At 41.4% G+C, this 72089-nt stretch overlaps 1 protein-coding gene across 1 annotated transcript; it reads left to right on the plus strand.

Annotated features, from left to right (window-relative positions):
• RAD23B (RAD23 homolog B, nucleotide excision repair protein) lies at positions 15924-59322 on the plus strand. The gene is made up of 10 exons (XM_018052557.1): positions 15924-16404; positions 33876-33957; positions 37021-37100; positions 39878-40146; positions 43421-43476; positions 47514-47641; positions 50497-50629; positions 52161-52288; positions 52977-53147; positions 57501-59322. The coding sequence occupies exons 1-10, from the start codon at positions 16339-16341 to the stop codon at positions 57612-57614; spliced, it is 1227 nt and encodes a 408-aa protein (XP_017908046.1). The 5' UTR covers positions 15924-16338; the 3' UTR covers positions 57615-59322.

Genomic DNA, 72089 nt, shown 5'->3' on the forward strand with positions numbered 1-72089 from the left:
GCAAGGATGTGGAGAAGTTGGAACCCTAGTGTACTGCTGATAAAAATGTAAAATGGTGCATCCACTGAAAAACAGTATGTAGTTCTGAAAAAAAAAACAAACAAACAAACATATAACTACCATTTGATCCAGTGATTCCACTTTTGGTTTATCCCCTAAAGGACTCAAAACAGAGATTTGAACTGATATTTGCACACCTATGTTCACTGCATTATTCACAACAGACAAACCCAGAAACAACCCAAATATCCCTTGGCAGATGAATGGATAAACAAAATGTGGTATATACAAATAATGGAATATTGTTGTTATTCAGTCGCTCAGTCACGTCTGACTATTTTTGACCCCATGGACTGCAGCACACCAGGCTTCCCTGTCCTTCACCATCTCCTGGAGCTTGCTCAAACTCATGTCCGTTGAATCAGTGATGCCATCCAACCGTCTCATCCTCTGTAGTCCCCTTCTCCTCCTGCCTTCAATCTTTTCCAGCATCAGGGTCTTTTCCAATGAAATATTACTCAAACTTAAAAGGGAGGAAATTCTGATACATACTGCAACATGGATGAACGTTGAAGAAATTATCCTAAGTGAAATAATGCAGACACAGAAGGACAAATATTGTATGGTTCATTTAAATGAGGTACCTAGAGTAGTCAACTAAAAAGCTGCTTGATGAAAGTGAAAGAGGAGAGTGAAAAAGTTGGCTTAGAGCTCAACATTCAGAAAACTAAGATTATGGCATCTGGTCCCATCACTTCATGGGAAATAGATGGGGAAACAGTGGAAACAGTGGCTGACTTTATTTTTTGGGGCTCCAAAATCACTGCAGATGGTGACTGCAGCCATGAAATTAAAAGATGCTTACTTCTTGGAAGGAAAGTTATGACCAATCTAGATAGTGTATTAAAAAGCAGAGACATTACTTTGCCAACAAAGGTCCATCTAGTCAAGGCTATGGTTTTTCCTGTGGTCATGTATGGATGTGACAGTTGGACTGTGAAGAAGGCTGAGTGCTGAAGAATTGATGCTTTTGAACTGTGGTGTTGGAGAAGACTCTTGAGAGTCCCTTGGACTGCAAGGAGATCCAACCAGTCCATCCTAAAGGAGATCAGTCCTGGGTGTTCATTGGAAGGACTGATGCTGAAGCTGAAACTCCAATACTTTGGCCACCTCATGCGAAGAGCTGACTCATTGGAAAAGACCCTGATGCTGGGAGGGATTGGGAGCAGGAGGAGAAGGGGACAACAGAGGATGAGATGGCTGGATGGCATCACCGACTCAATGGACATGAGTCTGGGTGGACTCCGGGAGTTGGTGATGGACAGGGAGGCCTGGTGTGCTGCGATTCATGGGGTTGCAAAGAGTCGAACACAACTGAGCGACTAAACTGAACTGAACTGAGAGTAGTCAAATTCAGAGACAGAAAGGTGGGAGGGGGAGCAGAATGGAGAGTTATAGTTTAAGGGGATACAGAGTTTCAGTTTGGGATGATGAAAAAGTTCTGGAGGTGAATAGCGGTGATGGCTGCACGACTATGTGAATATATGTATACTTACTGTCATTGAACTATATATTTAAAAATGATTAAAATGATAAATTGTATGTTACATATTTTACCATAATAAAATTAATAAATATAGACTAGAGAGCGGTAAATGCTGTGAGAAAGGCACAAGCAACCTTTTGCTAGGATTTCCTCAGTCATTGTACCTAAAATTTCAATTCTATTTCGATCCTGATACTTTCTTAATCCCCACATCAGCTTTGTTTGCTCTTAGCTATTTAAGATTCTATAAATTTAAATTTATTTTTATTGTCTGCCTTCCTCCTTAGAATGTAAGCTCCATAAAGGTAGAAATTTTTGCCTGATTTATCTGTTGCTTTATCTGCTCTGACTAGAACATATAATAAATGCTTCACAAATATTTGTTGAATGCATAGATAAAATGATGAGGGAATTGAAAGGAAGGAAAAATGTTTTACTGGGCAGTTGACAGGACTCTTCAAAGAAAACGTGGATATTAAATCTGGCTTTCAGGATGAAAAGGATTTGAATTCTTGAGAGGCAAAGTGATATGCTGATCAAATTGACAAAAAGAAAAGTACAGAACTTATTTAGTGTTGGCTGGGGGGCAGGGGAAACTGGTACTCTCAAACTGTGTTGATAGGAAGTTGATAAGAATATATGTGGCAATTTGGATAGAATTTTGGTAGGATTTGTTATATTGAAAATCCACATTCTCTTTTGACCCAGCAGTCTCACTTTGTAGCTTTCGCGGAATAATTCTCAGACATGTTCACGGAAGAGGGAAACTGAGGCACAGAAAGGTTAAATAACTTGACCAGAGTCATTTCATAATGGATATAAAGATTAAAAGTTAATATATCAGGCATTTAGGAAAGGACTTAAACACATAATAAGCACTCTTCAAATGATGACCCACATTATTATTTATTGGCTAAATGTAATTTTCCTGTGAATTTTCTGTGTAAACCTAATTGGATTGTAAGGCTTTCCTTTTCAATTTGTATGACTAATTTACATAGTAAGGACATTCAATTTGTCACATGTTGGGAACATTTTTCAGTTTGCTGCATGCTTTTTATTCTGTTTACACTGTTACTATAATGAGACAATGAAATTTTTATGTAGTCAATTCCATTATGGGTATTTTTTTAAACTCAAATATTTGCTGCCAATTGGAAATTTGACAAACACTTGCTTCTTATTTATTCCATTTCTGTAGTCTGATTTTTTATATTTACTAATCAATTCAACCAGTTGTGGTGCTGGAGAAGACTCTTGAGAGTCCCTTGGACTGCAAGAAGATCAAACCAGTTAAGACTAAAGGAAATGAACTCACACTCATGTCCACTGAGTTGGTGATGCCATCCAACAATCTCATCCTCTGTCTCCCTCTTCTCCTCCCGCCTTCGATCTTTCCCAGCATCAAGGTCTTTTCCAATGAGTCGGTTCTTTGCATTAGGTGGCCATATTGGAGCTTCAGCTTCAGCATCAGTCCTTCCAATGAATATTCAGAACTGATTTCCTTTAGGATGGACTGATCAGACCCAGTGCAGCCAAAATATAAAATAGTTAAATAAAAATTACACATATATATACATTAAAAATATATATGTATGTATAGTGTAACAGCTGTGCAAAACACATATATTTCATGTATTGCAAAAGCACAAATAATAAACATGGGTCTGGGAAAAGGAACAGATACTTTCCATTTAAAGTAGAAAAAGACTTTTTAAATGCTCTAAAGTTTCTTTGGACTTCCCTGGTGGCTCAGACAGTTAAGCGTCTGTCTACAGTGTGGGAGACCCGGGTTCGATCCCTGGCTTGGGAAGATCCCCTGGAGAAGGAAATGGCAATCCACTCCAGTACTATTGCCTGGAAAATCCCATGGACAGAGGAGCCTGGTAGGCTACAGTCCATGGGGTTGCAATATATATATATATGTATGTATAGTGTAACAGATCTGCAAAACGCACGTATTGCATGTATTACAAATGCACAAATAATAAACATGGGTCTGGGAAAAGGAACAGATACTTTCCATTTAAAGAAGAAAAAACTTTTTAAATGCTCTAAAGTTTCTTTAGAGAAGCCCATAAGATTACATTAATTTATTCAGTTCCATTTATGACAAGATACTATTAGAACTCTAATATAATTTTCAGAACATGTGACCAATAAAGAGATTAGATGGCCAGCTGTGAAAGGGAGATAGAGAACTGAAAAGATGTTGGATGCCTGTGTCCATCTCCTACCTCATTAAAAGCCAATCAGGCTTTTTCGCCTTCCTGGAATCAGCCTCAGTCCCAGCACATGGCAGAGATCTTTGACTTGTTTATTTCTCTTAGTAACTTCCTGAGGGCAGAGACTTAGAGAGCCATCAGACATAGGTAGGGCCTGGCATGTAACTGCTTCCCAATAAATACAGGAGAATAAATGACAATAAAGTAATTAACACATAAACATGATTTCAACAAAAAGCCAGCTATGCTTTTTAGCTCAAAAGACAAGTCAGGTATACTTGCAATATATCATGTATTAAAATCAGCTTTAGCTGGTAATGAAAAAACCTGCTAAATGAGAAAAGGAATGTTGAATTGGGGAAAAAACAAAAGAACCAAAACTATTTAAACATATTAAACTTTAGGAAAAGGTCTATTTCACAACTTGTTGCTAACAATTTTTCTACTCTCTTGCAAAATTAATGAGAAAATCAGTTGAAATGAAAAAAAAAAAAGAGAATGGTTACATAAACGATACTGTTTAAACATAAAACATGTGAACCTTGAGCCCTTGACCCAGTGGCCAGCTGACTGCACCACTGCATCAGCCTTTCTAATCACAGTTAGATAGCTAAGCGAGAAAAGTAGTTTCAGAGGTATTCATGTAATGTGTATGAGTTAATGGGCTTCCTAGGTGACTCAGTGGTAAGGAATCCACCTGCCAATGAAGGAGACATAGGTTCAGTTCGAGGGTCAAGAAAGAAATGGCAACCCAGTATTCTCCCATGGGAAATCCCATGAGCAGAGGAGACTGGCGGGCTACAGTCCATGGGGTCACAGAGTCGTACACGACTGAGCGACTTCACTTTCACTTTCATAAGGCTAAATGGCTTTCCAAAAGAATGTAACAAACTGTAAAGTCACCAGAAAACTATGAAAACATTTTTATCATAGTTTTATTATTTATAATTTTATAATATATAATATTATAATAATTTATAATATTATTGGAGGTGAGTCTTAATTGTTAATTTTAACACATAATGATATCACCTTGTTTTAATGTTCCTTTTTTTTTTTTAATGGGTGGCTGAATTTTCCTTTCACTGTTGAGTTCTTTCTCTGTTCCGGCGCTCCTCCTGGTGCTTACAGAATCTGAACAAGTAAAACAAACAAAGATCCCTGTCTTCTAGCATGGGAGATAGACACTAAAGAAACACAATAAATAAATAAACAATATAGTGTGTTAAAAGAGGAGGAGAGCAGGGTAAGTAGTATACGGAGTGTTGACTGGGAAATGGACATTGTCATAGCAAATAGGGAAGTCAAGGGGTCAGAGCAGGGTTCATTGAGAAGCTGAAAATTTGAGCAATGATTGGAGGATGTGAGGGAGTGAGCCAGTACAAGACTGTCTTGGGAAGAGATCAAAAGACCAGGTTATAGTGGACCTGGTGAACTCAAGGGACAGCGAGGCTGCAGCGGATTGCACCTGGGGAAATATATAGCTGATGACATCAGAAAAGTAACAAAGAAGATGGAGGGAGGGGAGCAATGTAAAGATTTGAGAGTCTACTGATTGAAATGGGAAGCTAGTACAGGGTTTTGAGCAGTAATGAACTGATCTATATTTTTAAAAGAATATGGCTATTAGATCTAGAATAGACTATAAGGAAGCAAGAGTAGAAACAGGATAGGCACTCAAGTGGAGCGACTGTGGTGGCAGAGGTGGAGACAACGCTTGGCCTCTCGGGATGACCTCTCAGTAACGGTGGTCTAGCCATGATCATCGCTGAATGTCCAACCTGCCAGAAAGAGAGACCAGAGATGAATTCCCAGTCTGGTACTATTCTCTGAGAGACCTACTGGTCACATGGTAACAAGTAGACTTCACAGGGTCCTTTGTATCCTGGAGGGCCAAGCAATTTGTTCCTGCAAGAACAGATAATTATCCTGAGTACAGGTTTGTATTACAAAGTACAAGAGCTTCAGCCTCTACCATTCTGCAGTTCACAGAGTGCCTGACACGTAGACCAGAACCCTACCCATAACAGCATCCGAGGTTTGAGAGTGATCCCATGATCACGGGACCTACTGGTCTTACCACACTCCACCTTCCCCCAGAAGCGCCAACCTGACAGTGATGGAACAAGCTGCTGGTGGGGCAGATGAAGTACCATCTCAGGGGCAATCCTTGGTGGCTCAGCTGGTAAAGAATCCGCCTGCAATGCGGGAGACCTTGGTTCGATCCCTGGGTTGGGAAGATCCCCTGGAGAAGGGAAAGGCTACCCACTCCAGCATTCTGTCCTGGAGACTTCCATGGACTGTACAGTCCTTAGGGTCTCAAAGAGTAGACACGACTGAGCGACTTTCATTTTCACTATCGAGGCAATACTGTGCAAGAACAGGGTCTCATTCTCCAGGGTAGAACCTACAGACTGAATAAAAGTGTCCTACAGGGTACTGTGTCCCCAGCAGGAAGACCAGATGGTCCAGAAATCAAGGCAGGAAAGCAGGAATGGGCCCATTTACCACTCCCAGTGACCCGCTGAGGACCTTTCTGGTCCCGTATCTCTGAAACCTGTGCAGTTAGAAGTCTTGGTCTTCAAAGGGGGAGCACTCTGTGAGGGGACACAGCAATGGTCCCAATGAACTACAAGCTGCAGCTGCTACATGCACGCCTGCATGCTCAGTTGCTCAGTCATGTCTGACTCTTTGTGACCCTACGGACTATAGTCCTCCCAGCTCCTCTGTCCATGGGATTTCCCAGGTAAGAATCCTGGAGTGAATTGCCATTCCCTTCTTCCGGGGATCTTCCCAACCCAGGGATCGACCCAGGTCTCCCGCATTACAGGCAGATTCTTTACCATCTGAGCAACCAGGGAAGGCATGTGGGATCAGATGCTAACTCTAGGTAGTGCCAGGACTGAATCACACTGTAGGATACACAGCTGGTGTCTGCAGAGAACTGGAGAATTACTTGGTGTGGAGAAAAAAAACCCACCTATTTGGTAATCACCTCATATATGCAGATGACACCACCTTTTTGGCAGAAAGTGAAGAGGAACTAAAGAGCCTCTTGATGAAAGTGAAAGAGTAGAGTGAAAAGTTTGGCTTAAAGCTCAACATTCAGAAAACTAAGATCATGGCATCCGGTCTCATCATTTCATGGCAAATAGATGGGGAAACAGTGGAAACAGTGGCTAACTTTATTTTTAGGGGCTCCAAAATCACTGGAGATGGTGATTGCAGCCATGAAATTAAAAGATGCTTATTCCTTGGAAGGAAAGTTATGACCAACCTAGACAGCATATTAAAAAGCAGAGACATTACTTTGTCAACAAAGGTCCATCTGGTCAAGGCTATGGTTTTTCCAGCAGTCATGTATGGATGTGAGAGTTGGACAGTGAAGAAGGTTGAGGGCCAAAGAACTGATGCTTTTGAAATGTGGTGTTGGAGAAGACCCTTGACAGTCCCTTGGACTGCAAGGAGATCCAACCAGTCCATCCTAAAGGAGATCAGTCCTGGGTCTTCATTGGATGGACTGATGTTGAAGCTGAAACTCCAATACTTTGGCCACCTGGTACAAAGAGCTGACTCATTTGAAAAGACCCTGATGCTGGGAAAGATTGAGGGCAGGAGGAGAAGGGGATGGCAGAGGATGAGATGATTGGATGGCATCACTGACTCAATGGACATGGGTTTGGATGGACTCCGGCAGCTGGTGATGGACAGGAAGGCCTGGCGTGCTGTGGTTCATGGGGTCGCAAAGAGTCGGACACGACTGAGACTGAACTAACTAATAATAATTTGGTGATCAGAAGTAAATATTAAAAGTAGTAAGAGAGCAGTGAGTAGAGGAGATACAATAAGAGTTTTTCCTATTCTGTTCCTGTCCTTATAAGAAGAGACAGAGGGACAGACATACAAGAGGAGAACAACAGATGATGATGGAGGCAGAGATCAAGGTGGTGCAGGAAGCCACAGAATGCCAATGATTGCCAGCAAGCCACCAGAAGCTAGGAAGAGGCAACGAAGATTCCGTGTGTCAGGTATCAGAGAGAGCATTGCCTTACCAACATCTTAATTTTGGACTTCTAGCCCCCAAAACTGTGAGACAATAACTTTTTGTTGTTTTAAGCCACTCAGTTCATGGTACTTTGTTTTAGCAGTCCTATGAAACTAACAAGGTGTAATCCAGGGAGATTCAATAAAGGGACTCTTCACAATGCTGTAGAGAAGTGTACAGGCACACTACAAGGACAGGCCAGCACCCTGCAGTGAGAAATACGGCCCTCTAGGGAGCATTTACCAGAACCTGGAAGGACAGAGTCACATGGAAGGCCATACAGAAGCAATTATCCTGTATCAAGAGCACTGCCAACTACACACCTAATTTCACTCTCCTCCCTCACTCCTCTCCTGCTAGGACTCCCTGAGAAGCCAACTGTGGAAGTCCATACAGGGTAGTCCTCTTGGGACCAATTGCTGGGTGAAGAAGGGGTAAGAAAGAAGATGGGGGAGGGGGACTTCCCTGGTAGTCCAGTGGTTAAGAATCTGCCTTGCAATGCAGGAGGGCTTCCCAAGTGGTTCAGATAGCAAAGAATCTGCCTGCAATGTGGGAGACCTGGGTTAAATCCCTGGGTCAGGAAGATCTCCTGGATAAGGGAATGGCATCCCATTCCAGTATTCTTACCTGGAGAATTCCATGGATAGAAGAGCCTGCTGCTGCTGCTGCTAAGTTGCTTCAGTCCTGTCCGACTCTGTGTGACCCCATAGACGGCAGCCCACTAGGCTCCCCCGTCCCTGGGATTCTCCAGGCAATAACACTGGAGTGGGTGGCCATTTCCTTCTCCAATGCATGAAAGTGAAAAGTGAAAGTGAAGTCACTCTGTTGTGTCCAACTCTTTGCAACCCCATGGACTGAAGCCTACCAGGCTCCTCTGCCCATGGGATTTGCCCGGCGAGTACTGGAGTGGGGTGCCATTGCCTTCTCCGATAGAAGAGCCTAGGGGACTATATAGCCCACGGGTCCCAAGGAGTCAGCCACGACTGAACAACTAACACTGACACTGACTGACGTGCAATGCAGGGGCCGTGGGTCTGATCCCTGGTTGGGGAACTAAGATCCCACATGCCACAACGAAGCCCGCGGGCTGCAACTACTGAACCCACGAGCTACAACTAGAGGGTCCCTGTGTCACAGTGAAACATCCTGCATGATGAAATGACGATCCTGCGTGCTGCAGTTGAGACCTGATGCAGCCGAAAACGTATTTTTTAAAAAGAAGGTGAGGGAGGGGAATGAAAAACAGCTGGCACATTCTCTGTAGCAAGTATATCTTTTTTCAGCACTATTGACCTTCTTCATGTTCTTTAAAAAAAAATAGTACTTATCAGTACCCCCATCTGTTATAATATTGATTTTTAGTTTATTATCTATTATTCCACTAGAATACAAACTCCATGAGGGCAGGGACTTTGCTCCCTATTGTATCCTCAGCACCTAGAACAGTTTCTGGCATGGAGAAAGTCTCAAGAATTACTTGATGAGTGGATGAATGGCTTGGACTCTGGCATTTTCTACCCCAGTATTTTCTGTTAGTAGCTGTTGCATCTCTGCTTGCTCATCTTCTTCCCTGAAATCATTTGACCAACTTCCAAAACTGCAAGTAAAATTCCCTGGCTTGTTATTAAGTATTTGGAAGTAATGACACCCTTCCATCTTTATATTTTGGCTCAATAGCTCCTGAAGAAGCTCAAGGCCTATCCTACGAGGCTTTGCTCATAAGCACCCTCACCTTGGTGGCCTTTGCACTGGTGAGTTGGACGGGGTCCCATCATCTGTTATGTGAACTGTGGGACTCTAGGCACACACACCTATATCAGACATGGAGGCATACAGCCTGCCTAACTTGTACTATTTAGCCAAGATAATAAAAAATAATAGTAATTTCAGGTAGAGCCATGACAAAATTTAAACAAGGGTCCTATTGTAGATGGAATTTGACTGTGTGGATCACAACAAACTGGAAAATTCTTCAAGAGTTAGGAATACCAGACCATCTCACCTGCCTCCTGAGAAATCTGTATGCAGGTCAAGAAGCAACAGTTAGAACCAGACATGGAAAAATGGAGTGGTTCCAAATTGGGAAACGAGTATGTCAAGGCTGTATATTGTCACCCTGCTTATTTAACTGATATGCAGAGTACATTGTCCAAAATGTCGGGCTGGATGAAGCTCAAGCTGGAATCAAGATTGCTGGGAGAAATATCAGTAACCTCAGATAGGCAGATGACATCAGCCTTATGGCAGAAAGCAAAGAAGAACTAAAGAGACACTTGATGAAAGTGAAAGAAGAGAATGAAAAAGCTGGCTTAAAAGTTAACATTCAGAAAACTAAGATCAGGGCATCTGGTCCCATCACTTTGGAAATAGATGGGGAAACAATGGAAACAGTGACTTTATTTTCTTGGGCTCCAAAATCACTGCAGATGGTGACTGCGGCCATGAAATTAAAAGATACTTGCTCCTTGGAAGAAAAGCTACAACAAACCTGGACGGCATATTAAAAAGCAGAGACATCACTTTGCCAACAAAGCTCCATCTAGTCAAACCTATGGTTTTTCTAGTACTTGTGTATGGATGTGAGAGTTGGACCATAAAGAAAGCTGAGCTCCAAAGAACTAATGCTTTTGAACTGTGGTGTTGAAGAAGACTCTTGAGAGTCCCTTGGACTGCAAGGAGATCAAACCAGTCAATCCTAAAGGAAATCCATCCTGAATAGTCATTAGAGGGACTGATGCTGAAGCTGAAGCTCCAAGGTCACCTGATACAAAGCACTGACTCACTGGAAAAGACTGATGCTGGGAAATACTGAAGATGGGAGGAGAAGGGGATGACAGAGGATGAGATGGTTGGATGGCATCACTCATGGACATGAGTTTGAGCAAGTTCCAGGAGTTGGTGATGGACAAGGAAGCCTGGTGTGCTGCAGTCCCTGGGGTTGCCAAGAGTCGGACAGGACTGAGTGATTGAACTGAACTGAATTGTAGATGGGCTTCCCAGGTGCCCTAGTGATAAAGAAACCACCTGCCAACACAGAATACATAAGAGACACAGGGTTGATCTCTGGGTTGGGAAGATCCCCTGTATGATGGCATAGCAACGCATTCCAGCATTCTTGCCTGGAGAGTCCCATGGACAGAGAAGCCTGGCAGGCTATAGTCCATAGTGTAGCACAGAGTCAGACATGCCTGAAGTGACTTTGCATGTACGCACTCCTGCTGCAGGTATCACATAGTTGGGTGGGGCTCAGATATGAGGTTCTATGGCAAGTGTCTCGAATGGTGCCTTGCCTAAAGGGTTAATGTATGTTTATTATATATTATTAAAGTTGCTGGAGAAATCTGAGAAAGTAAATTATGACTTGGGCCCTGAATGATGAAAAGTTAGTCATTCAAAGATCTGGGAAGAGAATTTCAAGCTGAAATAAACTCAAATGCAAAGGCCAAGAGATTAGTACCAGCCTGCCCTGTTCGGGGTATGAAAGAAAGGTGGTGCAGAGGGATGATGATGAATGAGAGGGAGAAGGGAAGAGATAAGGCCAGAGAGTTTGGCAGATCATGTGAGCTCCCCAAGGTCAGGTCAGTTCAGTTCAGTCGCTCAGTCCTGTCCGACTCTTTGCGACCCCAGGGACTGCAGCACACCACGCTTCCTTGTCCATTACCAACTTCCAGAGCTTGCTCAAACTCATGTCCATTGAGTCAGTGATGCCATCCAACCATCTCATCCTGTCATCCCCTTCTTCTCCTGCCTTCAATCTTCCCCAGCATCAGGGTCTTTTCTAATGAGTCAGTTCTTTGTATCAGGTGACCAAAGTATTGGAGCTTCAAATGCAGCATCAGTGCTTCCAATGAATATTCAGGATTAATTTCCTTTAGGATTGACTGGTTTGATCTCCTTGCAGTTCAAGGGACTCTCAAGAGTCTTCTCCAACACCACAGTTCAAAAGCATCAATTCTTTGGCACTCAGCTTTCTTTATAGTCCAACTCTCACATCCATACATGACTACTGGAAAAACCATAGCCTTGACTAGACAGAACTTTGTTGGCAAAGTAACGTCTCTGCTTTTTAATATGCTGTCTAGGTTGGTCATAACTTTTATCCCAGGGAGTAAGTGTCTTTTAATTTCGTGGTTGTGGTCACCATCTGCAGTGATTTTGGAGCCCCCCAAAATACAGTCTGTCACTGTTTCTACTGTTTCTCCATCTATTTGCCACGAACTGATAGGACTGGATGCCATGAACTTCGTTTTCTGAATGTTAGTTTTAAGCCAACTTTTTCATTCTCCTCTTTCACTTTCATCAAGAGGCTTTTTAGTTCTTCTTCACTTTCTGCCATAAGGGTGGTGTCATCTGCATATCTGAGGTTATTGATATTTCTCCCAGCAATCTTGATTCCAGCTTATGCTTCATCCAGCCCAGCATTTCTCATGATGTAGTTTGCATACAAGTTAAACAAGCAGGGTGAATATACAGCCTTGACATACTCCTTTTCTTATTTGGAACCAGTCTGGTGTTCCATGTCCAGTTCTAACTGTTGCTTCCTGACTTGCATACAGATTTCTCAAGAGGTAGGTCAGGTCGTCTGGTATTCCCATCTCTCTCAGAATTTTCCACAGTTTATTGTGATCCACAGAGTCAAAGGCTTTGGCATAGTCAATAAAGCAGAAGTAGATGTTTTTCTGGAACTCTCTTGCTTTTTTGATGATCCAGCGGATATTGGCAATTTGATCTCTGGTCCTCTGCCTTTTCTAAATCCAGCTTGAACATCTGGAATTTCACGGTTCACGTATTGCTGAAGCCTGGCTTGGAGAATTTTGAGCATTACTTTACTAGCGTGTGAGATGATACAATTGTGCGGTAGTTTGAGCATTCTTTGGCATTGCCTTTCTTTGGGATTGGAATGAAAACTGACTTTTTCCAATCCTGTGGCCACTGCTGAGTTTTCCAAATTTGCTGGCATAGAGTGCAGCACTTTCACAGCATCATCTTTTAGGATTTGAAAGAGCTCAACCGGAATTCCATCACCTCCACTAGCTTTGTTCGTAGTGATGCCTCCTAAGGCCCACTTGACTTCACATTCCAGGATGTTTGGCTCTAGGTGAGTGATCACACCATCACGATTATTCGGATCATGAAGATCTTTTTTGTACAGTTCTTTTGTGTATTCTTGCCACCTCTTCTTAATATTTTCTGCTTCTGTTAGGTCCATAGCATTTCTGTCCTTTCTTGAGCCCATTTTTGCATGAAATGTTCAAGGTCAGGTAAATTTGCAAGGTCAGGTAACGAGTCTGAATTTTATTCTCAAGTATAATTAGGTATTAAGAATAGACGTGACAGGATTTGTATCTGAAAAAGACCACTCTGATTGCTGAGGAGGTTGAAAAAGAGTAGAAGTCGAGAGACCACTTTGGAGGCAGCTGAAAGATGTTGAAAAGACCCTGATGCTGGGAAAGGTTGAGAGCAGGAGGAGAAGAGGACAGCAGAGGATGAGACGGTTGGATGGCATGAGTTAGAGCAAGCTCCAGAGGTGAGGACAAAGGCTCACGCTGCAGCCATCACAAAGAGGTCACTTTTGAAAGAAATGGATAGAGATAGAAAAATGGGAGGGCTGACTTGGGGATATAACTTGGAGAAAAAAGTTGATAGGACGTGATCATGGATTAGATGTGGTGACTGGTGCGGGGAAGAAGATAGGGAAGAGACTTATCAGGCACAATGACTAGTCTTTTGGTTTAAGCATGTGGGTAGATGGCGGTGCCATGAACTATGATCGGGGGAAACTGGGAGAACAGGATTCAGGGGGAAGAGAGGCCCAGAAGGGGTCAATGGTTCTGTTTGGCCATGTTAAGTCTCAGAGGCTAATTATATTTCAAGTCAAGATATTGTGTTGGGACTTCCCTGGTGGTCCAGTGGTTAAGAAACTGCCTTGCAAATGAGGGGGCAAGTTCCATCTCTGATCTGGGAAACTTATATCCCACATGCTACACGGCAACTAAGCCCGTGCACTGCAACCAAAGATCCCATGTGCCGCAGCTAAGAACCAGCACAGCTAAATACACAAATTTTTTTAAAAAGACACTGTGCAGGCAATCAGCTAACGATAGCAAAGGGGCAAAGTCCAGGAGAGAGGTATTTCAAAACAAGAGATAAGATGAGATCACCCTCTGACTAACAATAGATATAGGGAAAGACAGAGGGTGGAGGGTTAGATGCTGAATTACAATACAGGGAGATGTGTGGTCTGAACAGGACAACAGGTTAGTGGAGAGGGAGGTTGGTTACGCAAAGTTCCATGGAAGAATTAGACCTGAGCTCCTAGAATCCACAGAAAACCAAGCAGTGACATTTTATCAGTGAGGATGCTGGTACAGTGGGGGTAATTTGCAATTAGTCATACAGCTAGTGACCTAACTGTAACTTTGCATTTGAATTACTTTTAAGTTAAATGTGCAGCCGAACCCAAGGCTCCTGCATTGTCGGCGGATTCTTTACCAGCTGAGCCAGAAGGGAAGCCCAAGAATAATGGAGTGGGTAGCCTATCCCTTCTCCAGGGGATCTTCCCGACCCAGGAATCGAACCTTGGTCTCCTGCACTGCAGGCTGATTCTTTACCCCCTGAGCTATCAGGGAAGCCCCTAAATGTGCAGCAAGGTACCTAATTAAGAGATGAATGCCACGCACCTAGGAGCATGGACTTTGGAGTCATTCTGCTTGGATTCAGATTCTGGACCTGCAGGAGGGTGACTCCAGGTACCTTACTCATCATCTCTTTACTTCAGTTTTCTTATCTGAAATGGGCATACTACAAATAGCTATCTACTTATGGGCTGCTAACTCTGTGCGTTCCTGGTACAAAGATTTTACATACATTATTCAACACTCCCCTCCAATAATCAATGAAGTTGAGTGCTATTATTATTCCCATTTTACTGATGAGAAACCGAGCGCACATTCATGGATTCCAAAAATATTTACTGTGCCTGCATTACACGCCAGGCATGTTTCTTCGTGCTAGGGGTGCATCACCCAACACAAAATCTTCGTCTCTGTGCAGCTTGCCTGTGATTTACTGAAGAGAGAAAGATGATAAACCCAATAAATATGTATTAATGGGACGACAGAGGATGAGATGGTTGGATCGCATCACCGACCCGATAGACTTGAGTTTGAGTAGGCTCCGGGAGTTGGTGACGGACAGGGAAGCCTGGCGTGCTGCAGTCCATGGGGTCGCAGAGAGTCGGACACGACTGAGCGACTGAACTGAAGTGCTATAGAAAACACAGCAGGGTAACGGAACTAGGGAAGTTGCTGTTTTAAGTCGGGTATCCAGAGTCGATCTCCCTGAGAAGGCGACTCCGAGCAAAGATTGGAAGGAATTGAGAAGTCGAGCCACCCAGGTATAGAGGAAAAGTGGACTCGAAGCGGAAACAGCAAGGGTGAAGGTAGACTCTCAGGTTGAGAGCATTTGCTGAACATCCACCACCAACGTCTAGTGCAAGCCGAGAGAATAAGATGTAAGAGGTAGGGGCTGTGTACCCAGCTCTAGGAACTTTGACTTTTACTCATGAGATGAGGTGCCATTGGACAGATCTGCCTGGGGAAGTGATATAATTTGATCTCATATTTAGGCGCAAGGTCCACTAACGTGGTCTAGCGCTGAAGTCAGTGTTCTCAGGGTAAATGAATCCCAGCACAAGGATTCAGCCACACAGCAAGCGCCCTGCAAGCGCTGGCCCACTACGCTGGTTGCCCGCAACCCTTTCACTTAAACCTCGCCCCGACCTACCGCCCTCTAGCTCCCCAGTTCCAAGGCTCGCCAGCCACTCTGTCCTGTCTCCACGTAGCGCTTCCCCGGGTACGGATTGCGCAACTCAGGCAACCGGGCGGAGTCTGCACGTAGGCGGAGCGACAGCGGGCGGGAGAAGGCCCCAGAAACAGACGCGACGAGGAAGCCCGGAGCGCCCCCACGAGACACCCACTGACTGCGCCTGCGCACGCGCCATCCAGGCGGCCGACATTCCAGAGCGGCAATCCGCCCCGCCCCAATTCCGGGGCGGAGTTCTTGCCTGCGCCTGCGCACAGCCTCGCCGCACCCTACGCCTGCGCGCTCCGCCGTCCCGGCCCCATCCCCCCCAGGTTTTTAGGGTGGTGGGGGGAGGGCGCGTCTCGGCGAGTCACGATGATGGCGGCCACCAGCCTGTGGTGAGCTAGCGGATTCTCTGCTGCTCTCGCAGAGCCCCTCGCGCTTCCTACAGACCCAGTGGCTGGTAACCGGGCGCGTGAGGAAGCACGGCGGCCCGAGCTCGCGAGGAAGGTCGCAGTCGCGGAGGCAGCGGCGCGGCCGGGAGCCAGGGCTGGGGGAGAGGCCGCTCTGCAGGGCGAATGTGACAAGCCCCCACCCCCACCGCCTTCCTCCCGAGTGCGCGAGGAGCGCGGGCGACCCCGGGGCCCCGCCAGGCCACAGACCCCGCCCAGCGGCCAGCACCCGGAGCAGGCCCGGCAGCCGAGCTGCGCGACGGCACCATGCTGGTCACCCTGAAGACCCTCCAGCAGCAGACCTTCAAGATCGACATCGACCCCGACGAGACGGTGAGTGCGGCGGGGCGCGCTGGGCCCGGCACGGAGCGGGGGCGGTCCGCGCGAGGGGCCGGGAGGGCCTGGGCTGGGGGTGGCGCGGCGGGACCGCGTGCCGGGCCCCGACCTCAGCTTCGAGCGCAGCCTGAGCGGGTAGAGCCGCGGTGCACCCGAGAGGGCATGGCGAGCGGGGGGTCTAGGGACCCGGGCGCTTATGAGGCCTGCGGGTTCCAGGCGCGGGTAGGGCCAGGGACCCGGCAGCGTGCGGCCCACTGGACCTTCAGGGTGGGCTGTGGGCTTTGTGGCAGGAGTGCGGGGAAGCAGTGGTCGGACACCGAAGCCCGGGTGGCATATGGCGTGAAGCACGCGTTAGCGGGGCACCGGAGGCCTCGGCCTGGGCGCTCTCGGTGGAGGGGCCAGAGGGGGAGGGGAGGTCAGGGTGGCCTGGGCGGTCGAGCTGCTCTCCGGGGTGTGGGTGCACAGGTTAGGGAGGGAGAGGTAGGCGTCGCCACTATCCCTGCGTGGACCTGGTTAGGCGCTGAGGTCTTGGAGGTGGTAACTGGAGATAATGAGCCTTAAATAAAAGGGTATCAGGTTCCGTCAGCCGCAGAGTGTGAGTGCGAGGGGTGGTGAAAATGCCTTTTTGCCCTCTTCCCCGCAGAATTGGTGACCATTTTATTTGCATAAATCTTGAATCGTTTCGCAGCAGTTCTCCCGCCACCCAGCCCACACCCATACGTAGATTGCACTTTGAGGCCTTTTTGGTGGTGAAGGTTGTTGCATTAGAGCCCTTCCAATAAATCCAGGCGCAAACTTAACTCCAGATTACCAAGTTCCCTGTGTTAGAAGCCTTGAAATTGTAGGATCGGAAGTCTGCACCCAACCCCCAAACAATAGCCTTTCAGAGGAGAAATAAAGAAAATAAAAACTCAATCTCTTCTGTAAACTCTTGAACGACTCTAACTTCACCTGTTAAATTCTCATGTCATCCTCTGTATTTGTGACTGCAAAAAGCCACTGTGTTGAAATCAGTACAACTTTACGCCAAGATCTAAAAATTGCCATTCAGTGTAAACTTACTTCTTGTGTTCTGGAAGTTTGAGTCTGTACACCTTTGAGGTTGTCACAGTGCTGTATTTACAGCAGCAACTTTCTGCCCGTCTGTATTTTTCAAAATAATTGATTCAGTTTTGGTGGATGTCGGGAATCTTCAGTTCAGTCGCTTAGTCGTTTCCTACTCTTTGCGACCCTGTGGACCGCAGCGTGCCAGGCCTCCCTGTCCGGAGCATACTTATTTAAACTCATGTCCGTTGAGTCGGTGATGCCATCCAACCAGCTCATCCTCTGTTGTCCCCTTCTCCTCCTGCCTTCAATCTTTCCCAGCATCAGGGTCTTTTCCATTGAGTCATTTCTTCACTTCAGGTGGCCAAGTATTGGCGTTTGAGCTTCAGCATCAGTCCATCCACTGATATTCAGCACTCATTTCCTTTAGGATGGACTGGTTGGATCTCCTTGCAGTCCAAGGGACTCTAAAGAATCTTCTCCAACACCACACTTCAAAAGCATCAATTCTTCTGGGCTCAGCTTTCTTTATAGTCCAACTCTCACATCCATACAGGACTACTTGGTGTTGGTTAATTAAATAAACCTGAGCTCCCATTTTTGGCTCTAACTTAATTTGCTATGTACCTGTTTTACAAAGATGTGAAGATTAAATAGTATTTAATTGGTGGTCAGTAAATGGAATCCATTACTAATCAATGGGTACCTTTGAGTGAGGAAGTTTTCTACATCTTGAATTTTCGTTTTAAAAATGTAGTTCCCAAGCTTTTTGAAATTGTGGCACAAAATGGTTTTAGTTCAAGGCACTTAATTGTATGTGTAAATATGCTACATGATAAATTCTTAAAAGGTGCGAGAGATACCAAGCTTCAATGAGAAATTCACTGCCCTCAAAATTGACAACACCTGTGGATTGCTATTACTGAATATTACTGCTTATTTTGTACTTATAAGTTAAAGGATGGAAGTGAAAATGCAGCTGTGTAATGTTTTCAGCCAAAATTTTCCATAAAATAGCTATTGACTTTAGTTTTTTGTAATGTTGGTGCTGCAGGAACTTAACCAACTGGTATTCACAATTGGTTCCAGAATTATTGAAACCTAAAAGTTTGGGGTTTGTGTGTGTGTGTGTTTTATATTTCTGGGTTTATTGAAGATATGCAGTGACTTTCTACAGCTCCACTGAAATATTTATGTTCTACTAGATTTGTGTGGCTCTTTAGGCATTTTACGCATTCATTATCTTAGAGCCAATATTGTGTTTGTATAGATAATTAGCTATGTTACTATTTGTGTTTGTATAGATAATTAGCTATGTTGCTATTTTCCAGTTTATTTATATGAATTATATACTTCTGGAGGTAGATTTTCAGAAAGCTTAGTTACAGAGTTGCTTCTTCAGTTTTTTGTTGCTGTTTGTCCAAGTATAATTGTGCTGCTGTTTATATAAATGTAAAACCTAACATTGTTAGTCTGGGACAAGAAATGAAAACATTTAATCAGGATATTCTGGAACATTTACTTTAAAATGACTTGTGGGTTTTTACTTTAATGGACTTAAATTTCAGAAATGGGGAAAACATTAGAGCTATTTTAATTGCATCTTTATAGTGATTTTTAAATTAACGTTTATTTTTAATACTGTATTTGAGAGCATTCCAGTGAGAAAAGAAGCAATGAAAATTATATAATTATCGGCAGACTGTAAGTATCCTGTTTGTGAAAACTAGATAGCCAAGGATATTAGGAAAATAAATCTAAAATAAAGGGGAAAAAATGGGATTTTAGTGAGACTTTTAGGGAGATTCACATAAAATGAACAGATTTTGGTCTCTGAAACCTCTATGTTGGCCACTCAGAGGTTTGATTTTTTTACCTAGAAGTAACTAAGGAACCTTAAATTACTTAAGTAACTTGAAATGGCTGGTGTAGAAACTCTTGTGAGCTTGAGAGGAGTAGGAGCAAAAATGAGTGAAAGAGGACCAAGAGATAAGAAGAATCATGGGAGTGATTCATTTGCTCAACAAGTAAATGTTCAGTAAGCTTTGACTGGCAGAACCAGAGGAATGCAGGGACACAGGAGACATGGTCTGGGGCTTTTGGGGAGACGTAATTACATAGTCTTAGCTCAGTCGGTGGCTATAGCGTAGGAGACGGACACAGTAGAAAAAGCAGGAGGATCTGTTTTTAAGATGTTCATATTTGCTTTAGTTTTTGAATGTTGAAAGTCCTCCCCTGCCTTTTTTTTCTTAAACCAGGGAAACTTTCTTAACATTGCCATTTTGTACCATTTACTTGACCGTTACCTTGCACTGCGTTTAGTGTTAACCATTACAAAAGTCTTTATTGTTATTACAATAATAATTCATCCCCTCTTATAAAATAACTGGGGGAAAAACAACAGTAAGTTGGAGGTGAGACATTAAATGCACAAGCTGAAATACTACATAAGTCACAACAAAGCAAAGTGTATACGTTGGAAGTTTTTGATAAGACAGTTGCTAAAGTACAGTAGTTTTAATTAGTATAGACAGTGTATTTGATGTTCTGTACAGTAATCTGCAAAGACTTATCTCACTTTGTGATACATTTGTGCTGCAAAATACTGCTTGAGTACTAGTTTTGTATATAGGATTTACTAGCTATCATTTTTTAGCACATTGTTCCCATCATGACTGATTGTATTATAATAGAGTTGTGCTGGAGTTGGTGCCTTATTATGAAAGTTTCCTAGATTATTAAAACCTTTAAGTAGTTAACGTATTAAAATGCTATATCACAGAGGTGAAACTAAGGTATTTTGGTAAAACAATACTGGAAGTACCTGGGGAACCTGGCAGGCTTGAATCGGACCTTTGCTGTCTCTGTGCTTAGCACACAGGAAGCATTTAAGGGAGCTTTCCCGGTGGCTTAGTGGTGGAGAATCCATCTGCCAGTGAAGCTGATGTGGATTCGATCCCTGGGTCGGGAAGATCCCCTGGAGAAGGAAATGGCAACCCCTTTCAGTATCCTTGCCTGGGGAAATCCCATGGACAGAGGAGCCTACAGTCCATTGAGTTGCAAAGAGTCAGGTATGACTTAGAGACTAAACAACAGCAACAAGAATTTGGTAAAGATCTTTTGAATGAACTAAATACATTTTTTGATGAATTGCCAAGTCAGTGATCCCTCAATCTTTGCATGTTAATTTGTTTAATATTGGTTGAATACTAACTAAAAATGTCAGGTCCTGCTGTCATGGTGCGTACGTTATAGTGGGATAAATCAGTTGAAAAACAAGTTTTCAAAACCAGATAATGGTAAGAGTTATGTAGAGAATTGAAATAGGGTGAGGTAATGTGATAGTGCATGACTAGGTGGCTACTTTTAAATTGACTGGTCACAGAAGCCCTTTCTAAATAAGGTGACATTTAAACTGAGATCTGAATAATAAGCGCTCAGAGATGGGGAGAGTGTTTTCTTTAGGGAAAGACTTTCAGGGGTGTGCTTTGGGAATTAAAAAAGGCCTGTTTTGTAGGTGAGGGAATCAAAAAGTAGGTGGGAATCAAAAAAGGCCTGTTTTGTTGTTCTAGTAGGTGAGGGGAAAGAGAGGTGAGGGATTAGAGTTAGGCAAGAGGCCAGGGCCTGTAGGGCTTTGTAATAAGCTGGAGATTTTCATTGTAAAATAGGAAGCCTTTGGGGGCTTTTAAGCAGAGCAGAAAAAATATTTCTTTTATGATTTGGAAAGGTTGCTTTGCTGTCTGGAGAACAGATAGTACGAAGAGCAGTGAGGCTTGCACAAAGTTTCAGGAGTTGAAGTTTTGACCAGGGAAGTAAGAGTAGAGATTGGAGTTGAAGGGATTTGTGATATGGTTGGAAGGGTAGAGCTGATGATGGGTTGTAGTGAGGGAAGCTGAGAAATCAAAGATTAAGTATAGGTTTTAGTTGTATAACTTGTGTGAACACCATGTTCTTTGCTGACACATAGAGGGTTGGGAGAGGAGCAGGTTTAGGGATTGGGGTGGGAACTCAAAGACTTACATTTAAGACGCCTACTAAACTTTCAAGTGGAAATGGCAAGATTTGCTATGAATTTCAACTCCAGAGGGAAATTTGCCTGGGGTTAGAGACATGACACGGAGAAGGCAATGGCAACCCACTCCAGTACTGTTGCCTGGAAAATCCCGTGGACGGAGGAGCCTGGTAGGCTGCAGTCCATGGGGTCGCTAAGAGTCGGACACGACTGAGCAACTTCACTTTCCCTTTTCACTTTCATGCATTGGAGAAGGAAATGGCAACCCACTCCAGTGTTCTTGCCTGGAGAATCCCAGGGACGGGGGAGCCTGGTGGGCTGCCGTCTGTGGGCTCGCACAGAGTCAGATGTGACTGAAGCGACTTAGCAACAGCAGCAGAGACGTGACAAGCCACATGTATGTTTGACCTCAGTCCATGGGAATGGATGAGATCATCTTGCCTCAACCTTTTTCAGTGCCCGTTCTTGATGAAATTGAGCCCAAGTGCCTAAATTATCCCTTATATGCTACTAGAATTGAGGAACTTTGGTGAGAATGGAAAGGAATGGGGCTTAGGGCTGAAACCTGGGGTATTGTATATACCATGTGAAGACTGAGTAGTGAAAAGTTCAGGCAGTCAAGGAGCAGCTTTTGAAGAAGGAAGAATCCAAGAGAAGAGAAAAGTTTCAAAGACAAGGAGAGGGTCAAGTGTATCTGCTACTTGCAAAAAAGTAAGATGAAAACAAGGAACATGACTTCTGGTTTTGGCAACTTGGAGGTCATAAGTGACTACCGGGTGAGTAGTCTGCTTGAAGTGGTGGGGCCAGAAGTTAGGTTTCAGTGAATTGAGGAATGCATGGGAGACATGTGAAAACAATCACAGTAATTCTGAGTGTCATAGCTTGTGGTGGGCATTGTTTAAAAAAAAAACCAAACCAGAATTGTGAAAAATATGTAATGATGTGTGTTTTAAAAAGAAAATTTGGAGACCAGCATGATTAGTAACTTGCCTGGGGTCACAGTCAATGGCCTTGGTAGTTTCACTGTCTTCGAATGATAGTCTTGCCCACAGTCTGATCTCCATTCATTAATTGCACATCTAGTGAGCTTTCCTTCTACTTAACTCATTTATTCAGACCCAGGAGTGGTAACTAGCTCTTATCACAGCAAGTAACTGGAGCTCTTCCTCTTGTCCACAGTTATCTGTTTTTGGTACCTCACTTTAACTTTCCTCTGTTTCCAGTTCTTATGAGACTTACAGTCCATTTGATCCATACTGCTTTTCTCTGGCTCTCCCCTCTGGGCTTCCACTTTTGCCCAGCTAAAATAGAGCCAGTGGTTTTAATGACTCCCTTGCAAGGGTCAGGTGTAGCATGTCTCTTGAGCCAGGCTGCCTAGCTTTCAATCCTGGCCATAGCACTTGCCATGTGATGTGATCTTTGGCAAGTTACCCAGTTTTGTGCCTGTTTCCTCATCAGTAAAGTTGAGAGTACAGCCACAGAAATACTGACGTCTCAGGATTGTTTGAAGCTTGTGTGGGTCTGAGATAATACACGGTATGCTTGGTGACAGTGCTTAACAGCACGGCCCCACTCTCACTCCGTTGTTCTTGTTTGAAAAACCCCAGATATGATTAAGTCTGTGCTCGTGCTTGCCCCGTGCTACTGGAAACTGGACACGTGGGCTCCTTGTCTCAAATTCCTGAACAATAATTATCGTCAAGCCCTTCGTACTGGCAGTCGCACATTTTACTAGTCAATTCATTTTTCTGGTGTCATAGGCACATTTCATGTCATCTCCACTCTTTATTTTCAGTTGATGACCCTAGATCTGAGATTTTATTGAGAACACAGAAACTGTCAGGACAGAACTTACTCAAGATCCTAGCAGAGTTCTCTACCCGACAGCCTCTCTTTATTGTGGAGATAGCTTTGTTTTGTGGATAGTGCTACCTAAGGCCAGTTCCTTCACTTTCCCACAACATCCTAAACTCTCATTTATAAAGGACATCACTCCATCAGTTCTCCTTTTCTTCATCATTGATTTTTCCATTTCTAGAGCTTTCTAAACCATGTCCTTGTTTTAATAAAACCCTCCCTTGTCTCCACATTTGTCTGCTGTCCCGTTTCCCCCTCTTCCTTACAGCAGAACCCAAGAGTAGCTCTTGAATCTGTTTGCCCTTTTTTTCTTTTTAACATCTTGCTCTTTCAAATACATCATACCGTTCCTAAGATAGAGGAGAGCTTTTTACCACTTTGTAGTTGCCTTGTATTTTTGAGTGTGGTATAGTACTTATATCTGTTTTCTCATGGGTAAAATGGGAGTAATAGTAATTTACCTGCCTTCCTCATAGAGTTGGTGTGAAAAATCAGATGAGATCATGGATCTGAAAATTTGGGTAAATTGTGAAATCAGAAATCTATGCAATTTTTTAAAAAACAAATCCTGTCTTTATCAGTTTTCCATTCACTGTGATCAGTGTTTTTTTCCACTGTCCTTTTTGAACATGGTTTGTGTGAGATATCTTTATTTTCTCAGCTTGATGTAGTAAGCAACTTCAGTGTTGAGAGCAGTATTCTGCCATTTTAGGCTTGGAAATTGAGATTATTTGATAGACAGTATATAAAATTTCTGTTGCTTTTGGAAAGAAATGTGATAAATTTAAACTTGGTATAGAACAGTGAATCCTGCTGAAGGACACCACATGTCTGTTCCCTGTAAGTTTGGATAAATGCATTCCTTGTATTTGGCTCTCTGACAGCTAATTTTATAGTGGAATGAACTTTATAAACCCTTTAACGTTATGTATACCTATTCCAGCAGAGGAAGTAGACCAGCTACAAATGACTAGTATGTGTGACTAGGTCCTCGATGCTTGAGCAGGTGGATAGCAGTTGTTGTTTCTCCCTCTGTCCTGCCCTCTGCATGTCCGGTTGTATTAGGTGGGTGGCTTTTTCTGTAGTGTATTAGATCCGTTCTCTGCCTGTATAGAAACTTTAAAATTTACAGGTAACTTGGGAGTTTCTGCTTTACTGTCTTCAAAGTCTGTGTCTGTTTTGATCTTGATGAGACCATACTGTTAGGAATGTATTCATAATATTGTAGAATAGATTAAACTGGCATAAATAGAGAGACTTTTTTTTTATTTACAAAAAAAAAAAGAAAGAAATTAGTAGCTGCTGTTGGTTACCAGGGGCTTCCCTGATGGCTCAGACAGTAAAAAGTCTGCCTGCAATGCTGGAGACTCAGACTGGGAAGATTTCCCTGGAGAAGGGAATGGCTGCCCACTCCAGTATTCTTGCCTGGAGAATTCCATGGACAGAGGAGCCTGGAGGGCTGCAATTCAAGAACTCCCGGTTATAGAGTTGAACACAACTGAGCGACTAACACTTTGAGTACTTTGGCTTTAGGAGCTTAATCATCATAGTTGGGGGAAAATCATCATTCTGTTGGGGGAGAAAGGATTATAATTTAGAATTATACTTAAAATAGTGACTTCTAGATCGTAACCCTAATTTGAGAATGAGGGTTACTGCCTTTGTTTACTGTTATCCGCACATTGTTAATACTGTAATCTGAATTATTTTTTCAGTTAAAAAAAAAAAAGATTGTGCCACATTTTTTCATTCCTTTGGTCCAGGGGGAAGATTTTTCCTGTTGCATTAATGGCAGCTGACATCTTCATAATCAGTTCTGTGCTTAGAATTACCTGAAACCTGCTCTGTGGGAAAGATCCAGGAAATACTCTTTGGTGCCTGCACTAGTTTCTCAAATGAAAGGATACTGCCCAAGGAACCAAAAAGGAAAAAGTTTTGCCCATAGTGTAAATGTATGAAATCCTTTTGTAAACATATTTTGCTTTAGGTCTCTGTTTCCTTTTGCTAATGGGGGCTTCCCTGGTGGCTCAGATGGTTAAGAATCTGCCTGCAATGTGGGAGACCCAGGTTCAATCTCTGGATTGGGAAGATACCCTGGAGAAGGGAATGGCGACTCATTCCAATACTCTTTTCGGAAAATTCATGGACAGAGGAGCTTGACAGGCTACAGTTCATGGGGTTGCAAAGAGTCAGACTCGACTGAGTGACTAACACATACATAATGGTTAATGGCTAAAACTTATTTGCTGTTACTAATTTTTTAATTTGCTAAGCTATGTAGTGTTCAAACTACTATCCAGAATTTTCTGCTTTAGTGAGATCTCATAAATTGCAGTGTATTCTTGTGTAATATTAGTAATGGTTGGACGAGGGTACCACAAGGTGTTTTTTCTTTTAAACTATTTAAATTTCCCCTCATTACTAAAAACAATCGAGACTTGTATGGTAAGTAAAGTGTATAAAGTAAGAGCAAAAGGCTTTAGGTCCCTGGTCTAAGTAACCACTGTTGAATTCTGTATATGCTGCTTGTCTTCCCCCCCGCCCCCCTAGAAAAATGTGTGCATATAATACATAAAAACAACACCGTGTATTTAAAAATCCATTGCTTTTGTCCTTAAAGATAATTGTAAATATTTCTTCCAGTCATTTTAATGTACGTGCGTTCTGTGAATTTCTTTATATAGTCAGTGTTCTTACTATATTGTATAACTATACAGCTGTATGCATGAGCGATAATGTGTTTTACCATTTCATCATTGATGGATATTTAGGGTTGTTTGCAGTATTATAATAAGTAGTGTGCTACACATATTTTGTTCATGTATCTTTGAAGTATTTATGTGAACATCCCTTTAGTATTGATTCTTAGACGTGAAATTTTTGGGTCAAAGGATGGCAGATTGCCTCAAAAATGCCTGCATCAGTGTTCACAAATCTCAGCAGTATTTGTTGTTTTCAAATACTAAGTCTGTCTGAATAACCAGCCAGGATTCAAATAGAGAACTAACACAGAGTAAATGAGTTAAATGTTGTGAGGCTCTTTGTACACTGCCTGACACATGGTAAGTATTAGCACCCATGAACTAAGTGATGTGTAGGAAGACTGACTTGCAAAACATCATAGTACTATGGAGATAAGATTTAAAAGACATTACTTTTATATCTGAAACATACAACTTAAATTCGTGGAAATAACTACGTTTAATGGTGGTTGGCCTGAACTAAGATAGTGTCATGGGATACAATATAGTCTTCACATTGGAAAGTAGTTAGATGATAAGTTGGAACTACTGGATTTAATGTAAGGAATATTGGAGAAGTGAGAGACAACTACCTCAGAACAGAATGGGATGAAAAGGATAACTGATCTGCTTTTGCGTTGGCTTTTTTCAATAAACTATTACGATTGTCTCCCTTTTGGGTAAAAAAAGCGATGTTAGCTATATTTAGTAGAAGGTGTTGAGTATGTTTTTCTTTCAAAATGTACAACTTCATAAAAGAGAAGTATGTGGCTAAGAAAAAAAAATAGATTTCTTGAGTCTTAACCATATTCTGTCTCTAATCAGTGATAAACTACCATCCTTTATCTAGGGGGAAATAAGCAGCAAAATGAAAGTATAGTTCCATATCCCTGCTTCAACCAGGAGAAACTTGTTTACTCTGATCGTAGTGCTTAGTATTAGGCCCATCCTTTTGAGACAACTTATTGGAAGCATTGACACGGGGCTCAGCACAGTTCAGTTCAGTCGTTCAGTCATGTTTTACTCTTTATGACCCCATGGACTGCAGCATGCCAGGCTTTCCTGTCCTTCACTAACTCCCAGAGCTTGCTCAGATTCATGTCCATCGAGTCGGTGATGCCATCCAACCATCTCATCCTCTGTCGTCCCTTTCTCCTGTCTTCAGTCTTTCCCAGCATCAGGGTCTTTCCCAGTGAGTCAGTTCTTTGCATCAGGTGGCCAAAGTATTGGAGCTTCAATTTCAGCATCATTCCTTCCAATGAATATTCAGGACTGCCTTCTTTTAGGATGGACTGGTTTGCTCTCTTTGCAGTCCAGGGGACTCTCAAGAGTCTTTTTCCAACACCACAGTTCAAAAGCATCAATTCTTCGGCACTCAGCTTTCTTTATGGTCCAACTTTCACATTCATATGTGACTGTTGGAAAAACCATAGCTTTGACTAGATGGACCTTTGCTGGCAAAGTAATGTCTCTGCTTTTTAATATTCTGTCTAGGTTGATCATAGCGTTTCTTTCAAGAAGCAAGTGTCTATTAATTTCATGGCTGTAGTCACCATCTGCAGTGATTTTGGAGCCCAAGACAATACAGTCTCTCACTGTTCCCATTGTCTCCACATCTATTTGCCATGAAGTGATGGAACTGGATGCCATGATCTTAATTTTTTGAATGTTGACTTTCGGGGGCAGGAGGAGAAGGGGACGACCTAGGATGAGATGGCTGGATGGCATCACGGACTCGATGGACATGAGTCTGAGTGAATTCCAGGAGATGGTGATGGACAGGGAGGCCTGGCGTGCTGCAATTCATGGGGTCGCAAAGAGTCGGACACGACTGAGCGACTGAACTGATCTGAACTGCACGGAAGCCAGCTTTTTCGCTCTTCCTCTTTCACTTTCATCAAGAGGCTGTTTATTTCCTCTTCACTTTCTGCCATAAGAGTGGTATAGCCTGCGTATCTGAGGTTATTGATATTTCTCCTGACAATCTTGATTCCAGCTTGTACTTCATCCAACCCAACATTTTGTAAAACGTACTCTGCATATCAGTTAAATAAGCAGAGTGACAATATACAGCCTTGCCGTACTTCTTTTCCTGTTTGGAACCAGTCTGTTGTTGCCTGTCCAGTTCTAACTGTTGCTGCTTGACCTGTGTACAGATTTCTCAGGAGGCAGGTCAGGTGGTCTGGTATTCCCATCTCTTGAAGAATTTTCCACATTTTGTTGTGATCCACACAGTCAAAGGCTTTAGTGTAGTCAGTGAAGCAGAAGTAGATGTTTTTCTGGAATTCTTTTGCTTTTTCTATGATCTGATATATGTTGGCAATTTGATCTCTGGTTCCTCTGCCTTTTCTAAATCCAGCTTGAATATCTGGAAGTTCATGGTTCATGGACTGTTGAAGCCTGGCTTGGAGAATTTTGAGCATAACTTTGCTAGCGTGTGAGATGAGTGCAGTTGTGCAGTAGTTTGAGCATTCTTTGGCATTGCCTTTCTTTGGGATTGGAATGAAAACTGACCTTTTCCAGTCCTGTGGCCACTGCTGAGTTTTCCACATTTGCTGACATATTGAGTGCAGCACTTTCACAATATCATCTTTTAGGATTTGAAATAGCTCAACTGGAATTCCATCACCTCCACTTTGTTCATAATAATGAACTTTGTTCATAATGATGCTTCCTAAGGCCCACATGACTTTGCATTCCAGGGTATCTGGCTCTAGGTCAGTGATCACACCATCGTGATTATCTGGGTCACTATGATTTTTTTGTATAGTTCTTCTGTGTATTCTTGGCACCTCTTATTAGTATCTTCTGCTTCTGTTAGGTCCATACCATTTCTGTCCTTTATTGAGCCCATCTTTGCATGAAATGTTCCCTTGGTATCTCTAATTTTCTTGAAGAGTTCTCAAGTCTCTCCCATTCTGTTCTCTATTTCTTTTCATTGACCACTGCAGAAGGTTTTCTTATCTCTCCTTGCTGTTCTTTAGAACTCTGCATTCAGATGGATATATCTTTCCTTTTCTCTTTTGTCTTTCGCTTTTCTTCTTCTCTCAGCTATTTGTAAGCTCTCCTTAGACATTTTGCTTTTTGAATTTCTTTTACTTGGGGATGGTTTTAATCACAGTCTCCTATACAATGTTGCGAACCTCCCTCCGTCCACAGTTCTTCAGGCACCCTGTCTATCACATCTAATCCCTTGAATCTGTCACTTCAACTGTATAATCGTAAGAAAATTAATTTAGGTTATACCTGAACGGTCTAGTGGTTTTCCCTACTTTCTTCAATCTAAGTCTGAATTTTGCAATAAGGAGTTCATGATCTGAGGCACAGTCGGCTCCTGATCTTGTTTTTGCTGACTGTATAGAGCTTTTCCATCTTCAGTTGCAAGGAATATAATCCATCTGGTTTCGACATTGACCATCTGGTGATGTCCATGTGTAGAGTCATCTCTTGTGTTGTTGGAAGAGGGTGTTTTCTATGACCACTGTGTTGTCTGGGCAAAACTCTGTTAGCCTTTGCCCTGCTTCATTTTGTGCCCCAGTGCCAAACTTGCTGTTACTCTGGGTATCTCTTGACTTCCTACTTCGCATTCCAGTCCCCTGTGATGAAAAGGACACCTTTTTTTGGTGTTAGTTCTGGAAGGTCTTGTAGGTCTTCATAGAACCGTTCCACTTCTGCTTCTTCAGCATTAGGGGTTGGGTCGTAGACTTGGATTACTGTGATACTGAATAGTTTGCCTTGGAAATGAACAAAGATCACTCTGTCATTTTTGAGGTTGCACTCAAGTACTGCATTTTGGACTCTTGTTGACTGTGTTAAAGGAGTTGTAACTACATTGGCTGCTGGACATAACCTTTCCCGGAGAAGCCACGTGCAAGAGTTGCTACCTTTTCCTACTTCACAACAACTGAAAAGAAGGCTTTTCTGAAGTATAAGCTGTTTCAAAATGGTGCTCAGCTTGATTGGGTTAGAGAAGACTTAAAGTAGTCTAGAAACCATCCTTCAGCAAATAACATTCTGGTTCAAATGCCTATGGGATATCCGGTGAAGGTTTCTAGTAGAGTTGGATATGTAAAACTGAAGGTCAAGGGAGAACTGGGCTAGAGATACAGGTGACATCCAGTTGGTTCTTAAAACTAGAAGTAGATGAGATAGATTATCCTGGAAGAGTGTGTAAAAGAAAATTCAGTCAAAAGCATGGCCTTGAGTAACCCTTAAAGGTCTGGGCCAGGAGGGGGTTTCAGAAGGGAGGGAGCAGAGGTAGGAGGAGACCTGGAGCAGTTCAGTGTTACGGAATCCAAAGTAAGACAGTGTGAAAGGGAGAAGTGGGTCAGTGCTGTCAGCCGTGACAGAGAGGTCAAGAAATACTATGGAGAAGGATTAAGACGCGTCGGGGGCTGATGCTGCTAAATTCAGGGGTACTGGGGAGGCCACCTTACTGTCATTGTAGGAGTAGCGCTGCTGCAGAAAATACACAGCAAAGTGAGACCAAAGTCCATGCTTCAGTTTATCTGCATTGTATTGCACTCTTGAGTAAGAAGTATGCAGTTGTGAGTAAGTAAAAGCAATGTGTAGTTAACTTTTTTGAAAATTGCTTGAGACTAAAGGGAGGAGAGTGTAACTAGCAGGGGACAGATTGGGGGAGGGGGTTTTTTAAGATGATAGAGAATTAGGTCTGTGTAGATGTGAATGTAAGTGAACTGGCTTTGAGGGAGAGGTTGAAAATAAAAGTGGATGAGGGGATAGGAAATATAACGAATTCAGCAAGGTACTGGAGGGACAACAGGAATTAGATTTGAAGAGAGGGATACCTTTCATGTAGTAGAGAAGAAACGGAGATTAGGTGAATCTGGATGCAAAAAAACCCCATGTGTCAGTTTGGAAACAGCAAGTTGGGAGTGTGAGCTCCTGCAGTGTTGTCTGTGTCTTGAATGAAGTGGAAAGTAGTCATCTGTGTGGAGGGGGCAAGTGTTGGGAATCAAATTTAGAGGAGAGTACAGATTTGAAACAGCAATGTCGTGGAGGATGGAAGAGAGGGCTAACCAGGGGAACAGAAAGATTGGGAATGTCTTTCCTCTTCTTGAGTAACATTTAGAAGACTGTGAATGTGGCTAGGTAGCTGGTTAGGTATTACAGGTGAAATTTGTTAGCTAAGTAACGTAGAAGAGTATGACACCACAGAGTGGTTGGTGTCAGTTTTGAGTACTGGAAAATTCAGTTGTGTTGCTCCATATGTGGAAATTTGCCTGGCAGGAGCAGTAGGAAGACAAGCGTGTGGTGTTAGGAGGTGACAGAAGCAGTGGCATTATTGTCTAAGCTGAACAGAGCTGGAACAAAAGGAGAGGCTCAGGGGACCAGAGTTGGAATGGAATGCAAGACCAGGTGTGGTGAACAGTTACTGAGAGAGTTGATGGGAAGAGATCAGCACTGTTACCATAATTTTGAAGAGCATTTTGGGGATGATGAGATTCAACCTGTGTTCTGAATGGCTGTGAGTAGATGACTTAAATGGATTGGAAGTGAAGATCATTGGGTTGAGGTAAAGGAATAAGGCCAGAAGCTTGGACGGGTCAGTGAACCTGGTTCCAAAGTTTAGCTCTCCTGTTTTCTTTGATGCATGACCCAAAGTGGTATAGCCAGGTTGAATCTACACACACCCTCCCACACACCCTCTGCCAATGAGACATTTTGGCATATTGTCCACAAAACATTATATCATTCGATACTCTCATTCTGAAAGTATATCCTTCTCTTCACACTTAACACCAAAAATTATTCAAGACAGTCTTTTCCAGTGTGACCATTATTGGATTAATGATAATCTGACATTGAACTTTGTGCTTCTGGCAGTTAATGAGGTTGAGCTTTTCTTTTTCAGTTCAGTTCAGTCGCTCAGTGGTGTCCGACTCTTTGCGACCCCATGAATTGCAGCACGCCAGGCCTCCCTGTCCATCACCATCTCCCGGAGTCCACCCAAACCCATGTCCATCGAGTCGGTGATGCCATCCAACCATCTCATCCTCTGTCATCCCCTTCTCCTCCTGCCCTCAATCTTTCCCAGCATCAGGGTCTCTTCAAATGAGTCAGCTCTTTGCATCAGGTAGCCAGAGTATTGGAGTTTCAGCTTCAACATCAGTCCTTCCGATGAAACCCAGGACTGATCTCCTTTAGGATGGACTGGTTGGATCTCCTTGCAGTCCAAGGGACTCTCAAGAGTCGTCTCCAACACCACAGTTCAAAAGCATCAATTCTTCGGCGCTCAGCTTTCTTCACAGTCCAACTCTCACATCATGACCACTGGAAAAACATAGCCTTGACTAGATGGACCTTTGTTGGCAAAGTAATGTCTCTGCTCTTTAAGATGCTGTCTAGGTTGGTCATAATTTTCCTTCCAGGGAGTAAGTGTCTTTTAATTTCATGGCTGCAGTCACCATCTGCAGTGATTACATGCTTAGTTTGTTAATTTTCGTTCAATAATAAATGTTTAGTGTTAGTCTGTGATTACTTTCTAAATCACATCATATAGGTATTAATGCATATAGAGTTCTCATTGTTATTTCTTAGTATTCTTTAATCACAGTGTTGGTTTCTTTGAAGCAGTGTTATTTAGTAATAAAGTGATTGGAGGGGTGTTTTGTTGTTGTTTGCCCTACTTTCCCTCTCGTACTCATATATATATTTAGTGGTTGAGATTCTTGTGACGGGTTTCCACTTTGGGAAATAACAGAATAGCAGTGATGCTACTGACCCACTTCAGGAAGATGGTAAGGATAGCAAGGGTGATTTATGTGACATTTGCAGAATGCGCCGCTCTAAAGCTTGGAGTCAGAAGGTCTGGGTTTTGATTTCAGCTACTACCTACATTAATAGTAACAGTGTGATTTGGGGAGGAGCCCTCCCTTTTGTATCCATGACAATTTTCCATGTAAAGCTCAGAACTATCAACTTGTACAATTTTCAGAAGTATTCTGGGAATTGAAAGAAATGAGATTTTCCCCCTTGATTCTTGGGCAGTGAGTGAAATTTAGTTTTATGATGTCTCTTTTTTTAACTTCTATGCCACCCTACTTCGGAAATAATTTACATTTGTTGTCTTAGTACTTCATGATGAACCTGTTGTCGTGTAATTTTAGAGATCAGAAACCACAAAGATGATCCATTCCAGTCCCTCTGTATAGATGAGACTGATGCTGAGAAAAACTGAGCAACTTGTTCAAGATCATTTAAGTAATACAGTGGCTCTCGACCTTGGCCAGACTTTGAAATCAGCTGTGAAACTTTTACAAAATGTTGATGTCCAGACCCACACCAGAAATTGTTTTAATTGATCTTTATTAAGCTCCCTCAAGTGATTATAATGAAACATTAGCCACTTTTAAGGTAAATAATTTGCTTTTGACATTCACATTTAACTTGCTTTTTATCATTGTAGACAAGACCACCTTATTTCTTAAACCTTTTAGATTAGAGAGCTTTTCTTTACTTTCCTACTCTGTGGGAAATAAACCCATAAACTTTATAATGAGAATCATAGTTTCTGCTTTTGAAACATTTATTTTGAATAGATTTTTAAAGTCAGCTGACAGTCTTTTAAGGAAAAAAAATCTGTGTAACAGATGGTAAAACAGTTTATACTTAACCATATCTAATAGTATGGGTTATCAATAGAATTTTTTTACATAATATTATGAAGACATGATCTTTTAAGTTTTTGGAATCAATAATATGTATAAACTTTTTATATTGCATCCTTTGTTCAGATTCTGGATTTTCCTTTGTTTAGATTTTTTTCAAATATTTTAAAATTTTTCCCATAGGTGAGAGCACTGAAAGAGAAGATTGAATCCGAAAAGGGTAAAGATGCCTTTCCTGTAGCAGGTCAAAAGTTAATTTATGCAGGTATGAATTAAGTGCTGAAATTAACATGCCATTTTCATGTGTACTGTGATATTCTTTTAGTTTTAGAAATTGCCATCTTAAGAATTGTAGCATATACAAATCGATTCTGTCAGAAACATTGTAGAGATAAAAGCAGAGATTGAACAGTCATTTGAATGTTATTTTATTAATATTCAGTCCTCTCATTTTCACATTTGCTTTATGTATTTCTCCATCCAGTGATGTTAGTTTTGCTTGTTAATTTTTTCTTTCATAAGCATTGTGTAACTGGCTGTATTTGTTTTGCTTTGTTTTTTGAATTAAAAAATGTTATTGAATTACTTTGTGTGAAATTGTTTAAGTGTAAAGTGTACAAAGTGTTAACTCTGATACATATTGTAATATGATTGCTGTTGTAGTGATATTTACCACATTACAGAATTAACAATATTATTGTCTGTATTCATTATACTGTGCATTAGATCTCTATGTCTTATTTAATACTCATTACAAGTCTGTACTTTTAAACACAATCGCTCTTACCTCCCCTATGTCCCAAACCCTTGGTAACCACCAAGGTAAAATAACTTTTTTTAAGTTCAGAGTTTTAAATTCCACATACATTTCCACATATAAGTGATAGCATACTGTGCTTGACTTACCTTGCTTAGCATAATGTTCGCGGGGTCCATTCATGTTGCAGATAGGAAGTGACTGTCTTGCTCGTGGTCGAATAATACTGTATGTACCCAGAGAAGTGAGGACAGGATTCTGACAAGACGTGTACCCTCCCATGTCTACAGCAGCACTATTCACAATAGCTAAGATGTGGAAACAATCCAAGACGGCCATCAAGGGACGAATGGATAAGAAAGACATAGCTCATACACACAGTGGGTCACACGGTGGATCTAGTTTTAACTTTTTAAGGAACCTCCATATTCTCCATAGTGGTTGGACCAGTTTACATTCCCACCAACCGTGAATAAAGATTGTTTTTTCACCATAACCTCACCAGCCCCGCTTGTCTCCTCCATCAAGCTATTCTAACGGATGAAAGGTAGTATCTTGCTTTGATTTACATTTCCCTGATGCTTAGTAGTGTTGAGCATCTTTTCATCTGTCTCTTGACCATTTCCACATCTTCTTTGGAGAAATGTTGATTTATGTTTAATCTGCCAGTTTTTAAACAGATTGTTTGGGGTTTTTGTTACTGAGTTCTTTATGTATTTTGGATATTAGCCACATAACTCACATGGTTTTTGAAATTTTCCTCCCATTCTGTAGAATTCTTTTCATTTTGTTAATTGTTTATTTTGCTATGCAGAAGCTTTTGAGTTTGATGTAGTCCATTTGTCGAATTTTGGGTGTGTGGGCTTTCTTTGTGATACCCAAAAAATTGTCGGTAAAGCCACAATTGCTGGCTTTCTTCCCTATGTTTTCTTTCAGAAGTTTTATAGTAACAGTCCTTAGTTTAAGTTTTGATCCATTTCAAGTTAATCATTGTGAGTGGTGTGAGATAGGGGTCCAATTTTATTGTTCTGCGTGTGTTTTCTTTAGTTTTCCCATCAAACTGAGCATCTTCTGTAATCTGTTGAAATGTTATTTTATTTCTTGGCTTTGGTAGGTCTCATCGTGGCGTGTGGGCTTCCTCCGGTTGTCGGGAGCAGGGGCTTCTGTTCCCGTGGGGTGTGGGCTTCTCACTGCAGTGGCTTCTCTTGCTGTGGAGTACAGACTGGAGGCACAGGGCCTCCAGTAGTTGCAGCACTTGGGCGCAGTAGGGTGGCTTGCAGGCTTAGCTGCTCCGTGGCACGCCAGGTCATCTGGGACCAGGGATTGACCCAGTGTCCCTTGCATTGAAAAGTGGATTCTTAACCACTGGACCACCAGGGAAGCCACAAGTTTATCTGTTTTTAAATAAAATACCAAAATTGACTGAAGAATATAGAAAACCTTATGTCAAAAGACACTACAATAAATGACAGGAAAAAAAGATTATTATTCAGATTATAAGAGCTCTTGACAAATCAATAGGGAAAAGAATGACCCAATTTAAAAGCAACAAAGGATACGAATAGGAAGTTGCACAGTAACTAGCCTCACTAGTAACCAGGAAAGTGTGTGTTAAAAATAGACTTAATAGGTGAATTTTGTGGAGAAAATTCTTCTCTGTGTTCTTTAGAAGAAATACTGAGCACTTTGATTGCGGATGTCAGTAAGATGGATCTTGGCTTACCCCTGGATTCTTGTCTTTGAGATAGAGATTTTGTAGTACTTTCTTAACTGAGGTAGTTTAGAGAAACACCAGCCCTGTGATGAGGATTCAGAAGCCTGAAGAGGCATGGGTAGTTGGTGGCAGATATAAAACTAGAATTTCTGGTTCCTACTCTTGGCTGTTTTTTTCATTCCTTTGCAGACAGAGACACTGTTCCCTTTTGTCTTAATGCTTGCAGCTTTTGATTCAGTAACTTTAAAAATGGAAAACTAATTTCAAGGAAAAGGCAACCTGAAAGAATCCTGACCTTACGTCTGTCGTTTGGCATGCCCGAAGTCTTGTATAGTCTGTGTGGCTTACTCAGTTCTGTATCTTGCCATTTCTGTGTGCCAAGTCGTTATGAGTATCTTACTTTTTATGGCAGTGAAACATTTCTGTGTTGCAGGTATCCAGTATTTGTGGGAGTGAGAAGTTCTTTTCTCCTTCCATCAAGAGGGTTTATAGGTTATTCCTAGGCTGGGTTGGGGGTGTATCTTTGAGCATCTCAAAATTGAGTTTTATTTGGTCTCCCATTTCTCAGGACCTAGTTAATATCTCCTTACCCAGCAAGTCTTTTTTTTATTATTATCAATAATTTTTAAGAAGTGCTTGGGATTCAGATATCTACAAACAGTGTATGTGTTTGCTGTTAGTCAGATGCTCATGCCTTCTTAACTAAGTTTGTATCCATTTATGTTTATCTTGGCAGATTGGTTAATGTTTTTCTTTCAGAAAGTTTTAATTGATAAAATTAATGTTTATGATTGTTTTAACCTCAGTGTAGGACAGTTTATGGTGCCTTTAATAATGTTTTTTTCTTAATGTACTAGGCAAAATCCTCAATGATGATACTGCTCTAAAAGAATATAAAATTGATGAGAAAAACTTCGTGGTAGTTATGGTGACAAAAGTAAGTTTCAGCCTCTTGTATATATCTTTATCCATGGGAGTTTAAAGAAAAAGATCCCAAGTCTATCTTTACACTTAATTTTTAAGTGAAAACGGTATATATACATCCATAGTGGCATGCACTTATTAGTTATTAAGTGTGTTAACAGTTTGCTTTGAGTCAACTATAAAGTTAATAGTTTTATGTATTTGTAGTTTGAGCATAATTTTAAATATGTTGAAACAGTTGATATATGAAATGTCCTGTTAAACATCATTAGGTATTGTTGGATTAGTAAAATCATAAATTATGTAATTGGAGAATGTGATTCTTCGAATGTTTCATATTTTATAGTTTTATTAAGAATGCCTTAAAAGGACTTGGCTAAACGATGTACGAGACCTAACAAATGCTTCAAGGCCAAAAAGGCATATAGACTAAAAATTTCCGTGATATTTTTTAGTCAATGAGATAGATTTTTAGAAACTAGAAAAGGGGAAAGAGAGATAAATATGCAGTGGAGTGTTGAGACAGATAGAGGAGTGGTGGTACTTACGACGCTCATTTTTAAGATTGAATTATGATCTGAATTCTGAGCTCCTAGTAATCTAAGAATAGTGTTGCTTGTAGCACCCAAACTAAATTTAAGTAAATAATTGAAAACCAGTTTGTCAAAAACTTAAAGTCTCAAAGGAATATATGCAGTAGAAAATAAGAGTTGAACAAATGAATTTTAATTACTGCATACTTTTATAGTAAGAAAAAACAGTTAAAACATTTCATATGTATTGGGGTTAATTTTTAAAATATTTTGTTATATATATTTAAACACTTAATTATTTAAAAATATTAAACTTTAAATACAGATGAACAGAATCATATGAGGAAACTTTGTCTCAACTAGTTTTTTCAAAAACTGATAAAATGCACAACATAAAATGTACAGATTTAATTATTTTTAAGTGTATGGCTCCTTGGCATTAACTACATTCATGTTGTTAGCCATCACCACCATCCATTTCAAAAACTTCTTCATTTTCCCAAACTGAAACTCTGTACCTGTTAAGGAGTAAATACTCATGCTGTGCCCCAGCCTGACACCACTGTTACCTTTTCTGTCTGTGTATTTGACTACACTTTGTACCTCATATAAGTGGAATCATACAGTATTTTTCCTTTTGTGACTTGTTTATTAATATTTTCCTTCATAAAATGTCTTCACGGTTTGTCTATATTGTAGCGTGTGCCAGAATTTGTCCTTTTGAGGGCTGAATGATATTCCCTTATTTAATTTTATCATACATAGTATGTCTGGTAGCCACAGACATTTGGGCATGTATTTGTTATGGTCTTATTTCCTTTAGTATTAAGAATATAACTAAGCAAGCAGGCTGGGTCTCAGAATAGGTGCATGTGTTTGAAAAACAGCTACTTTGAGCCAAGCAGATTCTTATTTTACATAGGCCAGCTTTTAGAAAGGGAAGAAGACTGCTACAGTTAAACATTTTGGAAGCAGTGAGAAATTCCCTTATTACAAAGAAGAGAGAAAAAACTATTAATATCAAAAGTTAAGCAGAGGACCTTTGAAAAGCAGATGGGTTTGGTACTATTTAGAGTGAGGTTTAAGGACATGGTATATTATAGTATTAAATTAATCACAATATATATATTATATAACTATATATAACATATATATGTAAAGTCAGTATTGATCTTAAGGGAAGTAGTAAATGGGCATAATGCATTTGAATTACATTCTTATCTAGTTGGAGTTATAGAACATTAATGATTTACAGGAAATTATGTTGGCAATAAAAATTACAGAGCCAAATTCAAGACTGTTAATATAGGCAAAGGAGGGATGCTACATCCCATCCCCCTACCTTGCACAAGACATTTTTTCTAATACACTCTATACTAGCTCAATTAGAATAAGACACAAATCCACTCATTTACAGTTTATTGATTTATACCTGGGGCAATTATGTTGAATTTTAATCTCATCTTCCAGCAAATCAGTTACCTTTTTACCTTAGGAAAGTTATGAACTAAGTAGGTCATGAGCATTGATAGGCCTTCGGAGAAAGATAAAACTCATATAGTATGATTTTTACTCATATGTAACTGCTTTTTGCTTGGTGGGAATACTTATGGCTCTGATTTTAGTTCAGAAAGTGCTGAGCATGCAGTTATAACATTATTTGGCCTCTGTTTAACTATATATACATCTCAGAAGTAATGTTAGTCTCTTTGTACTTAAACCCATTGGCTTCTGATCAACATTGGGATTTTCTTCCCTCTTCTAAAATACAGCAGATTATCTGGCGTGTTCGTTAATCATACTTCTGTTTATACTTTAATTTCAAGGAAGTTATTTTCATAATGCTTTCAAATGATGATAAATACTTTGAAGTTGTAACCAGGAAACTTCAATTATGAAGTTTAGGGCGTAAATTATGTGTTTCTTCTCTTTATTTGTTTATTTTGGATATACACATTCTTTATGTTTTAAAATATTTGCTTTTTTGATTCTTTTTCATAATGATCCTAAAACTGAAATCATTGGCCAGAACTAATTGAGACTGATAGTTGATGTATATGCTCTTACCAGCTTTGAATGTGTAACATAGATAATGGTTCAGATTGCTGCTGTTGATCGCTCATTATGTCACCTTACAAAATTGTTTTCAATCTAAAAATTTGTATTAGTATTGTTATGTTTGTTTATAGCATCCAGAGGTCAGGTAATAATGTAGTATTTTATCGTAATGCGTGATTTTGCTTTGTAATGTGTTTAGCCTAAAGCAGTGACAACACCAGCACCAGCTACAACTCAGCAATCAAATTCTGCCACCACTACCACAGTTAGTTCCTCCACAGCACCGGCTGTGACTCAGGCCCCAGCCCCTGCCCCCACTTTGGCTCCCGCTCCCGCACCTGCCTCTGTCACTCCAGCATCAACAACAGCATCTTCCGAACCCACACCTGCTAGTGTAACAAAACAAGAGAAGCCTGCAGAGAGGCCCGTAGAAACACCAGTGGCCACTACCCCCACATCGACTGACAGGTAAGAACTGGACTCTAGGAAATTGCATGGGAGTGTGCTCATAACAGTTACTTCATGCGTGTATTTGTTTTGATTATTGTGTGGATCAACAAACTTTGTATCTAAACTTTGAACCCTGACTAAAATAGTATGCTTTTTATGTCTTTTAAATTTCCATAATCTGGATTTTTTTTTTTTTTCTCCCAGGGAGAAAGGAAAAAAACTTATGTATAGAGAAGTTAGGAAATACAAATGACGCGAAAGAATGAGCAGATTATATAAAATAACCGGACAGTATATTATAGCTTCACATATAAACAGCTTGACGTTGTCCCCCCAGTCATTGTTTGTTGTGTATTATTTGGCTGTTGTCGCATCTGCCATCAATGTCTTTCCGTATCAGTACGTTTTTCCAGTTGCTACATGGTATTGTGTTCGGGTCTGACGTTCGTTTGGTCTTAACCTTAGAAGCAGCAGCAGCAGCAACCTTAGAAAAAAAATGAACATCTTTGGATTTTTCCTCATCTGTAAGTGTGGATGGCAGTAAAAACTGCCTATTACAGTGCAAATTCCACTCCTTGATATCTACTGTAGAGAGACCAAACTTGTGCACAGGGACTGTACTGCTTGTAATTGAGGACAGATTGGAACCAACTTAAATTCCATTAGTAAGAGCATGACTTGACTTGTTATTTGTTCGTATTAGAGACCTGTGCTTATTCATATTGAGTGATAGTTGCTTAGTCATGCCCAGCTCTTTGCGACCCCATGGATTATAGCCGGCCAAGCTCCTCTGTCCATGGAATTCTCTGCAGTGTGGTAGTAAATATAAATAGCCAGCATCAACATCGCTGGGAGTTACTTTGAAATTCTTAGGCTCCACCTCAGACCTCTATAAATCAGAATTCTCGACTCGTGGGTCCTAGAAGTCTGTTAACAAGCTCTACTAGTGAATTCTAGTAGAGTCCCTGAGAGAGAAGCCTGGTGTGCTGCAGTCCATGGGGTCTCAAAGAGTCAGACAAGGCTTGAAAAGCTGAACAGTGAAACTGGTGCATTCTTAGGCTTCCTAAAGTTTAAGAAGCCCTAATACCCAGTAGTGAAGGCCAGGTAAAGCATGCAGTGTATATGCATGTTAAATAAATGTGGCTTCAAGGCTTTGTTAGTCAAGTGAAAAGAAGCAGATTGCAGAACAGTAGAGGCAGTAACCTAAACCAAACAAAAACCACATGACAATATTCATATTTTCTGTGGGTAAGCATGTTAATGTGTAGAGAAACAGTAGCAGAGGGACATCACACTAACTGATACAATGGTTTCCTCTGGGGAAGGGGAGGAGTGTTGAGGTAGAATCAAGATTTGAATGGTGGTTAAATGGTATCTTCGTGTTATCTGTAAGGTTTAAAAAGAAAAAAGTGTGCAAAAATAGCACAGATTGTTCTATAAAAGAACATTAATGAAGGGTCTAATTCTGCCAGGTAATAAAATGTGTTATGCATGGTAGTGATTGCAAATTTAGAATGGCTTTTATTAGAACGGCTACTTGGTGAAATAGTAGTCTAGAAACAGACCAATATACATACAGGGACTTAATATAAGATAAAAATAATTTCAGACCACTCTGGGAAATGCTGTTGGGGTAAATGTCTAGCTACCTGGAGGTCATCTTATAAAAGTAAGTTTTATGGACTTCCCTTGTGGCTTAGTTGTTAGGGCTCTGCAAGCAGCATGGGTTTGATTAACTGGTGGGGGAATAAGATCTCATATGCTGCACAGTGTGGCCCAAAGAAAAAAGAGTAAATAAACTTTAAACAGAGCAAGATTTAATGTAGAAGTGAAATCATAAACTAGAGGAGAACATGGGAAAAACAGTCTTAATGCAAAAAAAGTCATGAAAGAAATGATTAATAAATGTGCATACAGAAAGAATTTAAAGATTAGAAGCCAAACAGATTCTTATTAGTTTCATTTGATCAATTAAATGGAAAGTCATGCCTCTCTGGGAAAAATTGAGCCAGTTGTAGTTCTTCTGACATGCAGTTATTCTAAAACACAAGTCAGTGTATAGAAACTAGAAGTAGCGGTTGTCTCTGGGTGGGGTCCAGGGCAGGAGAGCTTTTTTCCACATACGTGTGTGTATATATATATAGTGTTGAACTGTAGTTCAAAAACTTCATTTTGAAGTTTTGCCTTCCACACATTAGTTAATGAAGGTACGTTAAAAATTATACCAAATGATTGTTTTATGCTTACCAGTCATGTTGAGTGTTAGGATGCTAGGCACTTTGGCCACAGTAACCCTGCCCACAGCACCTGGGGATGCAGGGATACTGAGGATACTGTAATTTATGAATTCAAGGTTGGGTATTTCCGTTGTCTTGCGGTGCTGTAGGGTTTTCTCAGAATTGAAGTCTACTGAGTTTTGTTTGTAAATTTGGGACACAGGTATATCTGTATCTTGTGTTTGTGTATGTTGTAATTTAAATTGCTAACTGCTGTCTTTACCAGTTTTGTTAACCTCATTTTTCTTTGGCCTCCTCTTCCTGGTCTTTCATTATTGTATTTGTGTCTACTTTGTTTTCTAGACTCATCTTCAGTTGCCTAACAAAAACTTAATCCTTTTGTTTTTTAATATATTTGGGAGATCAGGAGATGCCTCCTCTGCCTTTTTTTTTTTTAATATTATCTGGCTGCAGCAGTTCTTGGTTGTGGCATGTAGGATCTTGTTCCCCGGCAGGGATCAAACCCAGGCCCCTTACATTGGGAGCATGGAGTCTTAGCCACTGGGCTACCAAGGAAGTCCCATGAAAACTTAGTCCTTTTAAACTGGTTTAAAACTTGGTTATAGCTCGAGTCTGTCCTGCCTCTGCATTTTTTTTATGCTGTGTTCCTTGCTTGAATACTTTCTTGCAGTTTCTGTGTTTGGAACTTAACTATAAGATATAAGTGAAATTCTACTATATAAAGACTTCCAAGGCCTTTCTAGCCAAATACAGTTTCTATATGTGCTATATCATGTACAGCTTTTGGTGTTTCTTTGACTGTGATTTGACTTACAGATTATTTGTAAGTTCTTTAAATGATGGATTTTCAGAACAGAATGAGTATTAAAATTCTTCCCAAGCCATAAATGTTATGGATAAAGCTCTGGGTTTTAATCTGGAAACCTTTTGAAACACTGTAGCTAACTTATGCATTTAATTAAAACCAGAGAGTCTGTACAAATTGGACAGCTACTAAGCTTTAAGGTAAATTTTACATACTTTCTGATACATGATTTTCTGAAAATATTTTACAGTACATCAGGTGATTCTTCTCGGTCAAACCTTTTTGAAGATGCAACAAGTGCACTTGGTAAGTATCTACATGGTGAATTACTTTATAAGAGGGAAGAGGCTTCATTTCTCTAGATCATTTTCATGGTTGCTTATAATCAGGTGGTTAAATGATTTAAATAATTCAGTTGGTGTTACTGAAGACTTTGTAAATTAATGCTCTATATGTTGAATCATTTAAATCGTGCTGTTAAGAGTTAAGCATACTTCTTTCCTTAAAGCAGATATATTTTCCATTTTCCAAATATGGGTTTTAAAATGAAGTTTAATCTGTGTATACATTTATTAGGAAGTGTCTTTGAAATGAGTGTAAGATGTTACTAAATCTGTCTCACATCTCATCTTTATTCATTCATCTCCAGCCTTTATTCCAGGTTGTAGCCCTGTAGGTCCCCATCTGCATCTTGTTGTTTGTATTGTACTTACAGTGAAAATACCTTTTTATCCTGACTTTTTACCTGTTGGGTAATGTCTTTCTGTCTTCCCTTCACATGTACATCTGTCAGAACCAGTAGCCTGTTTCCCATTGTAACTGTCCCTGGGTTACAGTTGTAGCTGGGTTACACCGTGACTGCCCTGGAACCGTGCCTGCTGTAGGTGCTTGTTGTCGGTGGTTAGCTGGCAGCCCCGCTCCTGCCCTTTGGTGCTCTTCTGTACCACAGGAAATGGTGGGGAGGTGGAAGACTGGAGCAGGTCGGGGTGCAGCTTCAATGGAGGATGGGCTTCTGGGTGCTCTGTGTAGCTGCTGCAGCAGCAAGGTTCCAGCAGCAGTAGTATCACATAAGATACGGGCTGGCCCTCTGACCTAACTGAGCTAGAACTCTGTGATGCCCTGATTGCCATGTAAAAAGCACAAAGGTGCAAAATAGTTGTTTAATCAACCTAAGATCACCTGGGTGTACCAAACCCACATTCATACCTGTGAGGACTTTTTTCTGTGATTACCCTGCTACCATACGAGTATGGGTTTAGTGTCTAGCAAGCAGGAAAACAGAAATCACTCTTATTTCAGGCAGTAAAAGCTTAATCTTAGGAAGTTGTTACACAGGTTCTGGAACAGCTCAAGATTACCCAGGGATGTGTAAAATGCTCTGTAGCCTCAGAGCTGGAACCAGCCTACACTCCCCCCCGCCTGATGCTGTTGGAGGCTCTGGCTGTCGCTGTTAGGCTTCAGTTGGAATGCGTTGATGCTGCCTGGCAGGAGGCCAGGAATGCACAGCTCTAGTTACTCCTGCTGTGGTCTCTGATGGTGGTGTCTTACCTTTTACATCTGCATCTCTTAGAACTGCTGTTATGGTCTCAGGATCCCTTTACCCTTTAATCATTAATTTATCCAGTCTTTACGTGATACCCTGCTTCTTTAAATGTTTCTTCTTTGGGTTCTGTGACACCTCTCTTTCTTGAACTGTATCTGTGATTGTTCCTTCCTCAGGCTTCCTGGTTAATTCTTTCTATCTTGCCTGGTCCTTAAATGTATGAGTTTTTTTCTAGGGTTCTGCTCTAGGTCATTGTTCAAAGTTCAGACCATGGGAATAGTAAAATACCACCCATACACAGTTGACCTGTGAATAACACAGGAGTTAGGGCCATCAGCTCTGTGTAGTCAGAAATACATCTATAGCTTTACGGTCAGGCCTCTGTCCATGGTTCTGCATCTGCAGATTCAGCCAGCCATCGATCATATAGAAGTATGCTAGGAATGCAGTTACCCAATTATTTGTGGACCTACACAGTTCAAACCTACATTGTTCAAGGGTCAGCTGTACTTTTAAGGATTCTCAATGTTAAAATTCCAGTACATATATCCCTCTGACTTCCAAGCCTCATTCTTTAAGCTGTCAGCTGGAAAACCTATAACCTCCATAAACTCCTTAGATTCAAAATTGACAAATTTTTTATTCCTCCATCTGATTCTTCTCTTTTGTTCCTTTCTTGCTTCCATCATCATCCATGCTCTACCAAAGTATTAGCGTCAACCTTGACCTCTTCCTCTCTTGACCAGTGAGACTAGGAGTCCTACCGATCTCCTTCCTAAAGTCTCTGGAATCTGTGTTTCTACTACCACCTAATTGCCTCAGCTTATGTCCCTCCCTTCCTGATACTCTAGTATTACTCTCTTAACTAGTCTATTCCTTGCCACAGTGGAGTTTCTAAAAGGCAGATCTAATGAGGTAATTGTTCCTTTCATAACACCTCCTATTCTAGATGATAAGTTCAGAATTCATTCTTAATCACATTTTCTTCACTATTTCTTCTGTCTCATTAGCTCTGTCTGATGTTGTCCATTGTCCCTAATTTTCCTAGGAGTCATTTCCCTTGTACCTTTAGGATCTAAAATGTACCCAGCCTGCATGTAGACACTTCTGTTTGAGTTTTTATATCTTGACTAATTAGGAGGCATGGCATTAAGGATTAGGTGTGGGAGCTCTAGGGTCTAGACAGCTTGTGTTTGTATCTCTGCACCATGGCTTAATAGCCATTGATCAAATTGTTAATCTTTCTAATAAGCCTCAGCCTCATAGAGTTCTTGTGAGAATTGAGTGAGAAAAACACTATGTTAAAATAGTATAGTTCTGATAGTCCACAGCACTTGATTTTATTATTGATAGTGTTTTCTTTATCTGAGAACTAGATTACTGAAAGTATACTGACTCTTGAGTGCTTTGTGCTAAATTGTATCAGTGGGTAATTAAAAAGTTGAAATTGTTTAAGTACTTAATGGAATAGGAAGGGAAAAGTCATTAAACAAGGTATCAAATGTTGAATTTGCTCAGTGATACTTAGTTTTTTAAGCTATATTTTCATAGCTGTTAGAACTTTATTGAAAATTTTGCCATCAACAAAGTAAAAAGACTTACAGAATGGCAAGAAAATATATGTATATGATAGGTTAACATCCTTGATATATAAAGAACTCATACAACTCAATAGTTTAAAAAAAAAAAGGGCAAAGGAATTGAATAGATATTTCTCCAGAGAAGATGTACAAAAGTCCAACAGAAATATAAAAAGATGCTCATCATCACTAGTTGTTAGGAAAACTTGCTTTAAATCAGTGTTTTCTGACATTTCCATGAAGAGTGAGTTGGGGTTGGAGAGATCTCTGGGAAAGGACTTAGAGAGATAATTGTACCATTTTATATGGTATGAGACATTCTGACTTTCTTGCTTCCAACCCCTATTCCCCTCGGCTTTGATAATAAAAGGTGTCAAAGGAAGACAACTTATTACAGCACAATTGATTGCTTGAAATGTCCCCGCTTCTTGCTTTCAAAAATCAGTTCATCTGTTTCCTCTTCCAGGTTGCCAGCCTCGACTTCCTAATTCTGTTATATGTTTGTGCTACCTTTGTGCTTGATATTTTTATTATGTGTTTAACATACTGTATTAGTTTCCCGTTGCTGCTCGGTATCACACCTTAGTGGTGTAACACAACACATTTATTATCTTACTGTAGTACTGTAGGCTAGAAGTCTGACATGAAGCTCACTGGACTAAAATAAAGAGGCTAACTCACTGGGCTAAAATCAGAGCTGCATTCCTTTCTGGAGACTCTGGGGGAGAATTTGTTCGGTGTCCTTTCTAACTTTTAAGAGACCACATACCTCGGCCATACCGCCTTCCTCTGTCATCAAAGAAGCACATAACATCTCTGCCCCTGCTTTTTTCTCTAACTTGCCCCCACTTATTTCTGTGACCCTCTCATCTGCTTCGCTCCTGCTTTTAAGGACCCTTACCATTACATTAGACCAACCCAGGTAATCCAGGATAATTTCCCTATCTTAAAGTCAACCGATTAGCAACCTCAATTCCCTTTTGCTTTGTAACCTAACTTACTCAGAGTTTTTAAGGATGGGGGAGGTGGATCTACATGTATGTTGTAGTAGCTGTATGTGTGTTTTAGTTAACTCATCGTTGTGTTCCTAACACTGTAGTGCCTGACAGTGTATACATACATATTCACACACTGAAATTATGTGGAGAATGTTTGTTTATTGAATTTTCTTTCTCTTTTCCTTTTTCCCTTCTTCCATCCACACACACATCTTTTTTTAGTGACAGGTCAGTCTTACGAGAATATGGTAACTGAGATCATGTCAATGGGCTATGAACGAGAGCAAGTGATTGCAGCCCTGAGAGCCAGTTTCAACAACCCTGACAGAGCAGTGGAGTATCTCTTAATGGTGAGAAACATTTTGCTTTCTTGGTTCTAGTTGTTTAAGGATGAAATCTCAAAGAAACAGAAATTTTAAAGAAACAATAGCAGTTCGTGAGATAATGGTGATGTATGCTCATTTGCATAATGCTTTCATTGGGTTGATTTAATTAATGCTTTTATTGACATTTATTGGGTTTTCAAAAAGTTCTTTTAGGGTTTTCCATTACATCTTACGGAAAAATCAGAGCAAACCTTTTGGTCAACCCAGTATTTTTCTTAGTGCATTATCATTTTCTGTTAATAAAGTATAACCTCTTCTAAAAGATTGTGATAAGACTTTGAATCAGAAAATGTGACTAAATGGATTTTAAAATTGGCTATCCACTTGGGGTATTAGTGTCTAACCTAGTTATATCATCCTCTGAGGGTGAGAGCTGTGTGTTAGAGGGCTAAGGGTGGGGCAGGTTTTCAAACTAATTGAATCCAACACTTCAGTAGCTTTTTTGCCTGCCAAACACGATCCTGGATGTACTATGTAGAGTGAAAGTTTCAAGTTGGAAGTCCAAGTCAAAATTTTGTACTATGTAAATTTTTGTAATTAGTTGCTAGCTTTTAAAAATTGGGAGAGTTTGCTGAAAAGTTCAGATAATTGATTTATCTGGACAACTCAGATCCCAGATTTTCACAAGGGTTTAGGGGAAATTTTAGGTTGTAGACTGCTCTACTAATAAAAGTTTTTGAGAAATAGATTGTTATGGGCATGAACTGAAACCCTTGATATTTTACAACAATGAATGTCTATTTTACAGATGTGACATAGATCAAAAGCAAATTGTAAAAGTTTGCAGTAATGTTGGATTAATTTTTTAGTTTTAAGATTTTATTCTGCAGTTGTCGTTGGTGTGTTAGAATATTATCAGAAGTCTGTATTACCCTAAACATCGTCTCAGATCCTAACTCCTTGGAGAATACCGTCCACAGTTCAGTCCATTCCCTTGTTTCTAGGTGTGCTTCTGGTAGAAACTCCTTTTCAGAGAGTAGTTTCAGAAGAGTCCCCGTCATGAGCAGATAATTGCTTCTCCTCCGGTCATTTCCTGCTTACTGGCATGAGGTTCAGAAAATCTTAACATACCATTTAACTTTTGAATTCTTTTTCCCATTGTCCACTTGAAAGTCTGTAAAATACTGACAGTTCATTTAATTATCAGTTTGAAATTGAGGAATCATACTGGATTGAGAGTTATTGTGGATCAGTTTATGGTTGCCCCTCATTCCTCCCCAAAAAACGTGTATTACATAAAAACATTGCCTTTCCTTTTATAGAATGGCTTTAATCTATACCTGATTTTGGAATTTGCATAATTTTAATGGTGTCATCAAAAATTTTGACCCAGTAGATTTGAAATTTGGGGGTTTAAAAAAAATGAATTACTCTTTTCACAGTTGCTACTATTTAGCATCAAATGCAAATAAATAGATGAGAGGTTCATGGAAACAGTTTATCCTTTACTTTCAATTGAAGCAGGCACTTGTTTTGATGCTTTGAACTGTTGCTAGTTTTTGATGAATCTATATAAGTGCAAGTGAGTGTATAGGAAGAAGTAATAATCTAACAAAAAGCTAAATCTTGTGTGTGAGGATTTGAGGTAGATCTGTAGCAATGGTGATTAACTTTTAACTTGAGCTAACTTGTTTGAGAATTGGAGGGAGGCTTTGGACCTTCCATCTGTATATGGTTTGTCCTCACTTGATAGCTCCTCATTTAAGGGTTTGAATTGGTGGGTGGCTTGCAGTGCCTAGAGGGACATCTAATATAGCAATTATTATCCTGCTATTTATTGTCCTTCATTCTTTATATGTTTATGATTTTAGCTTCTGACTTACTGGGAAATGGAAGTGATTACTAGTACCATCTCATATTCATATACAGTATTTCCTTCTCTATTCCCTTTCCAAAACCTATAAAGATTATTTGATAGCTATATGTGAGAAGTCTTATAAATCATTTTTTTTTCAAAATAGAGTGCTCCAAAAATCTTAGTGCAGTTTAAAGTTATAATAACTTCAGAAGATAAATGTCGTAAACTTAGAAAAATTATCACCCAAAACTTGAAGAATTTTTTATACCCATTTACTTTTTTCTTTCTTTCTTCCTTTGGGCCATACCACACAGCTTGTGGGATTTTAGTTTCATGACCAGGGATTGAACCTATGCCCTTTGCAGTGAAAGTGCAGAGTCTTAACCACTGAACTAAAAAGTCAGATATGTCCTAATAAGATTTGTGTTGATATTTTGAAAATTTAAAAAATTAGCTTTTTAATGTTGGACAGTATTATATGCAAGTTTCGGATCTTGCCTGATACTTCGGTGTTAGATATTAATATGTGTTGCTATATAAACATCATTTCATGAATTTTTTTTAATTAATAAAGTTCCTTTATGTCTTAGATCTACACTATCTAGTTGGGTAGCTATTGAGTACTATTAAGTACAAGTAAGTTAATACTTAACTCTTTTTTTAAGTGTCTTGTACCATTAGCCACATTTCAAGGTCTCAGTAGCTACTTGTGGCTAATGGGTATTTTTATTGGACAACATAAATATAGAGGTGTTCTGAAATGGAAAGTTCTGTTGGGCAGTGCTGCTGTATATAATAGCAATATGGATTCATCCATACCACATTGAGGCCATTTCTGATCTTGAATATGTGCAGATTTTGTTTGTGTTTATCCTTTACTTTGAACTGAAGCAGACATCTGTTTGATGCTTTTAGAAATTAGACAGGGATATTGAATAGACTTACAAAGTTTCTTATTCTGTGTAATATTTAACTAACTTTGAATGATGAGCTATTCTAAAGCTTGGAAATCATGTTACAGGGAATTCCTGGAGATAGAGAGAGCCAGGCTGTGGTTGACCCCCCTCCAGCAGCGAGTACTGGGGCTCCGCAGTCTTCAGTGGCCGCAGCTGCAGCAACCACGACAGCAACAACTACAACAGCAAGTTCTGGAGGTAAAGTGGAAACTTTTGATGGGAAGAAATGGCCATGAATCTTGATTTAAAATAATTTAACCTGAAACACTTTTGAGGTGACGTTCATTCTCAGAGCATCATAATTCTTAAAATCTCTTTTAGTGTTAGAGAAGGGCCCAGAAGAAACTATACTACGTGGATATAAAAGATACTCTTATTTTAAACTTCATCACTGCAGTTTTGGTAAAGGACATATTTCTGTTTAGCTCGTTCTAAGGAAGATGCTTCCCAGCTTGCATTTAGTGTTCAGAATGGTTTACGCACCTTGTCTCTTTCTCTCCCTATAAATATCATAAAATATAATTCCAACGCCAGCAGGATCCTAATGGATATTATAGAAGCAGGAAAATGAAACCTAGTATATTTAATATCTTGTATCTAGAGGTGAAATCAAAGCTTGAATTCAGGTATCTTTACTGACGAGCACCCACACTTGAGTTGGCAAAGGTTTGACTAGGAAGCAAAGCCTAGAGCCTGTGAGAGGCCTGGGAATGTTCTCTTTCATTCATTCTTCTGTAAAATTGATAAAGTAATTCAGACTTAATTTTGAAGAGATCATTCCTTTATGTATTTCCTAGCTCTAATTATGGCAGTCAGTTCTGGTTGATAAAAATCCCTAAGCACTTTGTGTACAGTCTCCCAGAGGATAAGCTTTCATTTCCTGAGATTCAGCATGGAAATGGAGGAAGCAGAGCTTTGGTTCAGGTTTGGGGTGCTGTCCCGTCCAGTGGCACTTATTGAATAACTTAGTTCCTGAGTCTCGTTTTCTGTAAAACTAGTGTTACACAAAGAAGAGTAAATAACCATGCTCTGTGGCCATTTTAATTTGAATGATTGTCTTGAATAATGCAGGAGATAAGAACGTACATCCACAAAATTCTCACTAATCTTCGTAAATACAATTAAAGAGGGTAGGTTTTTTTGTGTTTCTTGGTTTTGGTATATATATTTCTTAGGAACTTTTGAGCATCAGAAACAGCTTCTAATGCTTTTTATAGAGTATATGCAGGGCACAGATTCTCAGTGTTCTTTGATAGATTGAGCGCCCCAGGCAGTTGTAGGAAGACGTCCTTTTAGTGGTCTGTTCTCTGCGTTGTGTGCTGTGCCGTGCCGAGTCGCTTCAGTCGTGTCTGACTCTGCAGCCCCATGGACTGTAGCACGCCAGGCGCCTCTGTCCGTGGGACTCTCCGGGCAGGAATACTAGAGTAAGTTGCCATGCCCTCCTCCAGGGGACCTTCCCAACCCAGGGCTGAACCTGCATCTCTTATGTCTCTTGCGTTGGCAGGCGGGTTCTTTACTGCTAGTACCACCTGGGAAGCCCACACTCTACCTGAGCTAGCAGGAATAATTTCTGCAGTATAAGACTTGCAAGTTGGTACAATTTGAAGATTGTCATTACTTACTTCATTTTATATACATCTTAGAACTCAAATCATTTTTTTTCTTCACAGTGTTTGCTGTCTAAATTATGTTTGTTATTTTTGTTTAAAAATGTTTATGTTTATTTTAGGACACCCTCTTGAATTTTTACGGAATCAGCCTCAGTTTCAACAGATGAGGCAAATTATTCAACAGAATCCTTCCCTGCTTCCAGCGTTGCTACAACAGATAGGTCGAGAAAATCCTCAGTTACTTCAGGTGACTGTTTAATCAGTTTCAAAAATGGTTAGGACATATTACATTTTGTAGAAGTCAGTGGGCACTCCTTCTGCTCTACCAGGTGTATAAACGGTTCTTCCAAGCTACCCTCAGGAGAATGTTACAGAGGTACTGATAAAAAGAGAATTGGGGATGGGGTGGGGTTAATTTAGTCAAATACTAAGTTTGGGAAACGCTTTATTAAAGAATATGAGAAACTTTCGCAAAAAGAAATATCTAATTTTCTAAATCCCTCTTTCTCAAGCTTATTACTGGAGGTGCACTGCCTCTTAGAAAGCATCCCTGTGGGCTCACTTTGCTGTTGAGGTCATGAAGTGTTTGAGTTTTGTGTAGCATTCTACTGCCTGCTAGTTGTGGAAGATAAAAATATAGACGTAAATATAATTTTTCTTTTAGCCATCAAGTAGTTTTTTAATAGTAATGGGGGAGTGGAGTGTTTATGAAAAATAATATGAATTCTTTTAATTCTTCACTGTTTACCTCCTTCAGAAATACTCAGTTTCTTTACAAGAAATCACATCCTTCCAAAGGGTGACTAATCCAGAATCATTCTAAAATAATGCAATTGCAGAGTTGTAGCTTTCCTTTTTATTTGTATTAGAGTTCTTATTTTCCTGGAGGTACTTTATAACAATGTGTTGTTGTTGTGTTCTTTAAATCGCTGCAGCAAATTAGCCAACATCAGGAGCATTTTATTCAGATGTTAAATGAACCAGTTCAAGAAGCTGGTGGTCAAGGAGGAGGGGGAGGAGGTGGCAGTGGAGGAATCGCAGAAGCTGGAAGTGGTCATATGAACTACATTCAAGTAACGCCTCAGGAAAAAGAAGCTATAGAAAGGGTGAGTCTACGTGAAACTTAAAAATTCGGTTCCTAGTCACACTAGCCATGTTGCAGATGCTCAGTAGTCACTGGGGCTAGTGGCTCCTGCATCGGGTAGCCTAGATATAGAGTATTTCCATCGTGGAAGATAGCTCCTATTGAGCAGAGCCAAATAGAGCATTATTCATGAAGGGATTGCAGTGGAGACAGTCTCTTCTCAGCCCTACTCTCCATCATGTTCTTTGTGAAGCCCCAAGAACCAGCATTAAATACCAGTCTAGCATGAAATTGTTATAAATAAATCAAGCTAAAGATTTCATTGATGTTTTAAAATTCAAGAAGAAAAAAGTATATGCTCAATTCAAGATTATCCTTTTTTAAATTTATATTTCAAATTTTATTTCACTGTTGTCTCTAAATATAAATGTGTGTGTGAATTATATAAAATATGTATAGTGGATATCAGAACCTGATATTTCAATTCTCTTTTCACCCTTATCAGGTCAACCCGTACAGGTTGTGCCATTGCAGTATAACTTAATACTTAGAAAATCATCTGAGCTTTAATTTGTCTTTATGACATAACCATATAAGTGTTCAAGGTTTATAACTAGTATTTCTTAAAAGATACTTTATATATTATGCTGTTTTACCTCCTCAAATAATAGAAATGACAGTAGACAATTGCCTCACTTAGAATAGCAACTTTTTTTTTTTTTTTTGAGACTGTCAGTTCTTGATTTCTGTGTTGGAGAAATTTTCTTTTTGTTGCTTTTGCTTTTGGTGTTATACGAACATTGCCTTACCCAAGGTCAGAGGACTTGAGCCTGTGTTTTCCCCAAAGAGTTTTATAGCTCTTACTACATTTACGTAATGAAAAATGTCTATGCTCCATTTGAGTTAACTTTTTGTTTATAATGTGAGGTGTAGGAGTCTAGATTGTTACGTTTCGCCTGTATAATATCCAGTTGCCCAGCACCGTTTATTGAAAATACTTATTTTTATTCTTTGACACTGTTATAAATAGAATTGTGTTCTTTTTATTTATTTATTTTTGGCCACACCAACACATATGGTATTTTAGTTCCCTGACCAGGAATGAAACCCATGACCCCTGCATTGGAAGCACAAAGTCTTAACCACTGGACCATCGGGGAAGTCCCTAGAATTGTTTCCTTAATTTCAGTTTTGTCTTCCACCATTAAGTTTGATGTTAGCTGTGGGTTTCATTAGATTTCTTTCATCAGGTTGAGGAAGTAGTTCTCTTCTATTTCTATTACATTGGATGTTTTTATCACAAAGAATGTGAGGTTTTGTCGATTATGTGTTGATTGAGATGGTCATGTGATTGTGTCCCTTTTTCTGTCAATATACTTTGTTGTGCTGATTGATTTTTCTGTGTTGGCTCAGCCTTGCGTTCCTGAGGTGAATCCTCTGTGGGCGTGGTGTTTAATGCTCTTTATGTGTTGCTGGAGTTGACCTGCTAGTGATTTGTTGAGGATTTCTGCCTCTTCATGCGTAAGGAGTATTGGTCTGTAGTTTTCTTACAGTGTCTTGGTCTGGTTTTGGTGTCAGGCTAGTACTGGTCTTATGGAGTCAGTTCCCTCCTCTTCTCTTGTTTGGAACAGTTAATGAAGAATTGGTGTTGATTTTTCTTTAAATTGCTGGTACAGCTCACCAGTGAAGTTTTCTGGGCCTGGCTTTTGGGGAAGTTTTGTGATTACTAATTAAGTCTCTTGTCATAGGACTTGGTCAGGTTTTCTGTTGTTTTTTTTTTTTCCCCTTGAGTCAGGGTGGTTTTTGTTTTTCTAGAAATTTGTTTCATATATGTTGTCTAATTTGTTGGCATAAGCTGTTCTTAGTATTCCCTTATTGTTGCTTTCGTTTCTATAAAAAGTAATAATAATGTTCCCACATTTATTTTCTGATTTAGTCATTTGAATTCTCAGATTTTTCTTTTCTTGTCAATTCAGTAAAGGTTTGTTAATGTTGTTGATTTAAAGGGAAAAAAGCAAGAATTTTTGGTTTTGTTGATTCTGTATTTTTCTAGTCTCTATTTTATTTCCTTCTATTTGCTTTAGATTTAGTTTCCTCTCCCCCCCCCCCCAGTTTTTTAAGGTGAACTTAGATTACTGATTTACTATCTCTTATTACACAGGCATGCCTTGTTTTATTGTGCCTCGCTTCATTACATTTTGCAGTTGTCCTTTTTTTACCAATTGAAGGTTTTTGACTGTTAAGATGATGGTTACTTTTGACAATAAAGTATTTTTAAATTAAAGTATATACATTGGTTTTTAGACGTGATGCTGCTGCACACCTAACAGACTACAGTATAGTGTAAACATGACTCGTGTGCACTAGAAAATCAAAAATTCTTGTGACCTGCTTTATTGCCATATTCGCTTTATAGCAGTATTCTGTAGCCGAACTTGCAGTATCTCTGAGTTGGACCTGTAGACATTTACAACTAGAAACTTCTGCAAGAACTGCTACAGCAACATGCCATAAATTTTAGTGTATTGACATTTTATTTTCATTCATCTCAGTATTTTCTAATTTTGTCAGTTTTTGATCTGTAGGTTTTTTAGGGTTTTATCAATTTCCACATTTATGAATTGTCCAAATACCCTTCTTTTATTGATTTCTAAGTTCGTTCCATTGTGGTCAGAGAACATAATTTGTGTAACTTTAATCCTTAGAAGCTCACCGGGGCCTGTTTTGCGGCCTGACCTGGTCCGTGGAGACTGTTCTGTGTGTACTTGAGAAGGGTGTGCGACTTGCCGTTGTTCGCTGCTCTGTACGTGTCTCTTAGGTCTGGTTGGTTTAGTATTTTTTTAGGTTTTCTACTTGCTTGTCTTCTGCCTCCTCTTATCTGTTACAGAACTTGGGGATATTGACGTCTCCAGCTATTGTTGCATTTTTCCCTTCAAGTCTGTCAGTTTTCGCTTAATGTATTTGGGGGCTTTGTTGTTCTGTTTGTTTATAATGAAGTCTTTCTGATTGTTTTATCATCATAAAATATCTTTGTTTTAGTAACAATTTTAATTGAAGTCTGTTTTGTCTGATATTAATATAGCCGCTTAATCTCTTTTTTTGTGTAATTATTTGCATGGTTTATGTCTTTTTCTATCCTTTTACTTTCAGCATACTGTGTCTTTCAATCTAAATTGTGTGTCTTACTGTAAAGTATATATAGTTGGATTGTGCCCTATTTACCTTTTACTTCAGCTAGCCCAGCTTTAATGTGGACAAGACCCAAATAACAAAATCATTTTTTAGTTTCTTCTCCTTTCATGGATGAGTATAATCATGCTGAATTAGGAGTTTTGCCTGGTTTTTAAATAAAGGTCCTTTCTTGATACAGTCTAATGCAAGGGACAAATGTATGGCACCTGGGGAATTAGATTAATTCACCTGAGTGTTTGCTACTGCTAAGTCACTTCAGTCGTGTCTGACTCTGTGCGACCCCATAGACGGCAGCCCACCAGGCTCCCCGTCCCTGGGATTCTCCAGGCAAGAACACTGGAGTGGGTTGCCATTTCCTTCTCCAATGCATGAAAGCGAAAAGTCAAAGTGAAATCACTCAGTCATGTGCATCCCTCAGCGACCCGATGGACTACAGCCTTCCAGGCTCCTCCATCCATGGGATTTTCCAGGCAGGAGTACTGGAGTGGGGTGCCATTGCCTTCTCCTCACCTGAGTGTTTAAAGGCTTTTAAAAGCAGTGATTATTGAGTTGCAAGTGACTTTCAGTAGACTATGAAAATAAAATTAAATGGATCATATCACCTTTCAAAGTGCTATAAAAATTAAGCAGATAAAAACAGAATACTGCATGTCTTGACCTCAAAAGTATGTCATGTAATATTACTAATAATTGACCACCCATTTTTGTAGTATGAGGTGTTTCATAAAGCAAGGAGGTTAAGAGTGATATTTGACCCTTATTAAGGATATGGCTTTTAAAAAAAACAAACAAAAAACAAATAATTGGATTAGGTAGTTAAACTCACCTCCACCTCCGGTTGCCCTCATCCATAGTTTCACCACTTATGTACTAAAAGCCATCTGATTTACAGATTTCTGTAGGGTCATTTATTTTTAAACTACCACAGCAGCTAACTTTTAGTGTTAATGCCAGTGAGTGTTATCAAAGTATCTATTTAGCATCAAAATTTTAACTAGGAGCAAAGAATTTTGTAAGTGGTTGCAGGAAAGGGCCCCAAGTTCTATCCAGCTCCTTGAATTGGACAGCAGCTCCATGATCAGAAAGGGATGAATTCGTCTAAAATTCTCAAGTTTTTGCATCCCTTATAGTATGTTTTCAAACAATGCTGACTCCATAATATGTTTTCTTTCTTTTCTTTCAGTTAAAGGCATTAGGATTTCCTGAAGGACTTGTGATACAAGCATATTTTGCTTGTGAGAAGAATGAGAACTTGGCTGCCAATTTTCTTCTACAGCAAAACTTTGATGAAGATTGAAAGGGACTTTTTTTTTAATCTCACTTCACACCAGTGCATTACACTAACTTTGTTCACTGGATTGTCTGGGATGACTTGGGCTCATATCCACAATACTTGGTATAAGGTAGTAGATTGTTGGGGGTGGGGAGGGAGGGTCTAGGATATAGGGCAGGGATAAATACAGTGCATGTCTGCTTCAGCTAGCAGATGCCGCAAATCCACACAGTGTGTACAATATTATACAACCAAAAATCAGCTTTTGCAGGTCTTTATTTCTTCTATAAAGCAGTAGGTAACTTTTCCTAGGTTTCACTCTTTTTAGTGTACTAGATCCAGAAATTTAGTGTAATGCCCTGCTTTATATTTCTTTGACTTAACATTGGTTTCAGAAAGAATCTTTGCTACCTAGAATCTACAGTCCCTATTTTATGGCAACACTGGATAATGGCTGTGTGAAATTGGAAAAAAAAATGGGAGTGACTGTAAACAGAAATGCCAAATTATTGATGGTTATTGTTGCTGCTTCAAATAAGTATAAAATTAATGTGTAAGAAAGCCCATTCTTTCATGATAAATACTTGGGGTTGAAGGGGGGAGATGGGGAACATTTTCTTAAGATGAAAATAATTAACTGCTATTTTAAATTTCTTGATCATTGAATGTGAGACCCTTCTAACATGATTTGCGAAGCTGTACAAGTATAGGCAGAGTCATTTTTCTGTTTACATTTTTTTTTTTTTGGTTTATTTTGGGGGGTAAATTGGTAGCTGCCTAATTACTGTTTACTTCATTGTTATATTGCAGTAAAAAGTTATAAAAACCACGGTTGCATGTTTGCTTTTGATGTATCCCTTTGTGGAGTTAGCACTTTGGGGCCAATGAAGAAATGCAGCATTCACTCTCCCTGTCTCCCCTTCCCTCAGCGGAAATGTGTTTGTCAGCAAGTCGTGAATTCCAACTGCTGCCTTTTTTAAAACCCACAAAATGCTGATTCAGTTCAAGATTAATGCAAATGTCTCAAAACTGGGTTTCTGACATTTGTAAATGTTTTTTCCTTATTAGATAAGAATGTATGACCATTAAAGTTGTTAGGATTATTTTGCTTTTGAAAAGAGAAGGTGGACAGAACTACAATCCAGCATCTTTTATTGCATTGGAAAGACTGGCGAAATCTTTTGGAAGGGTTGGGAGATGCGGCTGGAATAGTACTTTGGAAAATATACAATCAAGATATCTCATGGCATATTAAAAGAAAAATCTTAATAGCAATGTTGGCTTTTATTTGGATTTTTTTCATCTCAGCTTTTTTCTTTGGAATCTCCTTTGTTGGCATTGTTATTTGATCATGAAGAGGGGGCAGGTGTGTCTACTTGTTTTTTTCAGCTCTTTTCCTGAATATTAAAAAGACTAAAGACTAAAGAAATAATTTTTTTCTACCATCTTATACTGAGTTAAGAAGATGAATTTGCACAGATTTCATCCTACATAATCTCTTAATAATCCTTAGCACAGTTTGGTGATGACTTTTAAGCTTTTACATCATCCACTCATAACCTCTCTCTTATGAAAATAAAATTATGGTTTTTTCCCCATGTTAATCATGTAGTTTAATCTTTATGTGTTTATTCCATAAACACAACAAGACCTTTGGACTTTGTATATTACCTGTATGTTTTATAATGGATTGTGCAAAAATGTCTCAGAATAAAATGAGGATTTGTAAATATGTTCATCTTTCAAGGTAGAGCAATGAGTTGGGAAGAGGGATGGCATTTCTGGTGAGATAACAGTATTCATTTATTTTCACGATATTTTATCTGCTACTTAATTGCTTAGAGCATAGTGAAAACTAGAAAAGGAGAGGAAAAAACAACCAGCAGCCACCTCTTCTTTTCTCTGGAAAGTGACATCAGGGGGTGATCGATCACACGGAGCTCTTGTCCTTGGACAGCAAAACTACAACTAGTGGGATTAATAATTACCAGAAGACAGTTCAGGCCAAGTTTGGGCCATTCTTTATAGTGCTCTGTTTATCTGCAGAAAGAATCAGCCATGACACCATGAAAGTAATAGGCTTTATGTGACCTTTTGCTATTATCTTTTAATTTACAAACATTTTGGTGAATCTCTTAATCTAAGTGGCTCCATGATTTTGGAATTTTTGCATTGGAGGTATTCTGTCATCTGTTTCTTGAAATCTGTTGATTGTTTAGTTGCTCTGTGGAAGACCTGAAGAAGCTTAAGTTTATACTTGTTAAATTCTTACTGCCGTCTAGTCAAATATATTTTTAACATTGTTTAAAAATACTGAAGTGTTCCACCATATGATTTTTTTTCTCCTGTACTCAATGGCTAGGATTCTAGAGAATTAATTATAAAATATTTTCAATATATCCAACATGGCATTTCTCATTTTTTTAAAATGATTTTACTATATAGAATCTTAGATTGGAAATGGACAGTGCCCCGTCACTGATCCTTCTGTTTTCTTGGTTGGTGGTGAATTAGAGTGTGGAATGCCCAGCACTAGGTCGGTTTTATTGGGTCTCCTGTTTGTGTTCACAGTGAAAACATCAACACAGAGATGGGACACTTCCTAGAACGTATATATCAAAGTTTATGGGGGCTTTAGAGATTTCAGGGAGTTCTCCCTTTTCCAAACCTCTCTTTATTTCTCTTATATCAGCTAGCCTGAGATAGCTGCAAAGTATTCAAAAGCAAGCAGTTCCCAGGAGTCCTTCCTGACCACATCTGTGTTCTGCTGAACTGCCTGGCTGTGCGGCTCAGGTACAATGTGTTCTTCCAGTTGACTTCCCACTGTCCATTTTGTTCCACTTTGTTCTAAGCCAGGGGTCAGCAAACTGCAGTCTCATGAGCCAAATCTGGCTCGTTGCCTGTTGTATGAGCCATGAGCTAAGAATGGCCTTTACAGTTTTCAGTGTTTCGTTTACAAAAAGGTGAAAAGATTCAAATTCCAGTGGCCATAGTTTTCTTGGGACACAGCCATGCTCCTTTATTTACGTATTATCTATAAGCAGCTACTTTTGTGCTGAAGAGGTTTGCTGTTGAATAGTTGCCACAAAGACTGGCCAGCAAAACCTAAATACCTTACGGCCCTTTACAGAAAGTTTTCCATCCTTAGATTGCACTTAGGCCCATCATGTTACATTTTGACGCTTTTCCCCCCTTTTATTTGTCATTCTTGGCCTCTTGAGGTCTTAACTTCAGTTTGCTTTGCTTGTGACCACCATGGGATCTTTCAGAGCTGTGCTATCACCCCCACGTATTCATTATCAAAGGGAGGAGCGCCTGGTGTGCTAGTCTGGCGTGTATGTGATGTCTAAAATTATTCTTTGCTATTGCTATACTATTTGTTGTGCTTTAGTAAGATAACTAAATAAAGCACCAAGTGAATAAGTGAAAGTGCTATTCTCAGTGTGTCCAACCCTTTGCTACCCCATGGCCTGTAGCCCACTAGTTTCCTCTGACCATGGAATTCTCCAGGCAGGCATACTGGAGTGGGTAGCCATTCCCTTCTCCAAGGGAAATCTTCCCGACCCAGGGGGTCAATCCTGAGTCGTCTGCAATGCAGGCAGATTCTTTACCATCTGAGTCACCAGAGAAGTCCAAAATTCAGCATTAAGTGGTGTCAGAAGCACTTGGCATAGTGATGACTCAATCAGAACAGAAAAGTCCAATGAATGCATCTGGGAATCCTTGGGCCCTGGGGTCAGACTTGGGTCGGTAAGAGGCAGGATCTTAACCACAGCTGGAAGAGTGAATGGAACCCTGGAGGGGGAGAGCAGTTGAACCTGAACTGTGTGGGTAGTTTGGGGGTGGGAGCAACAGTGACAGGGAGGTAGGGAGCTAAGCTTGGACTCGCTAGGGAAGAGAGTGTTGTGCACTGACGTTTGGGGAGCCGCAGCAAATAGTGACAAACTGATTATAAAAGATCTTCCCTATCATACAGTTAATATGACAAACGTGGTCCCTCGGGAAGGGTTTACACTGTGAAGAGGAGGCTAGGAGCACCAAAGAAACATCACTGGTGATGAATTTGTTTCACATGTGCTGTGGATTCCACAGTGAATGGAAACGTGATGATCTTTGCCATTGAGCTCGGTTTGCACAGAGACGATACTAATGGATCCTTCAACAGGTACCGCGTAGCTGGAGCACAGACCTCTGCCTTCTGTCTCACGCAAACTTATTTTCTGTTCTTGTTGCGCTAGTAGGCTTTCATCCTCTCTTTTCACCTGGCTCAGGATGAGTTACAAATGTTTGTAGATAGTGTTCCTCTCCAGACCATGAGGTGGTCTGCAGGTACCTGGCGAGGTTGGCCTCCCAAGGAGCCACGCCAATTTTCTCCAGTGTTTCTGTGATGAGAGCTGAGCACTTCCACCCTTACACCGGCTCCAGATGGGCTTCCTGCCAGTGGCCTTTCACACCTAAAGCCTGCGTCTGCCAGGACTGCTTGATGGACTGCAACCTGAAGTCTCAAAGGATATTCGATGTGGATCCTGAGTTTTGTTACTGACATCTTCCATCTCTATGACAAAGTCCAAATTTGTCTCAGAATTCTTTCTTAGAGTGTCTGGCAGTAAATCACAGAAATCAGCTGGGTTTTATTTGCCAACTATAGGAGATTAGAACACAATAAGTTACCTCAAAATTGGTTAAAAATTGGATGAGAATGAAAGAACTTGTGTGTGGCAAGGGATGCTTTTATGAACCCTGAAGTGATTTTTTTGGTTTTTTTGCAGCTTTTTCACATTTCAGTCCTATTTGTTGATGGTGGCATTTTGTGTGGTTTCCTTTGTTTTTGTTTTCAAATTTCTTTTTGGTCAATAAGGTTGCTTCTGCTTGTTTGATAATCATTTAAGGTAATATTTATCTCCACTTTAAAATAATTTCGTATCTTAAATTTTGGGGTTATAAATTTTATGCTGTTTGCATTTTTGCAAAGAACCTTAATTTTTTCATCCTTACACAGTTTCAGACTTACAGAAAATTGTGGGAACAGCACAAAAAGCTCCCAATTAAACCCACCCACTACTTCCCCAAACCCACTTACGTGTTGCAGTTGTCCTAGTGATGTCTGCCATAGCAGAAGGCTTCAGTCGAGAAGAACACATGCATTTAGTTGGTTTCCAGTGTATACTGTTTCACAGGCCTTCCTTGATGTTTGGGAGCTTAACTTTTTTCTTTTTTTTTGAGGTTACAAGGTGCTTGTCTTATGCAATGTCCCTCAATTTATGTTTGGTGTTTCCTCATGACTAGACTCAAATTATGCATTTTTGGAAAAAGTACTGCTGTGCCCTTTCCAAATGACATGATTTCTTCATCTTTTATGAATTAGCACTCACCTATTCTCTTTCCCTCCTTTGTAATCTGCCTTCCTGTATGGACTCTATTCCTGTTTTATTCACTAGTATATGCTGCTGCCAAGTCACTTCAGTCGTGTCCAACTCTGTGTGACCCCATAGACGGCAGCCCACCAGGCTCCCCCGTCCCTGGGATTCTCCAGGCAAGAACACTGGAGTGGGTTGCCATTTCCTTCTTCAGTGCATGAAAGCGAAAAGTGAAAGTGAAATCGCTCAGTCGTGTCTGACTCTGCGACCTCATGAACTGTAGCATATAATCCATCATTATATTGATGCTCAAATTATCCTGTTTTTTTCTAAGATTTATTTTTTTGGACGTAGACCATTTTTTAAGTCTTTTAATTTGTTACAATATTGTTTATTTTATGTTTTGGTGCTTTTGGCCATGAGGCATGTGGGGGCTTAGCTCCCCGACCAGGGATGGAACCCCCACCGCCTGCACTGAAAAGTGAATCTCAGCCACTGGACTGCAAGGGCAGTCACTGTCCCTTTGGTTTTGTTAAAAGCTAGCGTCTGTGTTTGGCATGTCCTTATCACTCTTTTGAGTATTTCCTTACTTTCTCACACAATAATATATTTCAGGCTCTTGGACTGGGTTGGCCAGATAGTTTGGGAAAACCAGAGTGAACTTTTCTGACCTACCCGGTGGTCTCTGTGCACCAGCCCTGGAGTTTGCCACTTTCTGCAGGAAGCTCTGGTTCCCTTTCATGCAGATTGTATGTAGAAACCAACGCTACTGGAGTCTCACTGCTCCTAGGCATTTCAGTAGACACGGAGAAAATAAATGCATATAGAAAACATGACATCTGTACTCCTATGCCTACACACACATGCTGGACATGAGCTCACAACTGATATTCCCCTCCCTTTTTTTTTTTAACAAGTTATCTTTTATTGAAGTACAGTTAATTTACAGTGTTATGTTCTGATGTACAGCAAAGTGATTCAGGTGTATATGTATACACATATATGTAATATATTTTATATATACTTTTTTCATATTTCCCATTCTACTATTTTCCAAAATGTAGTCTTTGTATCTGTTAATCCCACTCTCTTAATTTATCCCTGCCCCCCACCACCACCCCTTCCCTTTTGGTAATGAAAAATTTGTTTTCTATGTCTGTGAGTCTGTTCCTTTTCTGTGAATAACTTCATTTGTATCATGTTTTAGGTTCCACGTGTAAATAATACGTCTTTTTCTTCCTGACTCCCTTCACTTAGTATGATGATCTGTTGGTCCATCCATGTGGCTGCAAATGGCATCACCTTTTCTTGGACACGGAGACTGAGCTGCCTTATGCTCGCTGTGTGCTCATCTGTCACCTCTGCATATGGTCAATCTGCTGAGCCGCTCAGCTGCCTAAGTGGGTGTTCCAGGTGCTGGGGGTGGTCGGAGAGACAGCAGGAGGAGCAGACGAGGGGAGGGGAGTGCAGCCACAGGCCGGGCTGTCCACGGCTCCCCCGGGAACGCGCTCTGTTGTGGCTCTGCCTTGGCACGTGCTACTGTCCTCATTCATGCATTCAGCAACTAACGAGCAGTTGCCCAAGGCCAGGCGAGCATTTGTTTTGCCATTGTTCCCACCTCTTTTACTGATTCCTCAGTGTTCAAAACTATGCAAGACCCCATTTGACCATGACCCCCTTTCCCTCCAATTTGAGCCAGAGACCTGACCTCCCTATTCCCTCAGCCGCTTGTATCTACTCTGAAGGTGGAAATCCTGAATTGAAATCGTCTGTGTCACCCATTAAACTATACAGTGAATGAGCAAGCATCTGACGAGCTCTTTCAAGTCAATGCCTGTGTCTTTCATCTCTGTCCTCAACAAGCGAAGGGTGGAGGTGCTGGTCAGCACTGCATGGATAAACAGGCAATGTACAAGTGGGACAACCTTTGTCATTTTTACCAGGGCTCCAGGTTCTCCTTACCAGGTCTGTCATCCCTTCAGTTCTAAAAGCCAACTTTAAGAAGTTGAGGGGCAAAGAACAGAGTCTGCTCTGTTTTTTCTCTCCTCAGCCCAGGGACCTTGGCACCAGATCCTGAAGACCTGACACATAATACTGTCAGCGGGCTGGCTGTAGGGGCAGCAAGATTCTGTTGACAGATTCCAGATGGGTCCGCATCTGAGACATAAACAGAGCACGCCGACAACTGCAGTCCCGAGTCTCAGGCTGGGGCAGGTCAGAGGGACCTGAAGATCTGGGCTTGGAGTTGGGCCTGGGTTTCTGTCTTCACGCCCCGTGCCAGCTCTGCGACTCCAGCCATGTGTCCAGGTCTCCTCTGTAAAGCAGAGCCCACCTCAGAGCTTGCTAGTAGGGGTCAAGGGAGAGAGTAGATCAGAAAACATCATTCCCAAGGCCAGGATTGTCTGATGTGGTTGCAGACTGCCTGTCCTGGAGGCTGGGACGTTTTTGCCTTTCTGCAGCGTGAGTGGCGCCTGGAGGAGTGGCTGGATATCAGTGGGGCTGGGTGCCCCCTCCTCGATCCCTGGGTGCCTCAGTGCTGGGTGCCCCTCCTCGATCCCTGGGTGCCTTGGTGCTGGGTGCCCCTCCTCGATCCCTGGGTGCCTTGGTCCTCTCTCCTTCACTTTTAGCAGCTCAGCATTCCCAGGGGGGCTGGTGGGCTTCCCATTCAGCTGGTCAGCATGGCACAAACGTTGGCAACATATGCACATAAGGTTTTCATGTCTACAGCACTGTTTCTGAGCAATGCTGGCTTTTCTCCTGTCAGTTTCTAGGCCAAGGAATTGGCAGCTATGTCTCATCTCTGAATCAAGTTTGGCAGAGAACCCAGCAAAATTGCCTGACAGAAGGCCCACTGCCCATTTCACCCATCCCTCGGGACACTCAGTGTGTCCTTTAGATTTCCTCTGACAGTCTCCAGTGTGCCAGAGGCATGGGAACTCAGACTGGAAAGGGCCTGTGGGTGCCGCCATGCCTCATCTCTAGCCTCCACTTGAACACTTCTAGTGATGTGGCCTTCACTACCACCAGCTCAGACTTCTACATTTCAGACACTCCAGGATCGTCAAGCTCCCCTCTCCCCTCTACCTGTCCAGATACTAGGCCATCCTCAGGGCCTGGTTCACTTCTAGGGGTTACCCTAAGTCAGTGTGCCAACCTCTCAGGTCTTTAAGAAGAGTGATTGTGTCTCCCAGGCCACCTCCCACCCTTACTCTTTGGCCAAGTCTCCTCCATGCTGAAAAAAAATCCCTCACTTGGAATGAGTTACACCAATGTTAAAGAATCTGCCTGCAATGTGGGAGACCTGGGTTCAATCCCTGGATTGAGAAGATCTCCCTGGAGAAGGGAATGGCAACCCACTCCAGTATTCTCGCCTGGAGAATCCCCGTGGACAGAGGAGCTTGGCGGGCTACAGCCCATGGGGCCGCAGAGAATCGGACATGACTGAGGGACTAAGCACAGAACACATGACAATATTATGCTGATGAATACAGTACTTGAGGGAGGGTGTCAGCGGTGCAAACTGCTAGAGGAGATCTTACCTCCCTTGTTCTGTGCATGATATCTCTGTTAATGCTGCCTGAATTTGAGCTTGCTGGTTTGACAGGCCTTGAGTTGAGCAGCTGTGCTAATAATACCGAAGTTTTCAAGATACCCATGTGCCTGGAGTCCACATCTGCCCCATGTTACAGAAGCATAAATAGCCTACCGCAGGCTTGTGTGTGTGTGTATATCTCCTCGCTACTGAACCAAGGCTGTTCTCGCGGAGCCCTCTCTGGACCCAAGAGAAGGTGCTGACCTTTACAAGTCCGAGTGTCCCACCCTGTGCTGCATGCTTTATCTACACTAGTGTTACCGCCAATTTACAGATGGATTAACTGAGGTCCAGGGCTTCCCTGGGGGCTCAGATGGTAAAGCGTCTGCCTGCAATGCAGGAGACCCAGGTTTGATGCCCGGGTCGGGAAGATCCCCTGGAGCAGGAAATGGCAACCCACTCCAGTACTCTTGTCTAGAAAACTCCATGGATGGAGGAGCCTGGTGGGCTACAGTCCATGGGGTCACAAAGAGTCCGACACGACTGAGCGACTTCACTTTCACTTTAACTGAGGTTTCAATCAGGCCAAAGCTACACAGTTACTAAGTGGCAGAGCCAGGAGGCAAACACAGGTCGCCCTTGGTGATGTTGCTTTGTTTTCATCCCAACCTCTTCCTATCTCCTGAATTAAGTCTCTTTCCTTCCTGTGATTTTAAAAAATTTCCTCCTTGCTGTTTCAACAGCTATTTGCTCCTCTGATGATTTGCTTAGCCGTTCTTAAAGTGTGGCTTGAAGACTGCTTTTGAGGCATCTATGACATCAGAACCATTTTCATAACAACACTGACTCTCCTTGCTATTTTCACCCCCCTCCCTCCGCCACACACACAGGTACATCGTAGAGTTTCCCAGAGGTTGCACAGAATGTGGCATAACAGTAGATGGAAAGAGGGAGCAGCTGTGGGAAGCCAGCTGCCTTCCACTAAGCCAGATAACAGAGAGGTTTGCAAAAATCAAACACAACACCATTCCTGTCACTGATTTCTTCAAGTTATTTTTCACAAAAATTAAAAATAATATGTAGTAGGTTTATTTTAAATGAATTAACTTGGGGGGACTTCCCTGGCATCCCAGTAGTTAAGACTTTGCCTTCCAATGCAAGAGGTGTGGATTTGATCCCTTGTCAGGGAGTTAGGATCCTACATGCCTTGTGGCCAAAAAAACAAAACATAACCAACAGAAGCAATATTGTAACAAATTCAACAAAGACTAAAAATGGCCCACATCAAAAGAAATCTTGTTAAAAAATGAATCAACTTTTAGAACTTCTCAATTTTAATTTCTAATTAAGTATTGGTAGATCTAACCTACACAAAGAAAAACTCTTGGGTTTCTCAACTTTTAAGAGGGAGAAGAGGTCCCAAGACTAGAAAGTTTGAGAACTGTTGTGTTAGATGATGGTTCTTCCACTTTAGTCTTGTTAAATGACCCCAAATACACTATATGGGATAGTCACTGGCACGCTGGTGAAAGATTTCCTCCTGTCTGCTGCAGACAGGGTGGGGATACTGATACCTGGAGCTTGTGTGCTGTCTCGCTGCCAAGTGCCTTCCACTCCTGCTCTCAGGGTAATGAAGGCTGAACTTCTCTGATTGACTTTCTGTGCCCTTTACAGGCTTGCTTCAGCAAGTGCCTTCAGCCCATCTCCCTGCTTCTCCGCCATGCACAGCACTACCCCATTACCCAGGCCTTTCCACACCTGTACACACACTTACCTGTGCTGGTCACTCTGCCTAGAAATTCTCCATGTTCCTCTCTTCTCATCTGAATTCCTTTCCCACCTTTAAAACCCGCTTCAGTATCACAAGCTCTGAGAAGGCGTTCTTGCCCAGGAGCCAGCAGAGGGCTACTCACTTGTTCTGCTTTCTGAACGTGCAGTGCACTCACTGCATATCTGACCATAACTTCATTTGCACGTTTGTTTTATGGACATCACATCAAAGCCAAAACAAAACTTGCCAAGTCAATCATCAGCAGAAAGAGCTCGGCACCCAAGACTTATAAGGGAACTGGAAGGAACTGTGCGTTGGAGCCCTGCTGCAGGTTTGGGGTGGAAGGGAGGCCGCTCTAGCGTTGGAGGGGGAACTTGGAAAGCCCAAGTTGCTACTGCTGCTGCTGCTAGGTCGCTTCAGTCGTGTCCGACTCTGTGCGACCCCAGAGACAGCAGCCCAATAGGCTCCCCCGTCCCTGGGATTCTCCAGGCAAGAACACTAGAGTGGGTTGCCATTTCCTTCTCCAATGCATGAAAGTGAAAAGTGAAAGGGGAGTCGCTCAGTCGTGTCTGACTCTTAGCAACCCCATGGACTGCAGCCCACCAAGCTCCTCCGTCCATGGGATTCTCCTGGCAAGAGTACTGGAGTGGGGTGCCATTGCCTTCTCCAAGCCCAAGTTGAGTGATGGGGAAATGCCAGGACAGGCTCTCCACCGTGCCCTGACACGCCCCCTTGTGGTGAGAGAGAGCTATGCAGTGTTTCAGGTGGGAGGATGGGGATGAACCCTGCAGGTTAGGGGGAACCAGCATCTCTGTGTCCTGGAAGAGATGAAGGCTCTGTGGGGAATCCAGCTCAGGGAAGGAGGGGGGGAGATGCTGGTCCAGAAAAGCCATCCCCTAGTGGCCCTCTGTTGCCCCGAGGAACGCTGCGGTGCTCTGCGTAGGGGAAAGGACAGAAGGGAACTATGGGCACTAGGCTTGACCCACATTGACTCGTTTGATCCTGCCATGTAGATGAGAAGCGAGGCTCAGAGAAGCTGACATAACTAGAACATAGCCCAGGGAGGATGGGGACCTGTCTCCAGGCCGCCCTTGTGTCCCCCTTTATGCTGATTTTCTGTCTGTGTGAGCACCGGGGTTGAGGAGACAGTGCGATTGTCGTCATCTGAGATGCTCTTGCCTTCCTATGGCATGCGGGGAGGGAGGAACCCAGGGAAAGCTCTTAGGATTTGGAGTCAGATGGGTTTTTTGTTTTTATGTTTCTCTTTCAGATTTATGTTAGTCAGTACATGGAGTGAGGTGGGGGTGGAGAAAACCCCCTTTAGAAGAATCAGCCTGTTCACCTTCAAAACCCAGCCACACACAGACAGGGTCTTCCAGCCTTCTCCTAGGTGCTGTGACGGAGACATCCCAGGCTGACCTGGGACGCCACCTGAAGCCCTCTGCTCCCTGCTGTCTGGCCCTGACCCAGTCTGTGTGTCACTTTCCAGCTGAACTGATGGCCCTCTCTTAACCACAGGGATTCTTCAGCCACATGCCCCTGCAGCCATATGTATTTACTCAGCACCTACTGTATGCCAGACACAAGGAGATGGCTGAACAGACCAGTTGCCTCTAAAGCTACACATTGATGTTTTACATTTGAGGCGCATAATAGAATCTGTATGATTCCATTATGGAAACAAGATAGAGTTATTATCTTTTTATCTTTTAAGTTGTTTATCTTTCTAAAAAGAAACAGAAAAAGAAAACCCAAGGCCTGTGCCCTATTGCTTCATTGGAGACCCACTGTAGGTTCTGTTTTTTTTCTTAATGGGGGTGGTGGGGGGGAGGGTCATTTATTTTTGTTTTTAGCAAAGGAGACAGCTATGGTCAGATCTGTTTTCAAAGAAATAAAGATAATTATATGGCTTCTCAGCCCTTCCTTACAGCCACAATACAGGAATCCGGAAGCCCACTGCCCACTAACATGGAAGCTTTCCCTGGGTCCTGAGCTTGGAACTGGTCCTCTTTGCCCTGCTGGGTCCTCTGAAGGGCAGACAATGGCAGAAAATGTGGCTTCTCTCTGGTTCCAGGAGCCAAAGGAAATGTCAGTTGCTTCTGGGAAGAAATATGACCTTCTCTGAGATAGGGAGCATAAAATCAATGCAGTTAAAACACCATACCAACCAACCCCTTCTGCTCCCTGGGAACTCTGAGGACAGCCTTGTGGAGTAAAAAGATCCCAGTCTTTGAAATAATGCAAGTGAATAAAAGCCACTCAGTCATGTCTGACTCTTTGTGACCCCATGGGCTGTAGAAGCCGTGGAATTCTCCAGGCCAGAATACTGAAGTGTTGGCTGTTCCCTTCCCCAGGGGATCTCCCCAACCGAGGGATCAAAACCAGGTCTCCCACATTGCAGGCAGTTTCTTGACCAGCTGAGCCACCAAGGAAGTAAACGTGGGTCTGAATCCTGATTTGGCCACTAATTAGTCCTGTGATCTTGGCCAACTCACTCAAATATTCCGAGCCTAAGTGCCCTCATCTATAATGATAATAATTATTATTTACACCGACCTCACTTAACAGTGATAAGATGTATTACAAAGCCATGGCCTAAGAAGTAACTCAGGGGAAAGTAGACAAACGGAAAAAAGCCAGAAATCCTGCAGCAGATCGAGGAACAGAGGAGAGCTTGACACGTGAGGGAAGACGCCGAAATCAGCGCACAGAGGCTGGAGTCTTTAGAGAATGCTGCTGGGGAGACTGGCTTCTACCTGAACAAAAATAAAGTCACCTCACATGCGTGCGTGCCTGTCTTCAGCTGCTTTCTTGCTCAGTTGCTTCAGTCGTGTCGGACTCTTTGTGACCCTGTGGACTGTAGCCTGCCAGGCTCCTCTGTCCATGGGATTCTCCAGGCAAGAATACTGGAGTGGCTTGCCATGCCCTCCTCCAGGGGATCTCGACCCAGGGATCAAACCGAGGTCTCATGTCTCCTGCATTGGCAGGTGGGCTCTTTACCACTAACACCACCTGGGAAGCCATCCTCAGCTAACTAAGACCTCAGTGTAAGAGAGAAAGCTGAAAATGAATTAAAGGATGTTTTAGGGACCTATCCGAGCAAGAGACGCCATCATGGGAGTGAACACTTGCCCAAGGAGAACCAAAAAGCTCATCCATCCACACAGTTTCTGCCCCAGAGGAACCAACTCTACCTGCAACCAGCTTGTGCTAGAGGTTGTTCACAAGTGGCAGCAACTCGCCGCCACTGTCCCGGTTGCAGATAATCCAGAAGACGAGACTCTCCGGCCGGGAGGACAGACCGCTGTAACAGATGCTGTGTGGGTGCAGAGGTGCCCACACTGAAGGCTGGCACCCTCACGGGGGGCAGCCGTGCCCCCAGGAAGAGGCTGGTGAGGGGCGCCATCCTCGCCGGGGTGACGCCACGTGCCCCTGGATTGCAGCCCCCTTTCACTCCCTGGTCCTCCCAAGGGCCCTGGGAACCGACGTGGCCACACCAAACCCAGCAAATGCTCCAAGGGGCCAGAAGTTCAAGAACACCGGAGGCCAATGCACCAGCTAAGGCTCTAGGAACTAACCTCAGATCCAGCCTTGTTGTGAAAAAGATTTTGGATGTTACGACAGGAAAAAAAAAAACTAGTAAAAGGAATGTGAGTCTTGTTTTCACAAGGCAATCCCAGAAGGATAGAGGTGCATGTGTTGCCTTGTAGGAGGGATCCAATGTACTGTCTTGGGTGGAGGAGGTGGCTGGACCAGGCTTCTGGCTCAGAGGGTACCGTGGAGTCTGGGGACTTGAAACATTCAGGGCCTCTCTGCAGGTGTCCCTCTCCCAAAGGTCA

This window comes from Capra hircus, chromosome 8, assembly GCF_001704415.2.
Source record: "Capra hircus breed San Clemente chromosome 8, ASM170441v1, whole genome shotgun sequence".
Lineage (NCBI taxonomy): Eukaryota > Metazoa > Chordata > Mammalia > Artiodactyla > Bovidae > Capra > Capra hircus.

Bases quoted from the DNA above. Each gene is read 5' to 3' on its own strand.
- RAD23B (XM_018052557.1), top strand. From the start codon at position 16,339: ATGCTGGTCACCCTGAAGACCCTCCAGCAGCAGACCTTCAAGATCGAC. The intron at 37,101-39,877 runs GTAAGTTTCAGC...TAATGTGTTTAG, and splicing joins TGGTAGTTATGGTGACAAAA to CCTAAAGCAGTGACAACACC. The intron at 40,147-43,420 runs GTAAGAACTGGA...AATATTTTACAG, and splicing joins ACCCCCACATCGACTGACAG to TACATCAGGTGATTCTTCTC.